General features: G+C 37.4%; 10 protein-coding genes and 1 long non-coding RNA gene across 14 annotated transcripts in view; 3 read left to right on the forward strand and 8 right to left on the reverse strand.

Moving 5' to 3' along the window:
• Positions 2,834 to 6,534, reverse strand: LOC18789757 (GPN-loop GTPase 1). The gene is made up of 6 exons (XM_007222666.2): positions 5,834 to 6,534; positions 5,452 to 5,584; positions 5,083 to 5,309; positions 4,410 to 4,700; positions 3,385 to 3,590; positions 2,834 to 3,244 (listed from the first exon to the last, which is right to left on the reverse strand). The coding sequence occupies exons 1-6, from the start codon at positions 5,930 to 5,932 to the stop codon at positions 2,971 to 2,973; spliced, it is 1,230 nt and encodes a 409-aa protein (XP_007222728.1). The 5' UTR covers positions 5,933 to 6,534; the 3' UTR covers positions 2,834 to 2,970.
• LOC18789209 (cell wall / vacuolar inhibitor of fructosidase 1) lies at positions 13,792 to 14,529 on the reverse strand. Its single transcript, XM_007223513.2, has one exon. The coding sequence runs from the start codon at positions 14,403 to 14,405 to the stop codon at positions 13,875 to 13,877; it is 531 nt and encodes a 176-aa protein (XP_007223575.1). The 5' UTR covers positions 14,406 to 14,529; the 3' UTR covers positions 13,792 to 13,874.
• Positions 14,794 to 25,048, forward strand: LOC18790008 (flowering time control protein FCA). Of its 3 annotated transcripts, none has more exons than XM_020564126.1 (19): positions 14,794 to 15,804; positions 16,129 to 16,199; positions 16,339 to 16,417; positions 19,582 to 19,664; positions 19,746 to 19,797; positions 20,220 to 20,287; positions 20,573 to 20,639; positions 20,735 to 20,814; positions 20,954 to 21,018; positions 21,289 to 21,345; positions 21,453 to 21,615; positions 21,992 to 22,063; positions 22,177 to 22,749; positions 23,297 to 23,488; positions 23,564 to 23,767; positions 23,845 to 23,892; positions 24,025 to 24,087; positions 24,165 to 24,210; positions 24,579 to 25,048. In XM_020564126.1, exons 1-19 carry the CDS (start codon positions 15,585 to 15,587, stop codon positions 24,584 to 24,586), a joined length of 2,211 nt encoding a protein of 736 aa, XP_020419715.1. In that variant the 5' UTR covers positions 14,794 to 15,584; the 3' UTR covers positions 24,587 to 25,048. The 3 variants fall into 3 exon arrangements, with proteins under 3 accessions (XP_020419715.1, XP_020419718.1, XP_020419723.1); XM_020564129.1 differs by having other exon boundaries at positions 14,795 to 15,804; positions 20,226 to 20,287; positions 24,579 to 24,972; XM_020564134.1 differs by lacking the exon at positions 14,794 to 15,804 and adding an exon at positions 15,977 to 16,048 and having other exon boundaries at positions 24,579 to 24,972.
• LOC18791564 (peroxidase 40) lies at positions 25,078 to 26,505 on the reverse strand. The gene is made up of 4 exons (XM_020564137.1): positions 26,196 to 26,505; positions 25,894 to 26,085; positions 25,639 to 25,804; positions 25,078 to 25,549 (listed from the first exon to the last, which is right to left on the reverse strand). Exons 1-4 carry the CDS (start codon positions 26,454 to 26,456, stop codon positions 25,149 to 25,151), a joined length of 1,020 nt encoding a protein of 339 aa, XP_020419726.1. The 5' UTR covers positions 26,457 to 26,505; the 3' UTR covers positions 25,078 to 25,148.
• LOC18789015 (probable WRKY transcription factor 48) lies at positions 29,372 to 31,503 on the reverse strand. The gene is made up of 3 exons (XM_007222977.2): positions 30,818 to 31,503; positions 30,383 to 30,526; positions 29,372 to 30,197 (listed from the first exon to the last, which is right to left on the reverse strand). The coding sequence occupies exons 1-3, from the start codon at positions 31,354 to 31,356 to the stop codon at positions 29,708 to 29,710; spliced, it is 1,173 nt and encodes a 390-aa protein (XP_007223039.1). The 5' UTR covers positions 31,357 to 31,503; the 3' UTR covers positions 29,372 to 29,707.
• On the reverse strand, positions 32,984 to 35,554 carry LOC18789498. Its single transcript, XM_020567687.1, has 5 exons — positions 35,534 to 35,554; positions 34,238 to 34,447; positions 34,061 to 34,154; positions 33,783 to 33,881; positions 32,984 to 33,173 (listed from the first exon to the last, which is right to left on the reverse strand). Exons 1-5 carry the CDS (start codon positions 35,552 to 35,554, stop codon positions 33,118 to 33,120), a joined length of 480 nt encoding a protein of 159 aa, XP_020423276.1. The 3' UTR covers positions 32,984 to 33,117.
• On the reverse strand, positions 42,002 to 45,211 carry LOC18788211 (probable prefoldin subunit 3). Its single transcript, XM_007225846.2, has 6 exons — positions 44,898 to 45,211; positions 44,549 to 44,606; positions 43,960 to 44,031; positions 42,884 to 43,003; positions 42,701 to 42,802; positions 42,002 to 42,409 (listed from the first exon to the last, which is right to left on the reverse strand). Exons 1-6 carry the CDS (start codon positions 45,041 to 45,043, stop codon positions 42,335 to 42,337), a joined length of 573 nt encoding a protein of 190 aa, XP_007225908.1. The 5' UTR covers positions 45,044 to 45,211; the 3' UTR covers positions 42,002 to 42,334.
• On the reverse strand, positions 52,080 to 53,474 carry LOC18792268 (transcription factor bHLH147). The gene has a single exon (XM_007226891.2). It carries the CDS (start codon positions 53,000 to 53,002, stop codon positions 52,337 to 52,339), a length of 666 nt encoding a protein of 221 aa, XP_007226953.2. The 5' UTR covers positions 53,003 to 53,474; the 3' UTR covers positions 52,080 to 52,336.
• On the reverse strand, positions 55,668 to 59,560 carry LOC18793300. The gene is made up of 4 exons (XM_007224920.2): positions 59,467 to 59,560; positions 59,261 to 59,395; positions 58,402 to 58,889; positions 55,668 to 56,020 (listed from the first exon to the last, which is right to left on the reverse strand). The coding sequence occupies exons 1-3, from the start codon at positions 59,539 to 59,541 to the stop codon at positions 58,446 to 58,448; spliced, it is 654 nt and encodes a 217-aa protein (XP_007224982.2). The 5' UTR covers positions 59,542 to 59,560; the 3' UTR covers positions 55,668 to 56,020; positions 58,402 to 58,445.
• On the forward strand, positions 63,268 to 64,120 carry LOC109946636. The gene is made up of 2 exons (XR_002269737.1): positions 63,268 to 63,356; positions 63,470 to 64,120. It is a non-coding gene; the product is annotated as an uncharacterized LOC109946636 (long non-coding RNA).
• Positions 66,607 to 68,694, forward strand: part of LOC18791387 (DNA replication complex GINS protein SLD5) — a 3,050-nt gene continuing 962 nt past the window's right edge. The window contains exons 1-4 of one of the 2 annotated variants that reach the window (XM_020554697.1): positions 66,612 to 67,237; positions 67,675 to 67,797; positions 68,097 to 68,179; positions 68,278 to 68,387. In XM_020554697.1, the coding sequence (XP_020410286.1) occupies positions 67,070 to 67,237; positions 67,675 to 67,797; positions 68,097 to 68,179; positions 68,278 to 68,387 (484 nt within the window). In that variant the 5' untranslated portion in view covers positions 66,612 to 67,069. Of the gene's footprint in view, positions 67,238 to 67,674; positions 67,798 to 68,096; positions 68,180 to 68,277; positions 68,388 to 68,694 lie in introns of both variants that reach the window. The other variant, XM_020554698.1, reaches the window with a different exon arrangement.

Genomic DNA, 68,694 nt, shown 5'->3' on the forward strand with positions numbered 1-68,694 from the left:
AAACGTAGAGCATTATTAAACAAACTTGTGATCTTTGATCATCGCTTGAACTAAAAAAACAACGACTTGATTGTTTTAGTTTGACCGGTTTAAAACCACTATATAAGATATAATTGGTATTAAAAAAAAAATCAATCTGTCTAAATTTATTATTTAAACTTGATTGAAATATATTTAGTGACTGAAACTATCCATGTTTTATATTGTGAGTTGGTTACTAGTAACCAATTTGTGAGCTATATATCATGTTCATTCATTAAACCTTTAAACTAAGGATTATATATATGACATTCCTTGATGATGTTGTTGTCACATGTATATGGTGAGTTTATATAGGTAAAAATGTGATGACTATTAGCACATTTTTAAGATGAAAAATGAGAATAAACATTTTAGTAACATCAGTTGAGCACTTATGGTACAAATGCTTCAAGAATTCTGCAACTACATATAGATGAGATAATGGAAGAAGCTAAAATAGTTTATAATTATGCAATTTGTGACCTTTGTCTCCATCCACCATTCTTAACATAAGGAGCTATGGTGTATTGTATAACAAATAGGGCTTCTTAGATCTAAGTCTAAAATGATTAGTTGTTATTAGGCTAAGTTCTTGCAGTTTTGGTTTTAGATGCAAGTTCTTTGGCTTTTATTACTTTTTTTGTTGTGTCAATTTTACTCTTTAAGGTAAATAAGGAAACAAATTGAAAATCCAAATTCAATGCATTATTGAATTTCAGAATTTAAATTTTGAATTTTTTCCTTGTGAATATTTAACTAATATATGGATAAAATACAATTTAATCAATAAAAGTACAAACCCACATATTATATTAATCGATGAGGCAAGCATCCACATGAAATTATGTATCTAGCACACTAGAGTTTGGCATGGCAGACTGCCCCAAATAAACATTGTTTCCCCATTCTCTACAAAGGTTTTGTAATTATTTCAACTTGAGATATGCACCCCATGATTTCCTATAAGGATATGTCGTTTTTATCATTGGACGACCGATCTATATTGCAGGTTTGAGTAGATTTGCTTCTCGTTGCTGAATTGGAGTTCTAGTCATTTTTTTGGTTGTGCGTAATTTTCTACTAATCAATTCAACATGTTGTTGTGTTTGGTCACTGGTCAATGAGATTAATTAATTGATAAACCGAAACTTAGTGGTCTTTGATGCGTACTGAAACTAACTTTTCATTTTATTTGGATATACAGACTATGAATTGCTAAACTAAAGGTTCTTCATTTATTTTAAAACGAATTTTGTTTTAGACAATCTTAATTATCTTTTGGATTATGTTATAAAGGGTATGGCAGCTATTCTGACAGAAATATCTCATATGTGGATATTATGCCAATTGTCTTAGAACACAACACCGAAAATATATGCTAGCTAGCCATCTATAGTTAGGATTTAGGAACATAATCTGGGAATGTCTTCCTTGACGAGGATGATTTCGACTCATTCATGAATACTAATTGTGTTCATACTAGGATTTAGAAACATAATCCTTAACGAGGGGGATTATGCCGGTTGTGTTCATACTACTCCTCTGCTATGTTTCACCATCGAACATCATTTAAGAAAATTCTTTTAATATTTAAACTGACCAAAACAAAAAACAGAAAAAAGAAATTTCAATTTTATTAATATTAAACTAGGAATCCTCGCTTTTGGTTTTTGATCTTCATATGAATTGCTTAATCCTTTCAATCTTCAGACTCCTCACTTTGGTAGCACACCTAAGTGTTATATATAGAGGGCTAAAGAGTTGCATATTCAAATAAGAAAAAAAAAACCCAATTAGAGCGATTAATTCTATATTCAACAATGGATTCTGAAGCTTCTGGTGCTGAAACTTGCAGCAGCAGCAGCAGCAGGGTTTTAAGCCTACCACTATTAATCACAGGGGCTCTGATACTGGCAGTTTATTGCGAGATTTCGGTGTCATGGATGGTGATTTTAGCGTCTCTAATTTTGTGATGGTGATTTTAGCGTCTCTAATTTTGTGCTTTCACATATCAATGTTGCGGAAGAGTTTAACATTGATATATCTTGTAGCTCGTAAGTATATGTCATGTTTTAATTTTATAGATCAAAATTTTAAGTCCTTTATGTTCGTTTAAATCACTAATTGAGTTTTGTTTTTCTAACGTGGCGATTAATCTTGCAGGTTACGCGTGGCTCCTCACTCTTCTGGAGAGACTGATAGCCCCGGCGCCAACTAAATTACGGTATGGCTGGTTGAATTTGAGGCCATCCATCGACCCTCTTACAGCCCGCCTTTATGCAAGGGCTACAGAGCTTTTGGAAATGAAAAGCAAATTTGAGGATCTAGGGAACCAACTCAAGTCTACGAACCACCCTGCTTTGGCTTTTCTACTCGAATCTCATGACAAGGACGTCAAATGTCTTGACAAGGCCCTTTAAAAGGAGTTGGAGTTGTGTGGGATTCCGACTTCAGAGAACATAAGAGACAGAAAAGATAAATGACTGAAAAAGCTCATCACATGGTGGCAATGCATGCATGTTATGCTTGTTCAGGATAGTTGTTTGTTTGTTCATTACATGGTAGTTGTTTTTTTCTATTCAGTAGTTATTGTATTTGTTAATTTTTGTTTTACTTTTTTAATGAGAAAGGACTTGTTAATTTGTTTTTCTTTTCGGTTGGTAATTCTCAACTTGTTTTTGACATTGGTTAACTTTCAATGACTCATGTATGTATAATAAAGCAAAACCAAATGGAATCTCTACTGGTTTCTGGGTTTGCTTAACTTTAAATGACTCATGTATGTACCAAATCTACGGGTAAACAAACTATCTATCCCAAAGAAAAAGAAAGAGAATATATAATTTTTTTCAATGTTAGCTTCCAATGAGTATCAAAATCTTGATAACTAGTTAGTTAATACTTACACAAAGTCTTGTTCCAAAAACATCTGCCATTAACGAAGCATCACTAAAAGGTGAACCTGCCAACCTCTTCATCTTCATCTTCATCTAAAGCATCCTCATCTTCAGTAAACATCTCATCTTCCTCTTCTTCTTCAACTTCTTCCTCGTCCTCATCCATCATGGCTTTGCCCCTCTCATCTTTGTCCTTCAAACCAGTGCTCAATATCACAGTCTCTCCCCCGGATTTCTCCATATCTTTCCTCAACTTCTCCATGTTCTCCTTTCTGTGTTCCTCCTCCAAACGTTCCTTCTCTGCACGTCTCTTTTCCAGATCAGCCCTACAAAAGTAACAAGAAGCGGCAAAATTATGAAAACCAGATTAATTATAAACATAATCATGATCTAACATAAACATCCCCATTCGGTGGCACTGTAGTACAAAGTGAAGAAAGGTAGGTTCATTAAGTTCAGGCAATACTTATAGTTGCCCATGTACTCCTCAACACTTGCTTCAATGGCCTTAAAGAAATCCTTCATTCCAGCACCAGAAACCGCAGACACTCCAACAGACCGCAAGTTCTTATAGAATTCATCCAACACAAGGGAGAGGCTCTGAGCTAAAGTTGAACTGTATGAACTATCCGTACTCACTGCTGCTTGAAATGCCTCAAAATCCTCCATCCACTGAACAAACAGAAGGTTTCAAGACAATGAATATAAAAAACCAAAGAATGCATATTAAATATTTCACTTCACACTGATAGTGGAGAAAATTTTGGAACCTAAGAGGGTGAGGGAGAAAGTAGAAACATCTGCTTTGGATCATCACAATCAAAATGGTTACGAAGAAGAAATCAAATATTCCAAAATAAGTTGATTCACAAATACATTCAACTACAATACTTCAATATACATGTGTATTATTTCATCAAACTACTACAGTCTGGACATATACAAATTAGAAAAGGTATTCCAACTCTAGAATAAAAATGTCACATGAAATCAGGCTAATTTGCAAAGTAGAGTTCTTGGCAATGGAATCATTTATAAAGTTCTTCACATTGATTTTTGTTCTGCTCACTGTTACTACTAGAGTTTGCCATGACAAACTGCCCCTTATAAACATTGTTTCCCCATTCTCTACAGCACTTTTGTAATTTAATCTTGGGATGCACTCATGCATCCTATGAAGCATCAACACCTTATGCAACACCGTTGAAGATTTATTAAGTCCACAACCAAATGAATACCTATAAACCATCCAAGTTTGAGACTGATTCTACCACTGGTTCCTTTCAGTATATTTCTGGAACCATCTATAGCTAGCTTGGTGGGTAACTCCTGGTTGGTCAGCTTAACCTTACAAAACTTGGCTTTACCCCAAAAGCTTCCAGACCCACCATATTCAAGCATATTCCAGAATGCGTGTGCGTGTCTCTTAAGTACTTATGCATGTTTATATACTTTGTTCTACATGCATTCACACACATATATAAAGCATACCTCCAAAGCAAACTGATGTTGGGCCACGTCAGTCTTGTTGAATGCCAACACAAGAGGCAACCTTGTCTTGTAAAGGATACTGCAAGCGTAAAGCATATTGCTCATAAAAGTGACTGGGCTAGCTGAACGAGGTGTATCTACCACGTAAGCGATCACAGTAGGAAATGTTGAAGCAAATGCTTCTGTGATGATAGCACCAGAAGCGGACCATGTGAATATCTCAATCTGACCAGGAGTATCCACAAGAACATAATCAAGTTGATCTGCTCGCTTCTCAATGACTGAGACAACCTGAAATTGGAGAATTTTGTGATAATTTCATTTTGAATAAATGAGGGAAAATAAAAAGAAGGCACAAAGCATGAGCTAAAAGAACACATTAAGAGCGCAATCAAATGGATAGAAACAATACGAAGCCAACACTACTGTACATGTGCAAACAAATCAAAAGGATAGAACCATTATTAAGCCCAATAATGCAATGCATGTTGAAAACAAATTGAATGAAATTGCCACAAACAAAAGCTACATGCTATGTATACAAAACTCTTCCGAATGATTATAACAGTGACTTACGATGGTAAAAAATGGCATCATGTCTCATCCACAGGGCATTCCAAACATGATACAGTATGAAATGATTTAAGGCAAAGATTCACAGCAAAGTTTTTACCTCATCAAACTTGGTAGCAAACAAGTTGAGTGAGGTCAAAATTCCCCCGTTTGGTCCAAGATTGAACTGTTTCATCACCTCCTTGTAGCGAACAGTATCCCTTATGTCGATGTTTGCCCCGAATGGGAGAGTCATCACAGCTGGGTCAAGATTCATCACATAGCCACGTACGTTGGACTCACGTGTGTGGGAAACCAACCGATGAAGAAAGGTTGTTTTACCACTCCCTAAGAAAATCCACAAAACAGTTCGATTTCAAGCAGTCGACAATAGCATAATCTTCACAAAACTGGAAAAGAAATGTATCAATAATACAACCCTATTGCTATAATGAACAGAACAAAATCAGATTAAACTTGATGACATTACCCGCCATGCCCACAACAATTATAATAACTGGTTTTTTCTTGAAGCTGGACCCTGCCTGCCCCGAAGATGACTCCTCAACTTGCAGTTTCTTCATTGAGTTAGTAAGTTCCTCATTTTCTTTACCCTTGTCATTCTTCAGAACAAAATCAAACACTCCAGCTTAATGAAAAACAATACAGGAAACAAAAGGAAACACAAAAACAGAAACTAAAAGTAAGACTAATTTGATATTGTGCTAAAAAAATTTAGGAAAATAATTCAATACCCAATAAAAGGAAAATAAAATAAAATAAAACCCAATAAGTTGTTCAGTTTTAGGTTTTGTATTTAACATATTGAGAGCTTGAAAAGCAAAACCCTGGTGCATGGTGAGAATGAGTACCTGAACGTTAGAAGAGCCTTCAGAGTCCATGGGTATCCTTGTGTCGCCTTCTTCTTGTGGTTTGATATTCATTTTATGGAAATCAGAATCAATGTCCATTTGAGTGAAGGAGAGTTGCTGGGTCGGCGCGTCGTGGTTGGCGTTCAGAGTAAGGCTGCACCGCTTATGCTCTGCTACGAGATTATGGGGCTTATGGGAGGGAGGACTGGGAGTGTGGGCTGCGCGAAAGGGAAATGAGAGGACTTTGTGTGGACTTTGATATATATGAGTTCTATATGACACTAATTCGTGAGAAGAAAATGACTATCAGAGATTGAAATTCGAGGTTTTGAAGCGAGATGATTTGGCTTATTTGGGATATTAGGGTTTAACGGACACAGAATGATCATCAAACGACGAACGTCGACACTATACTCTTTGAATTTGGGCCTTTTATTGGTTTTGTTGTATTTTGCGTGGGCTGAACTCTCTGCTCCTGTTTGGGTTTCAATTTTGGGCCCTTGACCATATTTGTGCTTCTTTCTTCTTGTTCTTTTTTTTTTTTTTTTTTTTTTGCCAAGATACTTGTGCTTCTTTAATGAATATTTTCATGACAATACATTCAATCATAATTTGACATAAAAAATTATTCTAATTGATAGTCAGGATGATGAAACTATCTTTTATTCTAATTGACACCATTTGAAAGGAAAAAGGGAACAAACACTTAAATATGCAACCTATTTAAATTTAATGTCATTTATGTATCAAAATGTTTCATCTTTAAGTGATGGAAGATTTATCAACTATTGTTTAAACGTTATGAAGTTTCAAATTCCTTTCGATATATGTATCAACAATTGTTCGATTTCTTTTGGACGAAAATATCGAACTACATCGGTAACTAAAATTGAACCAATCTGAATGGCAATGTTTTTGTTAGTTTGGTGTGCAATTTAAAGCCTGTGTCCCTAAATCGCGCTCATCTCTATTTTCGCCTCTCTTTTTTCACCTATTTTTGCAAAACCACCACCATATCTATAGATTAATCTTTTCATTTCGTACTTTTCCATAAGGAAGAAAAAAATAACTTAGCAATCATCTTCCAAATTTATCTCTTCTTGTTTATTTATGTTTTTCTTTAAAACACCGAGTTAGTTTTTTTTTTTTTTTTTTTTTTTTGGGATCGAAAATAAGAAAATTTCATTAACCGAAGGCATTGGTTACAATAAGGTCATTAATAATACAATTCATTAGCCACACATGGCCTTCTTCTAACTCATAATAAGGACATGTTCGTGTAAAGCAAAACGGGCAATAGCATGAGCTACTTTGTTACACTCCCTAGGTCGAAATTGGACTTCCTTTAAAGAAAACTGCACGAGCAAGTCTCTCACATCATCCACAATGTCGTCGACAGTATCCTAAATAGTCTCCCTTGAATTAATCATCATAACAGCCTCAGAGGAGTCAATTTCTATGAGGAGAGGAAAAAACAACACCTGCAACAAAAAAACCTCCTCTATAAATCGCTTGCAATTTTGTAGCTAGAATGGAAACCCTGCGAGGGCTTTGCATGGCTAGCATAAAAACTCTAGAATCATTTCAAACAATTGCACCTATACTACTCAAGCTTGTTGTGTTGTTAGTAGCTCCATCAATATTGAGCTTCTAAAAACCTTAAAGCTCCAAATCTCATTCTGATTAACCCTACAAGCACGTAGTTGTTCTTGAGATTTATGAGATTCTTCATAAAGCTCAAAACTCCTCTCAAGAAGGTGGGTAGGATTATGCACACCTTAACCGTGAAGATTATCATTTTAGCTTTCCACAACGTCCAACAAATGTAAGCAAATTGCTCTAACTCAATAGGAGACAAAACTATTTTCCACAACGTCCAGCAAAATTGTTGTCTTTGATTTCCAGAAACTGCAGGATTAAAACAGCTCAACAATCCCCAATTCCAAAATTGTGAGTTCAACACGTATGAGACATTTGATCTGAAAGGTAAGACATGTCATTTTTCATGCACTCATTGTAACATCTCACATCAACCAACGTAGAGGGGGTATGTGCCTTATATGTACATGCCCACCTCCATTTAGCATAGGCCTTTTGGGAGCTCACTGGCTTTGGAGTCATGGGAACTCTGAAGTTAAGCGAGTTTGGCTAGAGCAATCCCAGGATGGGTGACCTATTGGAAAGTTGCTCGTGAGTTCCTAGAAACAAAATCGTGAGGACAGAGAGGGGGGCCCAAAGCGGATAATATCATGCTACGGCAGAGCCGATCTGGGGATGTGACAATTTGATATTAGAGCCACTCTGCCTTATGGTGCGAGTGTGCGGACGAAGGCGTCGGGCCCCTAAGGAGGGTGAATTATAACATCCCACATCGACCAACGGAGAGGAGGTGATGTGCCTTATATGTACATTCCCACCTTCATCTAGCACGAGGCCTTTTGGGAGCTCATTGGCTTCGGAGTCATAGGAACTCCAAAGTTAAGCGAGTTTAGGCTAGAGCAATCCCACGATGGGTGACCCACTGGGAAATTGCTCGTGAGTTCCCAGAAACAAAATCGTGAGGGTAGAGATGGGGGCCCAAAGCGGATAATATCATGCTACTGCAGAGCCGATCCGGGGATGTGTCCCTCTTGGAGTACACGTGAGTTTTATACATACTAAGAAACATATCTTTGGTTATTTGGTTAGCCTTCAATGAAATTGATTTTGTGTTGGACGTGGACTTTTCTTCCTAGAGAAGAAAAAGTTCTATAAAATAAGACCTTGTCTTCTTTGCATATAGTCTTTAACGATCATATTTTTAGTCCATAAACTTTGGAAAGCTGAGTTTTAATTTGAGATAAATCATCAAGTGTTCCATGTTTACTTGGTGATTTATCAAACATTTTTATCATTCATATTGCATTCATTTGCATATTCAGTGACTCATACTGTTGAAGTCACCAAGACATTTATGACAGTTTTTCTCTGGTGAGCTTAAATCGATCGTGACAAGTATTGCGTTCAACATAAGAAGTGTCGAAAGATCATTCCATGACAGAAGTTGGGTTACGAAGAAGTCGGTAAACATGATCTAGAATGTGTCTAGCATAAGTGTGTGAGTACTTCTTATAATCATCGTTCTATAGTAGATTTGCTTTGGACTAAGAAGTCCTGTGAATTTTCCCCAGAGGTGGGGTTTTACCACGTAAAATAATTTTCTACGTATTCCTTTATTTTATGCTATGTACGTTTCCAGGATTGATAAGCCATATCAATCTTGCTACTAAAGTTTATTTTTATTTATTGATTATAATATGAAATTGGCATATTCACCCCCTCTAGTCATTTTTAGTCATCCTACAGGTAATTTCAAAAAGGGAGTATGTAAGCTGGTCGATGCAATGGAGATCTATTCGCTGTTGGCAACACGAACAGTATTAGTGGGTGTGGAGACTTTGCCCTTGTTCAGCTGCGAGCCGGTGATGTAACACCCGACCCCAAATTTAACCCTTATTTAATTATTTAAGTATTTAAGGGTATTTTGGTCATATTTTTAACCGGAGAGAGTTTGGGGCAGTGACTAGTATTTTTGGATAGGTCGTACTGCGACGAGTTCATAGACACGTAGTGGGCTCGAATCGGAGTTGTAACGAAAGAGATATGGTCAAAAGAAGCCCAGTGGCACAATCGTAAATATTTCAAAATGAATTTTTTTTATAAAATCTGATTTCTCTTTCTCTCTCTCTCTCTCTCTCTCTCTCTCTCTCTCTCTCTCTCTCTCTCTCTCTCTCCTTGTAACTCCGGCCACCGGCCACGGCTGTGGACGGAGCCAGTACCAAAATGACCGGGGCGTCGTCCTCTTCCAGCCCCAGCCATCTCCCGCCTCCAGCCGCCGCAATTTCGCCGGAAAATGGAGGAGAAGCGGCCGGCGTCGTCCGATCTTCGCCGCCGTCGATGTTCCTCCTCCGGCCACCAAATCCGACGAGCAAGGTATAGTTTCTCACCTACTTTTCATGCTCTAGCTGCTTGTTGGGTTGGATTAGATCGATTCTTAGCGTAGCCAATTCGATTTTCGAATTGAAATTCGGCCGGTTTTGGGATCGCGATTTCGGCCACTTCCGGTCAATTTTTGGGGTAGGTCCAAGAACAAAAGTGGCTCCAAATAGGGTGTTATACCTAGGGTAGGAATTTGGAGCCGTGGTTTTGAGATTTTCCGGCGAAGCGTTATTGCTTTGGGCACCCACGAGCTGCCGGTGCGTGCGGCGGAGCGTGAGCACTGTAGAAAAAGTGGCACTGTATCTCGATGAGATCCTTAGGTTGTCACGAGTGCGTAGGATTTCGCGGATCTCAATTCGGACATCGTTTGACTATCGAACGGACGATCGCATATTTTGCATTATCCGGGTTCGATAGGTTGGGACCGTTGGATGGTCCCAAATTTAATATATGTTAATTTAGGTATTTCTAGGATCGTGTAGTAATTCACGGATTGTGAATCGGTGCCTCGGATGTTCCGAATAATAATTTAAAGTTTAATATTTTATATTAACCGTCAGATCGTGCGATCGTGAGCGATCCGACCGTCCGATCTGAACTAAACTTGTAGGACGAGTGTCCTATACCTTGTAAAACCCATAGGGACTTTCGGATCGGAATTTGGAGGTCGCGGGCCCCGCAGGTCCGTTTGACCCATGGTTGACCGTGAGTTTTCCGGAGTAATCTCACCTTCCCAGGGGGGATTATCGGGTGCTCGACCATTATGAAGGGTTACACAATATTAGAATTAATTTTTATAATTATAATTTTATATGTTTGTACAAGGGTACAAAAGTGTCTAGAATGTCAGTTTGGAGTGCTATACGCACTACCTTAGGTGCCTCCCCGGATTTTGGTCCCATTACAAGTACCACCAAGTGAAAGTTAGGTCCCACGTGGCGTAGGTTATCCGGCGTGTGGACAGACCCCATACGTGGCGTTGGTTGTACCGACGTATGGGAAATTTGTAATATGATGTTCAAGTCTCACGTGGCGTAGGTTATCCGGTGTTGAGACAAACCCCATACGTGGCGTTGGTTGTACCAGCGTATGGGGAGATTATGTGATATTGTGTTGAGGTCGAACGTGGCGTAGGTTATCCGGCGTGTCGACAGACCCCATACGTTGCGTTGGTTGTACCGGCGTATGGGGAGATTTGTGATATGATGTGCAGGTCTCACGTGTCGTAGGTTATCTGGCGTTGAGACAGACCCCATACGTGGCATTGGTTGTACCGGCGTATGGGGAGATATTATGATAGTATGGCATGGTCGCACGTGGCATAGGTTATCCGGCGTGTTGACAGACCCCATACGTGGCGTTGGTTGTACCGGCGTATGGAGAGATTATGTGAAATACAGAGAAATGAAATAAGGTATCGCCTAAGTGTGGAATTGGATTTTATGGAAGAACTACGTGTGGCTTGATCCCTCAAGGAGGGTACGTAGGCAGCCTAAGGTTATTAGGTGCAGCCGCAGACTAAATGTTAGTTATAAAATTTATTTGAATTGTTTGTTTAGTGGGTTTGGTAGTAGTTGAGAATTATTGGAAGGCCGAAGGCCATTTATGTGGATTGCATGAAATTATATTGTGCATGCTGCCAGTTGTGAATATTAAATGCGTTTTTATGCATGTTGAAATTTTGGGAAATGTCCAATTTATAGGGGAGACTCTGCCGAAATTTCGGCAAGAAGTCTCGACCTTTAGTAAGCGGGCCTGGCATCAAGGTGATGTCAGGAATTCCAAAGGGTCGCCTCGGGTTCGAAAAAATTCGGAACGGGTCCTTTCAGGTGATCATGAATAGATAGATTGGACCATTTTGATTTAGACGGTTGAAGTCTTGGTGCCCCTATTCACTTCATGAATTACCCCCAACTTGATTAGTTAAGTACTAGCCAATTCAAAGATTTACTCAATGTTGAGTTTGCCTGCACCAAATGATTGCATCTCTACTAATAAAATAAAATAAATAATTAACACCAACATTTAGGAACTTGAAAATTGTGAAGGATTTTTAGAGGAAATTGTCTACTCAATAATTGATACTAAAGATTTTTATTATTTATTTTATGCTATGCAGATAATCAAGTGAAAGTGAAACACCCACATTTGAAGGATTTAGTATGGACCCCCAACCTAATTCAATCAGTTTGTTATAGAATATATGCAATTGCAATAAAAATTTGGATAACGTCCGCATACAACTTGAAAATTGTGAAAACGTATTTCACTAAAACTCCAACACAAGGATTGTGGTGGTCTCCTTTCTTAATTTATACTATGAAACGAAGAAGTGCAATGTTAAATTGCCACAATCTCATGCAAATTAGTGAAACCATAAAAGGTAGAGTATAGAAAATTCTTATCTTTTTGGGGTCTTCATTTCATTCCCCCATTGTAGTTTGGATTGATGGATTGGTGTGCCCATTGGAGCATAAGTGAGCATTTGATTATATAGTGTCCATTGCTTCTTAATATGACTTTTTGTTCCTACAGGCGCCAAGTGTTGGTGCAGAAAATTTCGGGTCCTCTAACAAGTAATATGATTTTCATGTTGAGAATCATTTTGATTGCCATTAGTGAAGGAGAGGTGTACCTGCAAGAAAACATCAAGTCAGTAAAAGTGTAATCACATGAGAGTTTAGAATAGTATTGAACCTGATTTTCACCCTTTGGACTGTTGGGTTAATTGGCCTTTTATAGGCAGTGAAGTCTTGGGCTCTAACTCCCACATTCCTCATTTTTCTCCATGATTCAAGATAATAGATGTCATGTTGCTTGAATTTCTCCACTCCCCCAAGTTTAGGATGCGTGGGTTAGTGAGTTATTGTTTGTGTAGTACATTTTTGCTCCCACAGATTCATTGGACTTGCCACAATGAAAACAAATACCTTTTGGGATTACTTTCTTGCTCACCAAATTGACACAAGTGGGAAGGATATCATGAGAGGCACGTCACAATAAATGCTTAATTTTATTTGGAATATGGAGGCACCAAATCAATTTCCAATACAATGCCATTTGAGCACCACTGGAACCACCAACACCACTATTAAGATCACTAATTTTCTTCTGCACAACAACTTGATAACCGAATTGAACAAAATATTTTCCATTTATAGTAAAGAACCAAATCTGCTGATCTGTACTTGGATTGCAACTCAAAGGGATGCTTTGAATTAACTCCACCTCCTTTGAAAAAAAACACGACTATAAAAGACTAACATTCCAAGCAGGATGAGAGGAAATAAATTCACAAACCTTAGAATCTGTTGTCAGAGAAGAGGTGAATATAGTTTAAAAGTAGACGGTATGGGTATCCATTTATCCTTGTAAACATCAATCATCTTACCATCACCCACACACCAATAAAGGTTTGCATCTAATAAATCTCTTCCCCACAAAATAGAACTCCAAACAAAAGAAGGAATTGAACTAAGAGTAGCATGCATGAAATCTGAGTTAGGGAAGTAACGCACCTTAAGCATATGAAAAACAATGGAATCCTAGGTTTGGAGCAGACGCCAAGCATGTTTACACACATAGCTTGATTGAAGCATTCAAAATTCTTGAAACCAAGGCCACCATCCACCTTGTGCCTACGGATGCTTTGCCATTTTTTCCAATAGATTCCTCTTTTATTTTCTTTACTCCACCAATATTTTGCAACCAAAGAATTAAGATCTTTCCAGATACACCGACAGGAAAACGAAAATCTGTGTTAGCTTTCAAAATACAGAGGAGTGGGTTAGGGCGATTTTTCATCGTCTACACAAATGCCAGAACACTTGATTGGAACAAGAATTAGTGGCACAAAATTTTGTTAGCATTCTTCTCGACGTTGTTAATGACCTCATTTAGTTTCAATATTTTTTTTTCATAATATCTGTTTAGACCTTCTGCCTTCGATATTTTCTGGAAATGTAAAATTGGATGGTAAATAAACAAAATTATAATAAAACGATTTATTAATTTATCAAGGTAACATGATTCAAAACACCATATAACAATCTGAACAAATACATCAAAGCAATGTCCTGGCAATTGCTGCAGCCACAGCCGCAATATCATGCACAGCCTTGTTGTTATCCGTCAGAGGAGACTTGCCAGAGAAACCATCTTCACACGTCTTGGCCTCACCGGCAGCGTCGTTCATGCCTTGCTCTGCAAACTTGGGGTTGCCTAAGCTAAAACCCTGTTGCGCTTCAGGCACCAAAGCTTCTACAACCGTGTCGTAAAACCGAGCGCAAGATTTCAAGGCCTGGTCTCCAGGTCTCTGCTTAAGCAGAGTGTTGATTTTGTTCAGAGTGTCGGTCGACTTGGCCTTCACTATATCCACCAGTATTACGCCTAGGCCCGATACGTCTGCGGTGGAGCTCCGAGGGTCCGATTTAAGAGAAGAGACGCAGAGAGCATAGTTCGGTGTCTGTTTGCAGGTTTGGTCGATGAGATTGGCGTCTGTTGGGAAGACAACCCTGCTGCAGAGGGCCACTGGAAGAAGAAAGACAAGTAGGGTACAACAAACAAGTTGAAGGAGAGATGTTGAGTTGTTCATCTTTTGAGAAATGAGAAGTTTAGGTTGCAAGCTCCATTTTTATAGAGATTTTGGATATGATTATCTCTAAACTCCTGGTGTGGAAACAATTAATGGTGAATGGATATGTATTGGTAACGTAAGTTTCTTTGTATGCTCTAATTACCAAACCAAATAAAAGTTATCAACGTATGTATGTGTGTACCTACCACATGAACCTGTATTGTACATATTAGAGAGGGTCCAATCCAATGTCATCCAAGAATAACAATTTAATTTCCCATCTTTTTATAGCAAAAGCAACTGAATGTCAAGGGGCCAGGCATATATTCTTAATGGAGAATTAAAACCCGATTGATAAGTCAAATCGTTTAAATAATTAGATAATTATTTAATTCAAAACTAATTGGTAATAAGTAGAAATGTCCAAAATATTCCAAGCAAGTATTATAGGCTCCTATTTAGTAAACATAGTCTTTTTGAGGAGATGATATACATTTTATAACTTCTAAAATCAGTACACATATCTATACCAAATTGGTCGCTGCAAACATAATATTCAAACTAAAAAGATTTTGGGTTTAGTGGCAATCTCCAAAGATGAGGGTTGTATATATCTGATGTTGGTGTGATTGGTGCAGTGGGAGTTGTCAGGGATTACTTGGGGACGTGCATAGTGAGAGATTTTATGTTTTTATGCTTTTGACTTCTTTTAGGTTTTTTTGAATGCAAGAAAAAGAGAGGTAAAATATTACTGAGGGTAAAATTGGAAATTTAACAAGTATAGGCCAAGGGGAGCCCACCGTTAGAGGCCCAATCACATCCCGTTGGCCCCTTAGTTTGCATCCCATTAGAGGATTGCGAACGTTCGTCCCGACCCGGCCAGACTCGGACCTCCCTCCCAATCATTTATTATGTTTTTTCTGACTCGGAAGCCTCGACGCAGCAACAGCAATTGCTTTCTCTGCTTCTCAGTTTTACTCGTGCTCACAACTCACGACGAAGACTTCACTTGTCTTCAACCTCCAACTCCAAAATTCAAGCTCAGGTTTGCCTCTAGGGTTAGGTTTAGGGTATTCAAACTTCGCAAAGCTGGATAGGTACAGAGTAGACCGCTATGGCGACAGCAACGACGACGACGACGACGACCACGAGGACTCCAACCCCTACCGTCGTCCTTCTCGCTTCTCCGATGCACCCATGAACTATCAAACTCACCACCCTCGCCGTAGCCCTCCCAGCTATCGCGGTGGTCGTGGTGGTCCTCCTCCCCACCGTGCCTTCGACAGCCCGCCACGTCACTCTCCCGGCGGATTCCGGCCATTGGGGGCTGCCGGTGGTGGAGGGTTTGGCCCCAACCATCAGGACCAGCCTCCTCTCTCGGGTCAGAAACGAGGCTTTTCTCGTGGAGGCTCTCCAGGTGCGTTGTTGTTTATTTGTTTGATATTTATTGTTAAAATTGCATGTTGCCTTTACGAGTCTCTAAACGCTTTAGAAGTAGGTGAAAATGAAAATTATTTTTTACAGCGTTGGTGAAATTGGGTTGCATTAATATTCTGTTGTGCTTCAGCCAAGTTAATTACGTAATTTCAAGCTGCTTAATTCATGGACGGATTGATGTCGATAGCAATTAATGTTTGATTTTTTCATAAATCTTGCTGCAAGTATGTTTTGTTTTTGGGCTTATGGGTTGTAACCACCGTATTTACTTTCTGCGTTACTCATGATTTTGAATACCTTTCAGATCGTTTTGGTAGAGGAAGTTTTGCTAAACTTTTTGTTGGATCAGTTCCCAGGACAACAACTGAGGAAGATGTAAGTCATTCTAATTTTTACAGTATACAAATGCCTGATATATGTTGTTGTTGGACTTTTTTTATTAAGAAATGGTGCTACATCAACTTGAAACATTTACTTCATGGTGTTTATGTATGTTACTTTTACTTGATGTCAGATTCGCCCTTTGTTTGAAGAACATGGAGAAGTGATAGAGGTTGCTCTGATAAAAGATAGGAAAACAGGACAGCAGCAAGGTATGTGTGTGTGCTTATTTCTATGATATATTTGTGATCTGTAATATCTTATTTCAGGTAGTCTGAGAGGCAGATGGGAGCAAGAGAAAGCTCATCTTTCATCTCAGTTTGTTTTTGCAACAAGTTTCACACTTGTTGGTTTTGCTTGCAACCTTTTTTTCATGTCCGTCCTCTCAAAGAAGAAGAAGGCAAGACATGTAAACCAACTAAAAACCAGTTTCCGAATAGCAGTTGGAATCTTGGAAGACACTTAGGTCCTGCCCTTCTGATAGCGGCTGCAGCAGTGGTGCCTCTGTTGCCATAACTTTAGATTGTTTATGTTAGGATGTTAAGAAGTGCTACTGTTGTACAGAAAAATGACTCAAAAAATACATGGATTATTGCTTTTCAATAGTATTAATCACAATGTAATTTGGTGGATCTCTTTGGTCTGTTCTAATCTTGGTGAACGTGGGAGTGGTTTGTTTGAATGACTTGGAATGCCACGTGTCACTTTATGAGATTGACTGAATGTGATAGATGTGAAGTTGGATGGTTAGTGAGAGATGGATGATTGTTGGGTGTGATGGTTTGTATGAGTTTGTTGGTTTTATGTCTTTCACTATCTGAGTTTCGGATATTATTGCGATGTGCTCGTGGATGGATATTTCTGTATGGTGATTGTATGGCCCCCTCTTTGTTTACATGTTTAAGTAAGTCGGTAAGTCTGTTTTTGCTTGACTATGCTGCGGAACTAGCTCACTTTTTTCTGCTACACGGTCTCAGGATGGTTGTATTCAGGGCTAATGCTTCCTTTCTTTTAGAGCATAGACTCCGACTCGATTTAGATGTGTTATGTTGAAAATTTGACCCATTTGCCTCTTTGTGATGCTGATGTGCGACCATAAGGAAAATGTGGTTGTGTGTTGTAACTGGTCCTCTTAATTGAGTGGTTGTGATATGTGAACTTACTAGGGAAAGTATTTTGATTTTCCTTATGGATGTTTATATTAATTTGTCTTTGTTCGTAGTGCTTTCTTTTTCTTTGTAGAACTAAATGGAGACTTGAGGTATCTCAGTGTGAAGTTCAACAGAGTTGCTTAGGTTATGGAATTCCTTCTCAAGTAGGGGGTTTACTACTCCTGAGCTGATCTCGTGCCCGACGATCCCATACGATAGGGGTCACTGACCAAGTATTTCGTATGTTTGAATCTTCACCAGTCAGTAACCTCTATAATTTCCTCATAGCGGCTTCTCTGTTATGTTGAAGTTTTACCTCTCTCATATATTCGCAAGTGTCAAAAAAACAACCTTGTGAAGATTTGGGCCCTGGATTATTGCGCCAAATCTTCTACACTTTTCAATGCTATGATTATTATAAGTTGAAAGTATTTGTTTTCTGTTTATATTATTTAAAGTGTGGGTGAATGCATGAGTATTTTGAATTTGCAAATTTCCAGCTATGTGAATGGGCATCAATCAGCCAAATTTTTATTTATTTATTTATTTATGAGGTACTTCATGTCAAGATTTGCACTGGATACGTCAACTTATTGACAACTTGAAAATTTATCATGTATTTGGTGAATTTAATCACGGTGCGTAGGCTGGCTGGTGTATTTCTTTGTTTAAGGTGTAGATGAAGTCTCTTTCTGTGGGATTGGTGGTATGATTGAACAAAGCTTTTCTTCATGGCCAATAATGAGTTGTTTTTTCATACGATTATAGTTTTGCTTGAATGATCATAATACCTTTTACTATTGCAAGGCTTATCTCCTTGTTGGCTTGTCTGAGAGATTTGACTGGTTACCTGACCTGGGAGGTTGGACTTAATCCAGCATCATAGAAACAGGGCAATACTCAACTAGCTTTTGTGCAAGTTTATTTGATGTAACATTTAATTTCCATAGTTCGGCTTCTGAAGATGATATATGTAGCCTCTAAGTTCCCCAGATGCTGCTTCATAATTTTAGGTATCATCACGAACCGTCACGGTATGGACACATGTGTATGTTGAGACCTGTGATTGATTGTTCTAAACTATTCCTAAGGAGAGTTCATGTCTTATTCTTTCTCGATGTGGTTTGTTGACGTGTTTCCGACCATGTCTGTTAGTTCATTGTAGTATTGTACACTAAGCAGCAGGGGCCTTTACATTGGTAAATGTTTCTGGTAGACTAAGCAGGGGCCAAGACATGGGCAGATAGTTTTTGGTAGACTAAGCAGGGGCCTTTACAGACTCTGCTTATAATGACTCAATAGAATGTTGAATAAGCATTGAAATTCAATTCTGAATTCAACGTTTTGCTGATTCGTTGAAATTTATTTAGATTTGACGTGGTGGGTCTGATGAAAGTGCTTACTAGTGAGGCAGCCAAGCTAGTATGAGCTGGCACGTGTGGTTGGCTGTTTTTTCAGGATATTTCTTTCTGGGGATGTTATGTAAAGTGATATGCACGGGATATATATTTATCTATCTCTGTGATCCACAAAGCTGTTGAGAAATGGTGTATTTCAATGGAATATAGATATTGGTTTGATGTGTATGTTTGTGATTTTATTCCAATTAGAGGCAATGATCCTGAAATCAAGGTTGAATATTTGCCTTCTGTTTTGATGTTATGGTTTCTTTTGGCTCCTCAAGCTTCCTACTGTTATGAACCAAATTTGGTATATGAGAAGCGTATGGAAAAATGTATGAAGCCTTGTGTTGTAGTTTTTCCATCTAGCTAATGCTCTCTCGGTTCAATCAATATGCCCTTGTGAATGAGCCAGCGACATTGTTAAGATGGAAATCTTGTTTGCAGCCAAAGAATTGGTATTTTCTGTTATTTAGAAAGAAAGGTCTTGTATAATGATATGATTTTGAGATGCCACAACCATGGATTCCTTACAAGTTTTGGGTTGTTGCTATATGTGTGGCTTAAGGTTATGGGTATTCAGAAGATTCTTCTATCAGATGCTCTCCCTTCTTGTGTTGTGCTCACACTAAGGAATACATAGAGTGTGATTTATTGTTTTACTTTTTAGTTGCTTCTTTTGAAATTGTTTGTTTTAATAGCTTATTACCTTGCAAATATAAGGTTTGACGTTTTTAATGTTAATTTTTTAGTGGGAATTTATTGTGGATGTGAACTAGCTGCCTATCTGTGGAATTTTTATAAGGGTGTAAGTTGCATATGCAGGCTGTTGTTTTATAAAATATGCAACCTCAGAAGAAGCTGATAGGGCCATTAGAGCTCTGCATAATCAACATACCCTTCCTGGGGTGAGTTTTTATTTTTTACTCTTTCAGTTTCAGTTCTGTTTTTAACTAACCTATAGTTGTTTCACGCACTTTGTTTTCCAGGGAGTAGGTCCTATCCAAGTCAGATATGCTGATGGGGAACGAGAACGCCTTGGTAATTATCATCTTGGCATGAATGTTAGTTTGTTCCATTTTATTCGCAAGTTTTATTCATGAAATATCTGTAACCTTTTTAGGCACTTATTTTTCCAAAAGATTAGATACACTATCTCAAATAGTGGTGTCATTTCTGAAAGAACATGATATGTGAAAATGACCTCTTTCAAAAGACAATACTCATGTGCTTTATTTATTCTTTTGCTCTCATAAACCCTTACTTCCATATAAGTGATCCTCAACTAATTATGTTCTTAACTTCCATTTTATATTTTGTCAACTTGACCATAGTGTGTGAACAGGGTGGTATGCAGGAAATTTTGTATTTCATCTTTTTGTGTTTGCACACACATGCATGTTCAATTTTGTTTTTTGTTTTATACAGTTTTTCCATTTTTGATGTCATCGCTTTAATGATAGGTGCAGTTGAGTACAAATTGTTTGTGGGATCACTGAACAAACAAGCTACGGAAAAGGAAGTTGAGGAAGTATGCTGTCCACTAATTATCTGTCATCTTCTAGGATTAGTATTTTCCACCCTTCTTTTCTCATCTTGACACAAAATGAAGCTTTTCTCTTTACTTTATAACGAAAACTCATTTTCCCTTGGCATAAAGTTATGTACTTTTTCTAATCCAGCGGAGAATAATATGCTCTCAGCCTAATGCATATTACTTTTAACTTCTGTTTATTTTGGTGTAGCGTATGGTACTTATGGAAGTTGTAAATGCTATCAGAAAAAGAAAAAACCAATAGCTGATTTCTCTTTACAGATTTTTTCACCATATGGTCGAGTAGAAGATGTTTACCTCATGCGTGATGAATTGAAGCAGAGTCGAGGTTTGTTTTCTAGTCCTATTTAATTTTTTAAACACAAAGAAAGTCCTCTATATGAGATATATACATCTTTGAATAAACAACAATTCATCTTTTAGGATGTGGATTTGTAAAGTACTCCCAAAGAGATATGGCGTTGGCAGCTATAAATGGTCTTAATGGGCGCTATACAATGAGAGTGAGTTTTTTATATTTTAAATCTATTTATTTATATTGTTCCAAAATAACTTTAACATAATATTATGTTACAGATTTTTCGTGTTATCAAAGGCTATTTAATTATATGAGACACATATGTTTCTTTTCCTGCGCCTCAGGGATGTGATCAACCACTCACTGTCCGGTTTGCTGATCCTAAAAGGCCTAGGTCTACAGATTCAAGGTTTACTCCTCTTCATGGCTTCTTTTCTTAACCGTTGCCTGAAGGCTTCTATTATTTTCTTTGGTGACTGGTTAAATCTTCAGCATACATAGGATGTAATTGTTTGTTGGAGTGGTTTAATTGATTCTTTCTTATATTCAGCATGTGCAAGTGTAGATTTTTGTACATCCTATGTATGTTGACTACCACACCACCGCCCCACCACCCCCCCTTCCCCCTCCCCCAAAAAAAAAAAAAATCCTAAATGTTTCTGGCGTCTTTCTTGTTCAGGGTTCCGGCATTCGGAGGTCCAGGTTTTGGTCCTCGATTTCAAACCCCTGGGGCGAGGTAATCCCCCACCATTCTCCAAATATTTTGGTGAAGCTATTGCGTTTTGTCCTCATTTTATTCGCTGTAGTTATTTACATACTTTGTTGTTAACTTACTCCAAACAGACCAGTCCCCAGCGTTGGTGATCCTATGAACGACCAAATTCCAACTCATGCTTGGCATCCAATGAGTCCACCAAACTTGGGACCATCCCCCAATGCTGGGATTCGTGGCTTTGGGGGCCATTTTCTTCCTAGGGCCGGAAACATGGCGTTGCCCTTGAATTCGGTAAGAATAATTCAATGATTGTCCTGCAACAATTTGCCATGAGAAACCATTATCTATTGTTACATGTTTCTTCTTCGTTCTCTTAAGACATCCATCAAAGGCGTATAGTATTTGACTTATCTGTAATGATTGGGCTGCAAATTAAGTGATTTGTTGGCATTGAAATGGAGTGTTGATTGAATAGTATTACAATGACCTTGTCATGTCATCTTCAGCTGAAGCTATGAAAGGATGGCTGCTGTGGCATTGAATTTTCTATTTTATTTAATTTATAATTTTCATGTTGTATATGATGCTAGTTTCTTTTATGATTTTAGTTATAAATTTCTGGTTTTATGCTTTTAAAAGTCTTATTATTTGCTCCCTAAATATTTAGGGTGGCCATGGTGGCTCTGCAGAGGGTCCTCTTCCTGGGATGCCAGTTTCGTCTTCTTTAACATCACAACAGGTATAAGGTGATCAAATTTTCTTTTAATTTACATCGGACTCAAAAATCAAAACAATGATCTTTAAGTTTTCGTGGTATTTCATAGTGAAAATGACATATTGAATCTTTTTCAGAGTTTTAACCAGTCTATGCCGCATGTCGGCCAGAAAATATCTCCAGTGCAGAAGCCTATTCAGTCACCTCAGCATTTGCCACCTTCCCTTCAACAGCACCCTCAAACTCCAGCATCATACTCACACACACAAACAGTAAGGCAGCTTGGCCAGGCACAACTTTCTCATTCTTCTGGTCAAACACCATTTAGTCAAGCATTACCATCACAACAGTTTATTGGCTTGGGTGGACAGTTGTCTGTCCCTCAGCCTGAGGTCCCAAAGAATGCATCTTCTGCTACAACACTACCAGCTCCTTTGAATATTAACTTACAACGCCACTCTGTGTCCTCCACAACAAATCAGCAGCCGCTTTCTTCTGCTCCTCCTGTCCAGCAACCACTGCTTCAGCCTCTTCAGCAGTCACCGTCTCAGTTAGCTCAGATGCTATCACAACAGACACAAACTCTGCAGGCAAGCTTTCAATCATCTCAGCAGGCGTTCTCCCAGCTCCAACAACAGTTGCAGCTAATGCAACCATCAAATCAGGGTTTGGCACTGCATCAGATTTCCCAGGCTACTAAACAACAACAGGTATTCAAACATTAGATGCTACAATATTATGATCTTGTAGGGATATATGGTAATAGGATGTGCTAGATGTGATACCATGATGATGTAATCTTTAGCTATTCTTTCATTGTCTTGCCTTAGTTGCTTAAACAAATCAATTGCATGAGCTGTGGCTCTAGAACTGCAGAAGCAATGTTATATAGATTGAAAAAAATGTGACCAGTTAGTGAGAAGTAGATGTGGAAGTTGAACTTAATGCACATTCACATTAGTGAGCTTTGGCTTGGGATGTATATGGTATCTGTAACTGGGGCTCATAAGTGGTGGATCTTAGCTCCTGCATGCATATGTCCCATTGATGGATGTTGGTTGCCTGTCAAATGGATAAAACATTTTCACCTGGCTGTTCTTATATTAAGCTTCCTTTCTTATTTGTCAAATTCAGAAGCTTTCGCCCTATACAATCTTTGCATTTGTAGAAGGCTAATTGTCTGTGTTGTTCTTTTACTTTTAATTGTTTTTATCAACTCTTAAACTCATAAGCTGAATTTTATTTTTGCTCCTGCAGTCCCAGTGGACTGGGGTTGTACCACAGACAGTGGCCAGCACTGCTGCTGCCACACCAGCTGCAGATGTGCCTTCAGCCACATCTGTTGCTCCTGTAACCCAAACTACGGCTCCTGCAAAATGTATTTGGACAGAGCACACCTCCCCGGATGGATACAAGTACTATTATAATAATGCTACTGGTGAAAGCAGGGTAAGGATTTTTTTCATTTCCTCTGGCTGGTTTCTTGACTTCAATGTGGCTAATGCTGCTTATATGAACTTGTAGTGGGAGAAACCTGCCGAGTTTATATTGTTTGAGCAACAGCAGCAGCAACAAAAGGCGTCAGTTCAGCAGGCTCATACCCCATCACTCCCTCAAAATCTCTCTGCGCAGCAAGTTTCTCATAATCAACAGCTGCATCTTCAATCTCAGCTTCAACCACATCTACGAACTAACGTACATTTACAACAGCCATCTTTCTCTTCATCGGTAAGTGTTTTCTCATGGTTTCCGACTTATTAAAGACTTGGTTCTATCGTTAATAACTCTTTAATTTGGAATTCCAGTACCAGGCTTCACAGGCTTCTGGAATTATAGGTCACCAAAATGTTCAGGTAAATTTCACTCACTGTTACCAGGATATTCTCATTTTACAAGAAATCTGCAATTATATAATGATTCTCGCTAAACAATCCATATACTTCTAGGTTTTGTAATTGGTTTTTTTTCATCATTTGGGTCTCCAGGAATTTGGTTATTCACAATTACCCACAACTAGATCAGTTGGTGATCCTACACACTTCCAACAGGTATTCAGTTTTTAAATTTATTGCTCAGTTTATTTTGTGTATCACAAATTAATTTTAGTTCTCTGTTTCTTTCCCAGGGGCTTCAAACTGCTCAGGAGTGGATGTGGAAGAATAAGCGAACAGGTTCTGATCAATTCTTCTGGTTGAGATTATGATGTCCGTTTTTGGTTTAATAGCCGACCTAGCAAGATAAAGGGGTTTGTAAGGGTTAAAATGGAGGTTGCTAGAAAGGGATTTCTTGGGTGCCTGGGGCTTTTATTGTGCCCTCAAAATTCATCTGTGTTGTATGTCATAAGACTCGCTCTTATTGGGCCACGTTTTTTATTTTGAAGCATGGGCCTTTAAAATGCTTCATGGTCTTCTGTGCCCTGCTTGATTGTGCTTTTTTGCATAAAACAAACTGAAACACTAGACTCGTGAGCATTGTCTATCTTTTATTACTGTTTATCCCTTTCTAAATCAGTGAACATTTTTTTCTGTTCAATCTCCAGGGGCATGAAGTGGTTGAGCAGAGCCTAAGGTGGCACACTGGCAAAAGTATTTATTCTCCGAGGAAGCTGAGCACGGCGACGATGGCAGCCAGGGCCCTTATTAGAGCTTGAAGATGCTCAGTGGGATGTGTAATGGAAACGTTTTCTTCTGCCCCGTAGTTTCTTTTTTGTGAGATTTTCCTGGCAACAGTTACTGGCTCACTGAATTGAGCACGTGTACCATTAGTACTGGGCAACCAAATGCCTTGAATGAGATGTAGCATATATTTGTATAACATAAAATACGATAATGAGTAGATATTTAGCTTAGCCTATTTTGAAACGAAAAGGTGGCCATGGTGTCACGTCATTCGAGTTATAATTGATGGGATCCATGCCTTTTTATGTTACCAGATGATGGTGGGAAAGACGGTAGCTTTGTTACCAAATACCATTTGGAAAACATTTGGTTAAGAATGTTATTTCCATTATCACCATTAGCAATACAAAGCTTCCTAATTTGAGTACACCATTGATATGCCTCTGCTGCGTCCCACTGTAGAAAGTGGTTTCCACAGTAGGCTAAAAAGATTAATTGACACTTCGACAGTTCCGACGAATCTCTCCCTTCGTCCCAGTAAATGGTCCCAACCTTCCCAGTGTGATCATAGAATCTTTAAAGTCTTGGAAGAAGGTAGACATGTCCTGTGCATAGGTCTCTACCAATTCACGTGTTTGCTCATCTCCGGTCACGAGATTCTGATCGGATGGAAGCAAACCCTCCCCAGAAAGTAGGTTAACGTAGTATTGGTTATCAAACGTTTCTGGGGTTGCCAGGTCAAGGTTTGCCAGTGTGCTGCTGTCGGATACTGAGCATAGCTGCTGCAGTGACTGAATGAACTCCAGAGACGCCTCAGGGGTATTTGGGTTGGTGGAGTCTTGTAGGCGAGCAGCAAAGGTGGTGCACCGGGCTTTCCCCATTGTGTGTGCACCTGCCAAACAAGAAGAGCAAAATGGTGATCTTGTTTTGTTTTCCAATCAAGAACAATACAAGAGATCAATAAAGGAAAGTTGAGAGTACCAGAGAGTGCAACCATGTCCTTCAAGCTAAGGTTTACGTTCTGGAACTTGGCAACCAGGTTTCCAATGGTAGAATTCGGGCCTGGGATGATGTTATTTGCTAGTGCTTTGCTAGCAGTCAAGCTGTCCTTCCTTCCCATTTGGACATCCCAGCTTGGTCCACCGGACTGCAAATTGAAGTTCAAATTATTAGTCAGAATCCCATGTTAACAGCGGTTGCAAGAATATCTAAATTCTAAACTCTCAGAGCACACACCACAACAACAGAGTCTCTGGCAGCAGTTGCAAGAATGTCAGCACAGGAAACTGTTTGAGGGCAAACAAATTCAAGTTCCTGTTTTATCGCATCAATCACTTCAAAACCTCTCAGAGAGTTCAAGTTTGGTGCTGCAGTTTTCTCACCAACAAAGTTGTCAGTGTCATCTAGTAACACAGAAGCGTCACACCCCTGCACAATTCAGCACACAACATATTAATATTATTATTTATATGCTCATTCAAATAATAATAATAACAACATAACACATATATAAACAGTGCAAACAAGAGATAACGTGCATTAACAAAGCAGTCATGGAAATGGAGACGAAGCAGAGAGGCTGCCATTCTCGTGTCCTGAAACACTGCCAATCTGACCCGAGCAAATATTATGGCCTCTGCCTCAGGGCAGATATCTTTGTACAAATCACTCCCCAAGAGGTCTCCACATTCATCATCACCACCACCACCATATCCTTCACCCGTGGTTTTCGGAACGATTGCAAGAACAATTGCAAGGTTCAGCAATAGTGAAAACAAGGCCAACTTCTTCATGGCCATTTTTGTATTCTATCTTCTACTCTCTTCTCTTGGTATGCAGTGAAAATGTGAGTCAGGGTGGTACAAGTTTCTGCGTTATATAGAAGTCGAATGAGAATCTGTTCAGTAACAAAAAGCAGACTTGGTCATTGAGGTTTGGTTTTCGAGAGGGTAAAAGAGGTTAAGTGAGCAGAGGGGTAGTTAAGAAGACATAGTCAATTAACCTTTTAAGAAGAGGTCCATGTGCTTCTTCTTCATGCTGCTTTTCCCATTTTCAGGCCTCTCTGTGATATTCTTAGATATATCATGCATTAACTGAGGCAGTAGAGTTTCCTCAATCGTCCAGTGTAGGTTTCCTAAAATTTATGTCATTATTTTGGGATGATGGAAATACCATCTTCTGGGTTACAAATTAACAAATCTACGAATTTAAGTATAATCATTCCATTGCCGTTAAAATCATATCATGAAGTGGAAACATGAACTCATTGCATTCCAATTGGATATTTTCAAAATTTCGTGGCAACATTTCTTAGCTAAACGAAACCCTACAAGGCAGGTTTAGAATAACATTTTTTTTAAGGACATTTTCTATTGAAAGAGACGATAATATACTAAACTCACATGCATTGCACGGATATTAAGACTTGAACCCAGACCTTAATTTCATGGGATCCTAAAAGGAAGGAAAGTGGTTTCAATGAATAAGCAACTATGAGACATCAAATGACACTACCTAGCAGTAGTAGGTTTGGGCTGTATGTTTTCTCTCTTCATTTGGTTGTGGATTTGGGCTTTTATTTTTTAGGACCTGCCCAAATTTGCAAAAAGAATGGTTGGTTGCCCATGACTGTAACTGTAGCCAAGCTTCACATATGGGCAGATGGAGTGAAAGCTGAACTCTTTGTTGCTATATGGAATAGAACTGATGGCAAATATATCGATCGTCTATTGGCCCTGCCCTTGTCTATTTTCAACAGTTAATAAAGTACAACGATGTATTTAAATTTATGCAATAATTTGGCATAAGGGGGGGGATCTACTTTTGACTAATTGTAACTTGAAAAAAGCATTTGGTTTTCCTTTTCCAAATCAATATCAATAGAAGATGTCACGCATCAAGGCTATATGATATGATCGGTCCCCTGTGACATGATTTTGTACTGTGCAGACGCACTCACAATAATTAGCTCAAATTCGAGAGCTTCTTCTAATTGGTTAAAGGTGGCATGCAGCAGTGAATTAATGGGCATCGAACTGAGATCAGGCTTGAGCATATTCCAGTGGTGTTTGAATCAATTTACACAAAGAATCTCCAATGGGGCCTTTTTTTCTCAACATATACAGACGCCCCTTTGGGGTTCCTTTAGGCATCTGATTATCTGGGTGGCATTTAGCTTGTCGTGCTGCTGCATGTGGAAGGAATTAAGGAACCAACTTTTCTAAATATGGTTTCTGTTTTTTTCTGTAGTAAAAATTATAATCGTGCTGTATAATATTTGGTTGGTTTGGTAAGATGTTTCTTTCATTTCATACTAGATCTTTTTTTTATACGAACGATACTGGGGACGGGAGGGGGAATCGAATTCATACTGTATCTTACACATTAAGAAATTGCAAACACATTGAATATACAGTTGCTGGTCTTCAATGGTAACCATGCATATATGCGATCCAAATTTTTTGACCAATTAAATCGCTGTATGTACTAATGGGTGCAGAAAATCTAGGGGGAAATGTCCAATTCCGGATGAAACCAAAACTCGAAGACTTGGAAAATTGTATAAAAGCTATAGTAAATTTGACAAAAACTGTACCAGTTTGATTTCTTGGGTTTGAACACAGAAAAGCACGAGTGAGACATTTTTTCCCAAGACCTCTACAAGTTTTTCAACATATCCGTTTTGCTACACGTACGGTTCCCCAGCTGTGTCCGAAGCAATGCCACTAAGAAAAGGTTAACTTCAGATCATGCTCTTCATAACCCAAATCTTCACCTTTATTTTTTATTTTTTTTATGTAGTTAAAATCGGAAACCACAGGGGCACGCCCAAATCTTCACTTGATATGTATATTTTCCTATACTTTTCTCCATGCGGCGGCATCTGGAGGAATATTGAGATAATGCATGCATGGTGCAATTGAAATAGTTTTTCATCTAAAGCTCATCTCTTTTATATAAATATAAATATATATATATATATATATATATATATATATATAGCTGAGACATAAACACTGTGGCTTTAAGTCGTGTATGGCTTTAAGTAGCACAAGAATTCAATACCATCCCTGGCTAGCAAAGACAGCGCGATATGGACAAGGACTTGATGAACTAGAATTGGTAAGAAAACCCCATATTATCTTCAGCAATCCTAAAAGCAACCCACATTGCACACCAAAATCTCACACCATCCTCTCAAATCCTATTTCTTTGCCAAGAAGTTCACTCCATTCTTAAATGACAATACCCATATCTATTACTCAAAGAGGAAGAGAATGTCATTAAATAACAAAGTTAGTATTCATGATGCATATACATACGTATATAATTAATCACACATCCATCATCCATCATCCATATCCATGCATGCTCGAAGGTATTAATTGCATTTACTTTGCGATCTAGACTGTTTTTTCATAACCATCCTAATACTACACCTTTAGGGTTTCCCACCATTACTGACCGAAAAGTAGGATCAAGTTCCCATGTTCATTCTAGATTCTACCTTTTTCCCATAAAGTCCTACAATAGTAGACATGGAATACAAGGTAAAAACTTCCAAACCTGATTGCTTCGCTTATATTGATACTAAAACCCTAACCTAGTTGTGATCGTGACAAATTTACCCCCTTGATTAATTGATTCTAAGAAGAGAAGTAGATGAAGATGAAGACAGATGAACAGCTAATGAGGAGAAACAAAAAAGGAAAAAGAAAAAAGAAAAATGATATACAAAAGCCAATTAACAACTCCATGAAGATATATATCTCTAAGTACAAAGAATAATATTAAAAGCTCAAGTACGAATAAACCAGTCCCCCAACAGGCCAAAAGGCTAGTAGTGATTTTACAAAGCGAATTAAAATCTGAAAGGTGCGCAGCGCAGGTACACTAGCTAAGCCAGCTATTCGATCCAAAATGGTGATGAAGTGAATTCTTCTTTTCTAAAGATGAACCCAATTAAGTAGTAGTCTAGTCAGTTAGAAAATTACATACCATGCCTGCAGCAGCACTTAACACATAAAACAATCAATATTATGATGGGGATCTATTGATGAAGATGATCTTCTTCTTTGGCCTCCTTTCGAATCTGTGGCACGATGTCCTGAAGAAGTCCATGGTCTCTAAGCAAATTAGAAACCGCAGAGGAAGAAGAAGAAGGTGATCCAAAATTATATCTCTCTTGAAGTAAACCCGTAGAAAATGAGGAGGGGTTAAAAGCACCACCCCCGTAAGCAGGTGAGCTAATATTCAAAGAAGGGGCTGAGCTATAAATATACGAATACTGCGGCTGCTGCTGCTGTTGTTGTTGTTGATAGTGATGATGAGGTAATAACTGTTGAACACCAAAAGGAGATGAGGAGAAGGCAGAAGGCTGGTCAGGCAACGGTGCAATCCCCATGGTGCCACGTGGCATAATGGGGCTTGGATGGGTGTGCTGGCCTTCGTATGTTGTGACCACAGTGGAAGGGTCGTCGGAAGACCTCTCCACCCTCTTCTTCACACCACAGGCGGCAGTGGTGCAACGATAATAGCTCCTGTTACACACGAACATATAGATATTAACATTTTTAATTATAATTATTGCGTGCCCCATAAGACTACGAAGAAAATTTGCATCGAAATACAAGTTTTGTATTTATTATAAGTACATGAATGATTGACTGACGATGAATAGGAGGATGAGAATGAAGATGGGGTTTGGGAGTGTATGGATATTGACCTGGGATAAGGGCTGTTTTTGACAGCTTTTTGGCCGTACTTGCGCCATCGGTAGCCATCATCTAGGTTATCAACCTCACTCTTGGTCATGAACGCAAATCTCGGCTCTCTTTGCCTTTTTTGGTTCTTCTTTTTGGGCTTCAGTCTGTGATTCAATCACACAAAAGCAAACGCAACTTGTTACTTACTACTTTTCCCATCATCAACAAAAAAAAAAAAAAAACAAAATCAAAATCAGAGAAGGAAACAACAACATGAACTGACCCCATCAAAAAAGAAGAGAAAATCATCTTCCCATATGCTTAATTAGTTCACACACAACATCACGCAAAAAAGTTGATTCATCCATTTGATTTTCATCAAACCGAAAAAAAGGACAAAAACAAAGTAACAAAAAATGACATAACAACATAAAACCTTAGCTAGTAACTCTTACTGTTTCTGGGTTTTTTCGGGATCTTGGTTCTGCTCATCAGCTTCCTCATCCTGAGCCTTGGTCGTCGTCTGGTCCTCATTCTTATTGGCAGCAGCTTCATTGGACGACGAAGAGATTGAAGAGGAGTTGGGGGTCGTAGGAGCCGTACTACCGTTCAGCACCTCCGACGTCGTACTCTCCCTCTCCGGCAGAGCAACTGCAGTAGGGGTGGAGGTCGGAGAGGCAAGTGGTGGTTGTTGTTGCTGTTGGTGGTGAGGTGGCATCATCACCATCATCATCGAGGAGGAGGAGGAGGACGTCGTTTGGGAAGAGGAGAAATCGAATAAAGAAGGGGGCATGTTGAAGTCTTGAAATCCAAGCAAGTCCATGAACCCAGAGCCTCTCTGATTATTATCAGACATGTCAAATATGCTGCCGCCCGATGATGCAAAAGAAGCAAAGCTGCTGCCTGGAATAATCTCATCGGAAAAAACAGTGGAATTCGCCATGCTAATTTGATCGATGGTCGTCTTTAGCTCTCCTGTTTCTCTACCATCCATGGATTTTTAAATCAAGAGCACATATTCCTCATTTGTGAACTTGTTCTCCAAGTCTGAGCGATGAGAGAGAGAGAGAGAGAGAGAGAGAGAGAGAGAGAGAGAGAGAGAGAAAAGGAGATGGAGAGAAAGTGAGTGATATTTTTTTTCTCTCTGTTTTTTTGGTTTAATATATAAAACGAATGGAAATGTTTTTCGAAAGTGTGAATGGACTTGGGCTGGGATTTTGGAGAACAGCTTGGCTCAGAGGCGTTTCCCACCCAGAAGATGGAGACGGCCGCCACGTGTCGGTTATCTTTCAAGGGTACGGAACCTGTCGACGGGACGGTGCCGAGCATTAATTGTTGTGCATGGATGGGCCCCGCCAGGTGTGGGGGCCACCCTCGCTTAACGCGGGTTTTTGACCGGTGAACCGGCTGAGTGTGTGTGTGTGTGTGTAGAATGTGGAATTTGGAATGTGGACGAGGGCTTTGGCCTCCGCAAGTACACGTGGCCTACTAAAAAAGGTCCCGCTTCTCTGCATGCATGTGCATATATCTTTTCTGAATCCCTCACCCTTTTCAATTTTATTTCGCGGCTTTTGCCTTTTTAACTTTTCACGCCAAAGCGGATGATTTTCTTGTTATCTTTTCTCGGTTGATGCATGCCTAATGACCTCTAGGCTCTAGTGAGTGAGGAGTGATGTGAGGACCATGAAATGTTTTTTTTCTGGTAATCAATAATAATTTGTTTTGTTAATTTTATGCATGTCTTTTTCGTTAATGACTTGTTTTCTATTTTATTTATTTTCCATGGATGTCTCTGTCCTCATGGCTCACGCCATCAATTCTTACGTTTTTTGTTTGTTTTTGTTTTAGTTTGGCACATGAGCCATGTGTCTCTCCCCTCTTCCCACAAATCAAAATGCGATCAAACCTAAACTTACAAACTTAAGCCTTAAGGATATCCATTCATACTCGGAGACTCGGGGTTAATTTTTGGCAAATTAAATTATTTAATTATAACCCTGATTAATTTCTGAAATTATTTATCCTCGGAGACTCATAGAAAATAATGCAAATTTATTATAATAAGAAAAAACTGTCAAGAATATAGATGACAACGGGTTACTGTACGACGAACATCAATTTCCTCCCTCAGTTTATATTAGGGCTGGGCACGGTTCGGTTTGGATCGGTTTCGGGGAAAAAATAGAACCTGATCCGATAGTGCAGACCGGTTCGGTTTGGACCGGTTCTGCTCAACATCCATACAGAAATCCGAACCAAACCAGACCTGTCCGGTTCCGGTTCGGTTCCTGCGGTTCCGGTTTTTTTTTTTTTTTTTTTTTTTTATAATTTAAAATTTAACAAATCTGCCCAAAATGTATTTATATACTAACATACCCCAAATTTGAGGTTCCATCAAGCTTTCAACACATCAAAATGAATCCAACTTCAACAAAAATACAATCCAAATTCAAATGAATCCAACTTAAACAAAAATTCAATCCAACTTCAACATCATCAAAATGAATCCAACTTCAACAAAAATACAATCCAAATTCAAATGAATCCAACTTCAACAAAAATTCAATCCAACTTCAACATCATCAAAATGAATCCAACTTCAACAAAAATACAATCCAAATTCAATCCAACTTCAACATATAAATTACAACCCAAATTAAATCAAACTTCAACAAAATAAGTTCCAAAATAAATTACTAGCCAAATACAACCCAAATTCAACCAAATATACATTACAACCCAAATTAAATTCCTCCTAACATTGAAAAGTAGTTGGAGCTATGGTGCTAGGTGTGGATGAACTCATAATATCTACATAAAAAAAATCAAAGGATCAACATACTCACATTAACACTTTGATTTACAACCCACTTCCACTTGTTGGGTTTGTTAAACCAATATATCCATTTCTTAGGACAATTCTATCTCTTAGAAAAGCCTCTGATCATGATTCTGCTCTGGACTAATAAAAAAAATCAAAGACTTCCATTAAAAACAGAAACTTCAGTTTTGTTAAACAATTTAGGCAGGAACACTATGCCTTTGGGAAATCATTAAAAATCCATTTTGATTCAAAATGGTGTGAACATTTCCAGATCACACGTAGACATATAAAACTTCAACATATCAAAAATTCATCGAATTCCGAGTTAAGGAAGCCAGTCAAAGACTAAATCCAAAATAGACTAGGCTGCAGAGTTTTCTATTTTCTGCAGAATAATGCCAACTTCGAAAATTTGCCAAATTGAATTGGATTAGTACAATTGTAAAAAATAAACAATTGCATTAATAAATTTGCCAAATAAATCTACTAAATTATAAACTGTTTCCAAACCAAAGAGTACATTAAGTCTTGCAGTAAAAAAAGTCTGGTAGAGTTGTATATATCAATGTCATGTATATGTAGGAAAAGGAAATTACCTAATTTCTCAGTGTGGCGAACATCATCAACCAGCAAAACTCTGTAACTATCCCTACTCCCAATACCTCTCTTGTCCTTGAGTCGTCCAATATCTCCTCCTGTAATTTCAACATTAAATAAGGCAGAAGAATAGTACAGTACAATGCTACATTGCAATTGGGTTTTCTAATATGTTTTTCTCCCCCTTTTCATAACAAATCTCAACTATTGAATACAAAACAAAAATCCCAGATGAGAAAAATCAAGACAGTTGAAGGATAAATGATAAAGTAGGTACCTTGTTCAAGCTGGGTAGCAGGGTCAAATTGGGATTGGTCAAACTTTGGGCGCTCCAAGACCCCAGCACCACCCTTGGAAGACCTAAACCTGGCCTTCACAGCCATGCCAGAGAGAGTCAGAAAATTGAATTGGGGAAAGAAAAAAAAAAAGGAGAGAGATAGAGAGAGAATCTGACCTGCAATGCAACGACTGAGAGGCTAAGAGAAGAGCGGCGGCAGAGAGGGGTGTGACTGTGACGTGCTGGTTGAGAGAGAGGTTTGGAATCGGTGGCTGGCGGCTGGCTGGCGGCTGGCTGAGTGAGTATGAAACTAAATGGGAAGGAGAGGAAAGAACGAAGAATGAAAAAACCCAATCTGAATTTGGTGTAATCCTGTGTGTGCGCTACCTATGGTAGCAGCATACACACCCAATCAAAATTTGACAGGTATGAAAATATATATAATTTCAAATATAAATATATATAATATTTAAAAAATATATAAATTAATTCTATTGGACCGGTTCGGATTGGACCGGTTCCTTAGGATGGAAAACCGGAACCGGAACCGGTCTGAACCGGTTCGGTTTGGATTTTTCTCGGTTTTTGACTTTTTTGGTCAACACGGTTTTTTTCGGTTTTTTCCGGATTGGTTTGGTTCGGTTTTGCGGTTTTGCGGTTCAAATGCCCACCCCTAGTTTATATGACATTTATGATAATAAGAAAACTTGTACTTTTTTGGTGTGAATCCATTTGTTGTCTTGTTTATTGATTAAAAGACAAAGACGGAGATTGCTTTACTTTTTGTGCGCAAACTATTCTTTTCTTTTTTCTTTCAAGAAATTAATGCATGGATTGGTTGGTGGTAAGGTTAAATCCTTTTCCTCAGAGAACCACTGGCCCATTCATGCTATTTTCTTTTCCATTTGTTTCAATCGCTAGAAACATTTTCATCAAAATGTATATATACACAGATTTTCTCATATACAGACATCCGGACGTTAAATCACGGACGTTAATTTACATAGCTCAAAGCTTGAAGAGGTGTCGTAATCTCAAACTATAAAATATTGCAGGAACTTGATCGTGAATTTAATTCAATGAAGGAAATGTATTATTGTCGTGAAACCAGCCTTACGACGACATAGGGCCCCTTTGTTCAGAAGTCGATGTGAGACAATGAAGGCCGGCCCCTCTGCCTCCATACGCGTAAATAAATACATGAAAAAACTGAATAAAGCAAATACTCAGATTTCTTGGATTCTTTTCTTTAAAATATTACTGTGAAAATAAACATGGATTCTTCCAATAATTTATCTCGATAAAATCGCAATTAAAAATAAATAAATAAAAACAGATGCTTTGGGATCCCACGTGTCAAATCGGAAGGTTCACTTTTATCCGATCAGGCTTTTGAGTTTGAAAGCACATGCACTTTACGCGGTTTGAGTAATATATATTCTACGATTGCTTCCATTACACGCCCTCTAGTACCTCTAGATACAGCTTTTTCATTGTTTTTTACATTTGCTTTTTCCATATCAATCTAGTTTTCAGTATTTAATTAGATATGTGACACTTTCTAGAATATTTTTCTTAGTCTTGTGGGGAATTTCTTTTCCGTTTCGTTTCTTCCATACATGAATCATTATGTATATGACAATCGGGGTTTCGTTTAAGTTCATCTAGACTATATGCAAACATTAATGAATCTACCTCAAATGTGATTAATGATGTGTACCATTCCCACATATTGACTAGTTAGAGTTTTGTTATTACGACGCAATGACGACTTCATGTTTACTCTAACGTGCATACGATGAGAAATTCTTGTAGGTGTGTACGAAAATTATTAGAATTTGAGCATTCGATTCAAAATTAATTGAAAATAAATAGAGATATTTTAAAATTTTTAAAGTTTTGTGTTAGACTCCCATTCTTTGAGTGAGCATAGAACTCAAAACCATGGGTGCAAAGGCTTAAGATCTTTATCCAGAATCAATGCCATATATGTGTATATGCTTCTAACAAAATTGTTACAAGGAGGGCCATGCCAACTTTTTATTAGCCAAGTTCAAAAGTTATGACATAAGAGAGATCATAAAAAGTTGTGGTGCTTTGAGGCTTGGGATCAAGCAACAAAAAGGTAGATATTACGACTACTGAAAACATCATTTCATAAAGAGTAATAGCTAATATATTTACCCTCATTATAGATCTCCTTTTACTTAACAAGGTTTCCAAACTTGCTTTTGTGTTTGTTTGGTAACTAAAACACTCCACACTTAATTATTTAACTTTCGTATTTAATACATCTGCATTTACAGCTTGTCTACATGCTCGTCTTCTTAGCATTAAATAATTCCATAAACTGTTTTTTTTTTTTAATCACGGCAAAGAAGTTTGAAGTGAGAAGCTAAAGTCCTATTTGGTACCTTACTCAAAAAAATAAACTAAAAAATTATAATTCTTTTTAGAAACATGAGTTTTCAAATAGGAATTTTAAGGTCTTAAAACTTGTTTGATATTGAACTCCAAACTATTTTTAAGATTTAAAAAAATTGAATTAAAAGCAGAAAATTAGAAACCCTAATCCCCAAATGAAAATTAAAAAATAAAAAGGAAAAAGATATGAGGCATAAACCCAATCATTTTGGTAGTGCGCAAAAGAGAGAGAGAGAGAGAGAGAGAGAGAGAGAGAGAAAACAAAAAAACTATAAAATTTCACTTTTTTGGTTTTTAAGAATAAGGGTGTTTTGAATTTTTAAAAATAGGCCTATCAAAAAAATTTTGGAGCAAATTTATTTTTGAATTTATAAAATTCGATCTAAGTAAGATACAAAATAGACCCTAAATAACCTAGTATATTTTGAGTTGAAGTTGACTCTGTTTTGCTTGGTGGGTAAGTTTGGGAGTACGTGGAAAAAGCAGAGGTAAATTCCTAAATAACTTACAAGAGTAGGTTTGGTTTGTGTGTTCATATTCCTTTCACATGCAGCTCAATAAGGAAGGAAACATACCACATCCATCCTTGCTATTTGGAGAGCGTGCAGAGCACGAGATGCGTTGGGGCGTGATGTTCTTAAACTCCCTATCCCCGGACATATAGAAGAGGGGAAGGCGACCCATAATTTAAATTTTGACTAGAGAGAGAGAGAGGGTTTAGGAGTTTCCGAGTGTGGTGCTGTACCGGCCGATATGTCGGGTGTGGGGATCTGAAAATCTCAAAGAAAAAACTCAGAGGTCAATAGTCAAACCTTTGAATATACGTTAGTTCAACGACACAAAACAGCGTAGTCCCTTTTATCTTTTCCTTTCCTTTTCATTTCATTTTTTGTTTGCTACACACAAAACAGCTTCTTGGGGTTGGGGGTGTATCCTTGAGTTAAATGTGCTTCCTGGGTTGCTGGCATAAAAATATTTGATGCCTTTTACATCACTTTTACGTCATGCTCTCTTTAATTGAAAAGAGATATGTAGTTGGAGAAGTTTCATAACAAATGCATATGAACTTTTGCATATCGAAATAGTATTCATAAAAAGTGCGTGTGTGTGTTGAAGACTGTCCTACCTCACGAAAAAGAGTGGAAAAAAAGCTTTAAAACAGTTTATGATTTGATCATACAAATGTATCATATATTTGAGTATCCTTAATTCCAGAAGGTATAAATTCTCTTATTAATTAGGATGGATGTATAGAGGTATAATTCATTGTATCTCGAATGTATGTACGTGATTAGCAACAATAAACAAGCTTTGTTTGCCCAAATTAAAATTAATTAATTCCATTATCTTCAACTACTTTACTTGTGAGGCATCAGATATCGCATGCAGTCGGCCGTTTGAATAAGAGGAGGATTCAGTAACCAGATTTATAAATAAATAAACAACAAGGGCTGAGGCTGAGGCTGTCTTGCTTTTCTTTAGGCAGCATCGGTGGTCTACCGAGAAGTCTAAAATTATAACTTCCAACTGCCCCATTTCAGCTCTATCAAAACGGCCAACATATATCTTATCACCGACCACTTTATTAAACTTCATATATATATATATATGTGTTTCAGTTGCTGCTAAGGTGTGAACTTTCATAAGCTATGTATGTATGGCTTCAAATATTTCTTTTTCTGCGAGCAGATAGATTATTCGACTGAATTATTGACATGCATATGGGCAACCGTCAGTTTATATATATAATATTATAACGATTTTTTTCGAATATATATGGAAATGAATGGTTGTGGTGTGCGTGCATTGAAAAACTTCATTGGCTCTGGTTTTTTCTGTGACAGTCAGTCAGTCACAGAACATATGTATTTCAAAATCCAAGTTTTGGAATCAGCTTATTAATTAGGTTAGTCTGTCGACGTCCATGGAATTAAATTACAATTTTCTTAATGCCCTTTTGATTCCCAATTTGACAGAATAAAAATATATCAAAGTAAATCATTGTGGTGCTTTAAATAAAATGTTTTATTATGACTAATGCTGATCATTTAGGCATAACCCAAATAATATTTTTTTGGTTTAGATGTCGCATTCTAGGATTCGTTTTCTAGATTATTGTTGACATCGACCACCAATATTACGCAGCAAACCAGACTTGGAGCTTAATTAGATTCTTGAGAAAAACCATTGTTTATTTTTTAGTTTTTGGGTTTTTAAAAGTTTAAGGTGAGGGGAGGCTACCCCATCCTAGAGCTAAGATATACCAAGACCTCCTAGAAGATTTACAGAAGGGGTCTTAGCCTCTCTTTTGTTTTTACAAATTACCCACAAAGAGGATTGTCGACAATGGGACTTGAACTTAGGCTAGATAGTTAAAAAACGATCCTTTTCAACTCAACCAACCTCGTTGACGAAAAACCATTGTTTTTAATCATACAGTGAACTACCATTTATTCTTCCTTCATTATATATATATATATATATATATTGCTTAGTTAAGTAGGATCCCGAAAGATTTTTCTTTTATTAAACACATATATTAGATTAATCATTATGAATAATTAATTTATAGTTGTAGACCCTGAACTTATCCTTTCACAAGGTCAATAGCTTCTTAAAACTCTCCCTCGCTCTCTCTCTCCTCAAACCCCGGCAACACCACCAGAAGACTGTTGTCTAGAGGTCTTGATAGTCCACCTAACGACCCTTGACCAAACAATATCATAAATTCTGGTGATGTAGACATACACAAAGTCATCTGCTTTTTCCGGGACCAATGATCAACCAGAGTTAAAGTCCTTAGAGAAAATGCCATTCCCATACCAAAACACATACATGTCATTCCTATACCTAAACCCGGAAGAGAATCGTTCCTAAATATAACTTTTCTAAACCCTCTTTCTCTTTAGAAATAGATTCAAATTTAACTGAAAAGATACGGACACACTATTCAAACCCTAAACATGAGCTTACGAAACACTCCTTTAAATTTTCATATAAAATGAGAAAATTTTCCTTTTAATGAATAGTAGAAACACAATACTTAACTATTGATCGCAAATAAGCTTTTACAAAAATCCTAATTTCTCACTCCAACCTATTCTGATGATAAAAAAAGAATGCAAGATAAAATATTATCGGTTAATAGTGTGGGTGGGAAGAGCCAAATCCAAGCCGTTGACTGTCTATCTATACTTCTAGACAGTCTGAAAGAGTGAACACTCACAACGATGATTGCGGCAATTTGAAGTTACTCTAATCCCTCTCTGCAAATATTTTAATTACTCACTTTGAGACCCCCAAATTTTATATCGTATTTTTAGACTCATTTTAGGTTTTTGTATTTAAAGATCTTGGCCGCACATGGGAGGTCAAAGTCAACAATTTTGTTTATTCAAATATAAGTATATGCTAAAACGCGTCTAGAACAAAACGACAAAGGGACTTTTAATTACAAGGCAATAAGGACAAATCCGCCCCGGTTTGCGTGCACGCCTCTTGTTCAAATGAGGTGTGTAATTCCTTTCTTCTCCTTTTCGAGCCATGATTGCATTGCATATTCTTTTTCCCGCTCTTCTTCAATCTTAATTAATTATTGTTTGTTTTTTACACTTGTTCACCAAATCTCAATTAGTAAATTTAATCCAGAAATAAATCAAAACAGTTACAGGCCAAAACGTTACTGGAAAGGAAACTGTACATGTGGTGGGTGTGAAAGATCTTGGCCATGAAAATAAAAGAAAAACGAAAGAGATACAAAAACTAGGGTATGAAAGATATATGTGTCACCCTGTGTAGTGATGCTAAGATGATAGAAAAGCGACAGCATTTTATTGAGGAAAATGATGAGTAATTAGTATAAAAATTGGGCTACGTCAGTGGGATTATTAGGCGAGTGTCTCTACACCAATGAGCTTAGTTGTCGGTCTAACTTTGCAACTTGATTTTAGTTTTCCCAAATAGGCAAGAGAAAGAAAAAAAGTAACCCGTGCCGGAATGCGGATTTTCATGGAGTCAAACCTCCTCATTCAAAAGTCATCATCACACACAAGAGTAGCAAAGTATCAACCTGTGTTTAAGTCCAAATGCACCCTTATTAGTTTCCTATATTACAATTTACAAACATATAATTAAGCAGCGGGAAGAGAATGTTAGAATTAATGGGAGGAAGAAAGAATGTGAGATTTGTTGTTGGTTGGTTGGTGGACTATTCAAATCAACAATGGTAATTCAATTTGGGTCCCTCACTTTGCAAGGTCAACTAAGCGTGAAACTTGACCCTCCATGAGATGAACGAATGCTTCCAACTTGGTTCTTTTCATGCTTAATTTGCCACAAATGAAAGATTAAATAAGAAGAAAAAGAAAGCTTGGTTCATCATCCATGGGCATGGAATCTTGACTTGGACCATCCTCAAGGTCCAACTTGGGAGATGTGTGGTAATGGTGGTTCACGGGAGCTTAACTGTGTGGCCCGCTGGAATTTATGTAGGTCCTCTGGGTTGTTATGCTAAGCTAATCAACAAGACCACACAAAGTTGTTTGTTTTTATGTAATTAGAAAACTCAGTATGCAAACGAAGAGAAAACTCAGAGAGATAGGCAGCTTTGTGCGGGCTTATCAGCCGACTCTGTGTACAAAATTCAAAATTGGATCTCTCATGTATCAAATGAGCTATGATTCAGTTAAGTCGTTCACGAGCGAATGATGAGCAATTTCTAGACATTGATTGATGTATGATGTAAGTGAGTAAGTGAGACCTACTTACGCGTTACCGACTTCCCATTAGCAGTTTTCGTCCAAATATGTATTAAAAATCGGTAATGCTTTTCACATTCGGTGTTCACTGACATGCTTGATTATGCTAAAACCAAGGTCGATAAGAACATCACTCTGACTTCTGCCTGAATGCCTGCCAATTTCATGATTCAACTCTCTGTCAAGCTACTAAACATTAAGTGCGTACCCACCAACTTAATCTAAGAATAGTCAAGAATTAACATGAAAATTAAATTGAATTTTGTAAATTACGGGAAGAAAGATTCAAACTCGGATGCAGAATAGAAAACACATCCATTCTAGTTAACTTAGCCGAACCATGTTTGCTGAATAGAAAACTTTTTCTATATTATTATACAAACAGTAAGATAAATTATCCTTGTTTAAAGGTAACATAGCACCTAGGTTTTGCTTCAAAAATTAAATCATTGCATTAGTTGACTCGATCACACATTAAGGTGTAACATCATGCCATTTCTGACTTAAGAAAGCATCCAGATCTGCGACCCTTTTGAGGAAGGATAAGATGGGCACTGACATCACCACAGGCCCAGCAAATCCACACCTTTGTCACCCCATTTGGTTTAGATTTACCGACAAATTACTTTCACATCGAAGCTTCCGTGGGTCCATAAACATTTTTTCTCCATCCCAAAAATTCAAAGTTAAAACACAATTTAAATTAGTAGGCTTTGCTTAGTGCCGGTGCCAGCCAACCAGTCATTTTAAACAACTGATGTGATTTAGACAACAGGGAAATGAAACTTAGACTTAAACAAGAAAATTCAATACCAATCTATTACAGAGCAAAACACGCCCAACAACCTAAATTGGAGTGAGACCACACGTTACAGGATAAGCTGAAATAATCCATCATGTACCAAAAATGGTCCTAATAATATAACATTTTCTACCACAACAAATGTTCTCCGACAAAACAGAGTATGGAACTCGAAGCACGAATTTGAAGAGCACATACTATTCTTGCAAACAAAAAGATGACGATCAATTCAGTCATGAGAGAATTCAGAATTGAACCATACACGGAACTGGGTGGTAGTGAAAATTCAATTCATGAGTCCTTAGGGGAAGCTTGTCGAAGTCTGCGCTGATGAACATCCCAGTTGTACACCCGAGCAATAGTTACCTGATTAATAGTAGTCAAAGCGTCAAGGACTTACACTAATAAGAATATATAACAGTTCCTAAATCGAAACATCTAAACAATACAAGCACATTACAGACTAGGATTGTTTAGATGCACATTTCCAATGAGGTACAAATTGAATGCTTTCAAGCTCTGGCATGCTGTTATAGACCTTACACATTAGCCCTTCAAATTTCATACTCTTTAATATCAACAATTACAAGATATATAGCACGCTTCTATGCATAGAAGACCCAGATTATGTGAAACTGATTCATTAAAAGACATTACCTGGGTTATTGTCACTTGATCCCTCAAGAACTGCAGATCAGCAAGAAGAACTTCTAAACTGGCTTTAGCATTATCTAGATTTCTTCGTAGAAGACCAGTAGCCTGCATCAAAATGTTACACAAAAAATGATGCTCAAGTCCTCAACTCAAAAGTAATAACAGCTATTATAAGAAGAGGCATACCTCTTCACAAGAATACTCCAACATGACGTTCGCTCCCAGCCATAAACACACTGAATCAGTATCCTCAATGCTAGCTCGCGAATATATCCCTTCAGATACCTCAAAATCTGTAATAAGTGCCTGTAACCCAAATGCAGAGCCAGGAAAAAATTATCAAATTAAGAACACTTGCATTGATTGAACCAATATTCTAATGAAATATAAAAACCTTAAAATATTAACTTAAAGCTACAAAGTTTGATATTTCAGGAATTGAGCATTTTGAGATCAATTGACATCATTAACATGTGGAAGGACTAGAAACCCCAATTTCATGTTTGATGATTCGTGACTACAGCTTCAACTGTTCTTATTGTAACCGCTAAAATGACCATGTGTCCCAATCGCAAGGCAGATGCAAAGACATTCTGTAATTTCAGAAATAATTATCTTCGATTTCAGGAAGACTCAGAGAACCTACTATATTGAGATATTGATTTTACTACAGGTTACATATAGTACAGAAACATCATTCCTCTCCCAACCCCCACAACCCACCCATGCAAACCATCCCCAAAAACACACAGAGACACACACACCCACTCTCTGTAAAGCACTTTTGTATAAGAGACACAACTCAGATCCTCAAAGACGTATCATTGACCTATAAGTTTCTCCTTAAATAGCATGGATATTAGTTAGTTCCACAAGAACACCTATTTGGAGGGAATAAAGGCAAAAAGATTTAGGGATTTAAGTCATTTAGTCATGAAATAGATATTGTAAGGGAGATCCTCAATGAAAACCAAAAAAGGGAAAGGGAGAAAGATAAATAAGCCATATGAGAAGAAAATAAGCATCAGTCATGAGCCCGTAATTTATTTTTTGCCTCAAATTTGCACATGTATACGAGCAAAATTCAAGTCAGGAATCGAGTAAAACTGCAAGTGTTCTGAAGAAGCTTAATCATCTTAAATGGGGAACATTGCAGGGGGAAATCATACTGCTAAACATGTCATTCAAATAGAGATAGACCAAGTATAGTGTGCTTACTAATTAAACATACTTCTAAGGGTGGAAAACCACAAAAAACGAACCTCACCGGTACCCTTCTTAGCTTGCAAAGTAGCAACAACATCTAAGCACTTCTCAATATCGGGGATCTTTGCCTGATAATCAACATGAGGAAAAATCATAATCCAAAATTAAACCATAGGCATCCAAAAGTTGGAGAAACAGTACAAATTGATATGAAATGCAGTTGAGGCAATCCAATTTGTCAGATACTTAAGTCACAGGTGCCATCATGAGTGAAACAATTCCATGACATGTATAGGTAGGTACTGAGAATATGATGACAGAATCATTACAACCATTTTGCTCTCTCATCTAGTATTTAGCCTAAAAGAGGATGGTGAAAAGGAGTCAAATTGGCACGAATACGGGTCCTAGTCTAAATTCCATCCCATAGGAAAAAAATCTTTAAATGCAAACTCCAATATGGGTATTATGCCAAGTAGCATCAAACTTCATAAGTATCAGCCCAAAGCTGTAAATGGGCTGAAAAAATACTTCAGATGCAATGGTGTTGGGAACTGTTTGAAAGAAGACATGAAGCCACTCTAATTTATCAATAATAAAGAAAAGAATGTGCATGATCCAAAGAAAGGGATTTGCTGAGAAAACCTGTAGATCCCTTTGTTGAGCTTGAAGCTTCATTTCAACCAATTTGTATTGCTGAAGTCTGCAACCAATAATTGCCAACAAAAGGAATATATATAAAAAACATTAACAAGCATCCATTTCAACTTCATGTCTTCTGGAAGAGCATTATCACTGTGCAAAACTAACTCCTCATCTAATTAAGCTTCCTTAAAACAAAAACTCAACATGGGGTACCTAAAGATTCATTTTTTTACCTATATATTTGCAAAGTTCTGAATTTGTAAAATCAATTAAGAATATATGAATCGAAAATCCGGCGATTAAATTAAATCACTTCAAAGGTTTAAGAAGTAAATCGTAACGGACATACCTTTCTTGGAGAAAGGAAAGGGCAGAGTTAACGTCGAGGCCTGCCTGAGTGAGATAGGTCTGCACGTCCTCTACGAACTGAGCTCCTGGTATTCCTCTCCGCTCTGTTACCATCCCAGACGACGACGATGATGATGCCGTAGCCATCCTCTCTCTCTTTCTCCTTCTCAGACCAATTCCACAGAGAAACGACTTGTAGTTGTTGATTATTCAAGTTCAACTGAGCTCAGAGTGCAGAGGAGGAGGGAGACTCAAATGACGTCATTTCTGCTCTAGGGCATGAGTTATTGGCTGTAACCTTTTCAGCTTTTCAGTGAAAATTTGAGCCTATTCATTTTAAGGTCCAACATAAAGCTGGGAGATATTGGGCTTCATGCTGAAAAACATTCCAAGTTTTGTTACATATTGGCACACTTCTGTTTCTCTACAATCTAAAAAGCCCATAGTGCATAAGGCGTTGGGTTGGTCCAATTAGAAGAAATGGTGGAAAAACGAATTTGAATTTGAGTAAATGAAGAGTTTCTTCATGGACTAGATTTAACCCAATAAAAAATAATATTGATTTGTAGACTAGTGATCTCATATTCGAACTCTCATGGCACATTGACAGTGTGCGTGAGAAAACCAATCTCCCATTCTTAACTTGAGCACCCCAAAATAAAAACGTTTTCATTCTTTCCTAATATAGCAAAGAAAGAATATAGTGAATCAATCAAAATAAATAAAAAATTATTCGTACCATATTCATTGCTCATATTTGGTAAGTAAATGACACCTCTAGATTTAATTTGCTTCACGTTTTTGTGATGTTTCTCATGATTCGTCAAGCATTCAACCCTTTTTTTTTTTTTTTTTTGTCGAAAGCATTCAACCCTTATCCTTATTGCCACTAGAACAAAATTGATTGCTCCTATCCTTTTCAAATTCAAACGAATATCGGGTATGAATGAAATTCTTAGATTAGATCCGTATGGTGGGGTTTGGTATATATATGTGGTCATGACAAATACAATTCTTTGCTTGTTCCTTCTTGTGTCCTTGTGTGTAACTTTAAGATAATATCTATGTTCAATGCATGGCGTGATCCTTGAAACTGGAAAAAGCATCCTCTTCTCTTTGTCAATGGCCCACTGCTGTTACTTTCTTGATTATTTTCTCTCCAAGCTTGATGCAAGTGTAAGTTAAATGAACACGAAGATGACCTGCCGAGCTTAGTAGCGTGAACTTATAACTAAGCAGGACATTAAAGTAATTAATTGCTATAAAAACCTTTCTAAGTGAGGCATAATGGTCTTAGGTTGTTCACCTTGGCATTGGTGGGTGAAGTCACACAAAGCACACTCCTTACCCTCGGGGTTAGTAGGGTCTCCCAACCACAAAGGTTGGGTAGCAACCAAACCAGGAACACGAAGACGACCTCATTACAACATGTATACATATGGGGGTCAACGCGGCGGCTGGCAGAGGCACTTGGATAATGCAAGAGAATCTTCATCTTTTTTGCCATGGTCGAAAGCTATATATATAGGCTTGGTTTATGCATCATAGTTGAGTCCAATCGACACCCAAATTTCTGTTCAGATTGAATAAAGCAAATTTGCACTCGTTTCTTTCTTGGGCCTCTCAAATATTTGAGAAGGTATACTAAGGTCAACAAACAACGTTAGTTAATTATGGGGGAAAGGACCAGCTACATTGATCAACTTGGGTAATCACATATTATCCACTTGTGGGAGGAGGAGTCTCTTGATTGAACACTTTGGTCCACGCAAGAAGATGAGTCTATAATTATGTATTTGTATTGCATGACAACCAAAACCCATCAATTATGAGACCATTATCACAATTATTTGCATTTGACCATAATTACACCATGTGCAACATGTAAGTTTGAACACTCATAAGAAATCATCTATATATTTACACTTTTACCATATGAATCGAGTTAGTTACATATATAAATTATCATATACGGACGTCCGGACGTTATTATCTATTGGTCCCCTCAAATTATTTATGCATTGACTTCCTCTTTTACAAATGTATAGCTTCTTCTAACAGACATCATCAATAATCATCTAGCCTAAACTAAAAACAAACATCAATGAAACACACATTTAAAGGGGAAATATATTTCCCTTGCGAAGTGATCAATATGTTAACCTACTACCCGTACTTCAAAGTTTGAAATACTTTGGTCATATATGTGTGTGTGTTTGTGTGGGAAGGGCTACTAGGGTTTAGCCTGGTCCCCATTTATCTGAATTACCTTGTTTCTTGTATTCAAGGGTAACAAACAATTTGGCAGATTTTTCAACTGTGCCTGCATCCATTAAGGAAAACAAGGACTTAAAATAATTACAGCCAATGACACTTCCCTGTCAGAAGAATCTGCAACATATGATGGCTGCATGCGAGCTAGCTAGCAAGACGAAAATACCTCATCAGAGCTCCCTTTCCCTCCTCCCTACCTTTTCTTCAAGTCATCAATTACTCTGCTGGGAATTTTTGTTTGAGATTGTAATAATTAGCTAGTTAATTAATCTTGAAAGTTTGACACATTTATGAGCTTAATTATGACAAGATATATGTATATATATGTCAAACAAGCGTCTTCATGTTCATCGATCAAATCATAAGCCATCAATTTTTGGGTTCTTGTAGAAGGTTGGATCAAACTTTGAAAGCTTCTGAAAAAACTTGTCACCCACCCACCCAAAACAAAAAAGAAAAAGAAAAAAGACACGTCTAATCCTATTATAACCCAGCATCGAGGAAAAGAAGAGTACAACAAGCATCTCAACTTGACCTTTTTTTTTATAATGGTAAATATTAATGTGCCCACGCCTAATCTACAAGCTATGAAATTGCCCTCCATCTTAATAATTGAAGTTACTATGTCATGCATTTTAATAAATCATGTCTAGCTAGGCATCAAGAACATTCTTCTCTTCTTCTTTTTTACATTTTTAATGTCGAAGTCGCGATCCCAATGAACCCTAGCTCGAATAATATCATATGAAAAGGAATACCTATCCATAAATCCTGGTGCATGTCATATAATATAGGCTCTCCCACTAAGAAAAGAAGATCCGTAATTAATTGAGCTCAAATTGTTAGGTCAAATATTAGTCACGGTTGGCTTATGGTAAAACTATGCCACGTGAAATTATCGTAAATATACAATAATTTTAATTGTCATACCTAAAAACCCTAATATTGCCTTCAATAGACAATTGTAAGAGATTTTGTCACCATGGAAGAAGACGACGAACCTGATGTGCCACACTACGACAAGCCAGTTGATTATATATATATTTTATATATGAATCAACAACATCTCTCTCTCTCTCTCTCTCTCTCTCTCTCTCTCTCTCTCTGTGAATAGATAGCTAGTGCTGACCATATGGGTTTGCCATCAATCTACACGACCTTTTTTCTTTTTCTCTTTTACTTTATTTGTTCTTGGAGTTTAATGGGCAAAGCCATGACCCCTCCATGTGGTCTAAAAACTTTTTAGTCTAAGAGAATGCGATTTTCAAATGCATGTCCTTTTCTTTTCCTGGCTTTTGTTGTACTCACATGGCGCAGCAGACCCATATGAAAAAAGTTGATAAATTATATAAAGGCTTGGATGGAGAGAGGGTTGCTTGCTTGCTTACATTACATTACATGTAATGGTCAAGAAAATTAAAGGTGACAATACCCATCTATATATTCTGTTGGAGTATGCCATGACAGGTCACATGCGACTAATCATTTTATCTCATGTGTGCCACTATATATCTCTCTGTTGCTTCATTTTGCTGATAATATATTAGCCTTCATAGATTAATTAGAATTATTCTCTCTTCTTTCTCTAATTTAAATTGTAGACAAATTAAGGGCTTACTATTCGTTTGCAAGCGGTGCGTAATTCTCAACCGTTTATTTTGATGAAAACACATGTATCTACCGTTGACAATTACGTAAGAACGACTCCCGATAACATATATCTTTATGATATTTATATCAAGAAGTGTAGAAATCTAATCACTGTCCCATCCCATCTTTTAAAATTATGTATTTAAACTGAGACGTGTGAAAGAAAGAAAGAAAGAAAAAACTATTTTTCCTATTAATATATCATATATATATATATATATGGTAATTTGAAAGCAACTAACCAAATCTTTTTAAGCTTGATTTCATGTAGATAAAGTGAGCAAAAAGAAGATATAATTAAATAAAAATGGTGGAGAATTAATAATGTAATTTGGTCCTGTTACCTAGCTGGAAGGAACAAAGATATTTTTTTAACCTAACTAGCTAGTATAGTTACTAGGATAGCTGGCTAAACTCAATCAAACTAATCTGCAATTATCGTTGAAAAGCAAATTGCTTTAATGTTGTTAAATGTGGTTATTGTTGATAAAGCACAAACATGCATGCTTGGCCCAAGTACAATATATATATATATATATGTATGTATATAAAGACCACATGCTGGCGACTAATGACAGGATGCTTTGTGGAGCCCGCATCATTAAATTTATGATTAGATTTTTCATGGAGTTTGGGCTAAGTTAAACATGTATTTTCTGTATCATTATTTTTGAGTGGGCTGGGACTAATTAATATGCACCATCTACAAGCTACTCATCTTTTGTTTTGTCATCATAGATCGATACAAAGATGATTGAATTGAATGAGATTTACATGTCGATGGTTAGTTTAGGCATGAACGGTTGTGGTATAGAGTTGTTAATATACAATGTAACAAGTTGTTTTACGGTCGGTTGTTGTTCATAGATGTATGAGTAGTTTATAACAGTTGACGCATATGAAATTTAATTTCGCCAACGATAATCGTGTGAGTAAGATGTGATAAAGCAAGACATGATATTAGTGATAATTTTAAATTAATATGAAACCTGAGATATGTTGATGTTGTCAAATGCATATGAGTAGATTGATGCATGCGGTCTGGTGGGTGGTGGGAAAAAAAACCTCTAAACTTTGTAGCAAAGGCAGTTTGCTGTTGAATGTCGGATTGATTACACAATGTCAATGTTTGCTTAGCACTCAATAAGCACCATGTTTTTAGGTTAATTAGGTTGATCCATCCATCAAGATATTTGAAGTCATAAATACGTCATTATTATTTATTAATTGGAGAGTAATGGGGCTATGGATATTTATAGGCTTATACCTAGCTAGGTTATTGAAAATTGCAGAACGCCACACAAAGAAAAAGGGGTTTCTACTCTTTGACAGTTGCATGTCCTGTACATAAAATACCTGACCCAAGAAAACGAAGCATTTGGTTGTGGAAAATTTGTGGTGTAAAAATTGGACTAAATGAGCGAGGGATATATGGAGAGAGGAATTAGGAGGAGAAATACTTAGTTGTATAGCACAGTTTTGCTATTTCTGTCAATAATATTATATTATGTAAAAATGTTATCACGTGCATTAGAGCGTTATTGAGTGGAATACCATACGGTGTCCTCATTTTATGGAAGTTTAGCTTAATTAGGAGAGAGTAGAAGAAGGAGGACTAAAGAAGGCACATGGCTTGCATGTGTAGTCTGGTGTTGGTATGTCAATTGAAATGAATGCCACCATGTGCATCTTCTGCTCTGCTCCTCCTAACAAAAACACCGTCACACGCTTCATTTTCAAAACACTATCTCTATGACTCTATTCAGCAAATTGTTATTATTGTGGTACTTTTTTATTATTTTTGTCATGATATTCAAGGCCTTTAGCCTCATTCAATCACATCCCATCAAAGTTTCTTTCTCTTTCTCCCTCCAAAACCCAATCCCACTGATAGTGATGAAACCCAGTCACTCGTGTGTATGTCTTGAATTTGGGTTTCTCTCTCTCTCTCTGTCTGTGTGGAGAAGGAAGGCTCATACATATTATTTCAAATAGGGAAGGGAGGATGGAGACAAGGACACATGGCAAGCCTTGAGAGTGACACTAATCAGTAGTTGAGTGTGTGGAAACTTTTTATGATATTTAGAAGAGAGGATTTCTCACACACAAACTGTCAAGATATCACGAGGATTCGAGATCACTTGCTTACAAATGAAGCCTTCAACTTTGATGTGAGCGAAACCGTAATAACGAAAAAAAAAAACCCTGTGGAAGTAGAAGCAGGAACAGGGGAAGGCAGGTTTGAGAGCGCAAAAGGGGGCACAGATATATTGGATGTGGGGACGACAAAGCCACATGATATTTGTAGTTTGTACCTCCTTTCTCTTCACTTCTCTCACATTAATGTATTGGCGCTTTCGGCAACTTTCCTCACTCTTCTTTTTACACCCTCCACGGCCCTACAGTCTGCTACAGTGCTAAGCATTTTTGCTCTTTCAGATATATATCTAGACTAAATGTAATGTATGACCAAAATTCCCCCCCTCACTCACACTCACAGTTTCCACCACTATATTCTTCATCATACATTTTTGTAACATATTGTTGTTCATATTGCCCCACACCCACATTCAAAAAGCTCTTGTCATTCCAAGTGTTTTTGAATGTGTGTCTCCAAAACTTCCAAATGACCAATCATCTCATCCCCATCTAAAACTAATCCAATCACTGTGGACACACTTGTAGCTTCAGCCTTCACTAATAAAATTTCAACGGCTATCTTTTTATTCTTTCTATTTTTTTACACAAACAATATTAAAGAAAAGGAAAGCAAATCTAGAATTTTGGGTGTATGGATATATTCAATTAACCATGTCAACTATAAGTCCCTTGCAACGACAGCTCCATTTTAACAAAACTGCTTATGAATAAGAGCATTGCTTCAAGCATAAGAACTTATATGAACACAAGTTATTAGGCATGTTACTAGTCATAACAATAGTTTGATTCCCTTCCTCCCCTCTTTTAAATAAAATAAAATAAAATAAATATAATTATGAAAATATAATTATCCCAATAACAGTTGTATTTTTCTAATTCCTTCTGTTGGTTTTTCGGCCTTCAACATGTGGAAACAAAACAACCAGTACAAACAAGTTATTCTAAACCCAAAAAACAAGGTACAATTTGTAATGATAAGATTATCCTCTCATCAATTCAGAATATCCTTTTCAATTGAAAATTGTAGTATTCACTCGGTAGCTGGAGGTCCAAAGAATTCAACCAGATCCGTCAAACCATAAACCCAAAAAAGAAGAAGTACCTAACTGTAATTATCCAATCATAATTCAGTTATTCTATTAGGGTTCTTCATTTTTCTTTTTTCCAAAGTAGTGTGTGAGATAGAAATAGAATTACTTGAAAAAGAAAAAGAGCTACTAGACATGTATTTAACAGGAGAAATGACAATTACTTGCACATGGAGCGAAAAAGAAAGAGAAAAGAAAGGGAAAAAAGAAAAGAAAAAGAAGAACTGATTGACAGACAGACACATGGCAACTTGCCAAGGGCGTCTAATCAAGTGGAGCCGGCGGCGCCAGAAGTTGAACCGGAGAGCAGCTGGGCGAGCCGGCTCATGGCCCGGACCTGCATCTCCAGAGCTGCGATGTAATCAGTGGCTTCTTCTAGAATGACCGGCAACGGTTGCTTTCGGCAACCGGGAACCAACCGGCCCAGAACCCGGACTTTCTTCTGCACAGCTGGCAAACCCTTGCCTTTCAGCCGGTAAACGCTGAACTTGGGCTTCCTGGGTCGGGTCGAACCGGTACCCGACGCTGCAGCGGCGGATCTCTGTCGTTTATGCTGCCGGAACTTGATTTTTAGGCGGCTGGTGAGAATGGCGCGGCTCCAGCGCGTCCTGCCCTTGGCTGCGACGGCGAGAACTCTGTCGGCGGCTTCGCGCACGGCTCTGCCGCGGCGCGGAGGAGAAGAAGAGGAGGGGTTGGCGTTGGTGTTGGTGTTAGCGGTGTTGGGTGGGTTAATGGAGACTTGACTGAGCGCTTGAAGGAGCTTGGAAGAGTAGAGCTGCTGCTGGGCCTCGGATTTCCATTTGGTGTGGCTCTGGGCTTCTTGCTGCTGCTGGTGGTCTTGTTTGGCTTGGATTTTCTTCTTCTTTTTCCTTCTAAAAGAGTCTCGAGCTCGATCGGAGTTTGTAATAGGAGTGGAAATCAGAGTGGACGCCATGGAGAGAAGAAGCAGAGGTGCAGAGATTCACTCTCTTTAATTAGCGAGGATTCCGAATCAAACACATAAATGGAATTGGAATGTTTGGTGATGGGGTTTGTGTTTTCGATTTTGCTGTTTGGAAAGGTTAAGCAAACAGAGAAATGGAATTGGAATGTTTAGAGAGAGAGAGAGAGGGAGAGAAAGAAAGGATAAACGGAACGGAGGTGGTTGAGGTGTGGTGTTGAGGAAGAGGAAGGACACTATTAAGAAGAGGAGGAACGGTGGGAAGATACTTATAAAGGAATCAAAAGACAGCACGCGTCATTTCCTTAAACACCCCCACTATTTATTTATTGTTGGGAAATGTCATTTTTTTTATTTAATGTTCTTTTTCTTTTTCTGATAAGGATTAAATGTTCTTATAACTCCCCCAAATTTAAATTTAAATTTAAATCGTTGAGTATTTTTATAATATATTTTTTACAATCTAATACCCCGTAATACAATGGTTTCACCTTTATAAACGTATGTGGACAATTTTATACATTGAAACTTTTTATGATTATTTTCATATATTAATTCATTAACTGGTATGAAAACATCAGAGATTTGAACTTTAAACTTATTTCAACATTTTGAAGGAGATATAACATTTTATATCGATATCATGTTTTTTTTTTGGGATAAAAGAGAAATCATCATAAACCAACAAATTTGATCAGTTATGCATTGTATTCAACCTTTGCACTTTCTTTGTTTATGTCCATTTTATGTTGTTTTAAAGCTATTAGGCCATAAACATGACAAAAAAATGTCCTGAAAGTTGCATGACATATCACATGTCCTCCATTTATTATGTTGTGACAAACAAAGTTTTGTATTGTCCTTTTACAATCAAGCTTTTTAGCGAAATGTAACAGAACATGTCCTCCAGAAGAATATATGTTATAGAACTATACTCAATGGATTATATATATATTTTTAATGAGTGATGAAGCTTGCCGACGCATAAATATCAAAACCCTAAGAAACTTTGGTGAAGATAACTCAGCAAAGTGAAAAGAAAATAAGAGAATGGACAACAATGCCAATCAGTTTAGACGCAACACCTGCCCATGAAAAGGAAAGCCATCCCAATAGCACAATTTAGCATTTGCAGAGGGGGCAAAATTAAAAGAATTATCAAGGACAACAATCTCCACATGACATGAAAAGATGATCAGGGACTGTGGGGAGGCAAAGAACAGTCGCAATGTGATTGGATGGAGGAGGGTGTGGTGTTGGCTTCCACTAATTGACCAGATGGCGGGCCCCGCATAATATTTGTTTTCATTCCGTGCAATGATTATTGCGGGTTGATGATCCAGAAAAGAAATGATAAAGAAAAGAAAATGCATGTGCTATGTGGGTTGGTTTCTCTGGCACTTTTCTATCCCAGGCTTTGTTTTCTATTTGTTGGGGTTTTGGAGTTTTCCTCTTCTCTGAGGTGTGGACATTTATGCTCCACCTCCACATTTCCTGCCAACGACGGGTCCCTCTCTCCTCTGCTCCCTCCTACCTCTCCTACCTCTCCTCCTCCCTCTCCTCCCTCCTCAATGTGTTAAAAATAATAATAATAAAAAAGAAAGAGATATTTATTCTACTATAATCGCAATTTGCAAAACATAATTATCAAGAGAGGTTGCTTTAGGCATAAGCTATTTTCCTTAAAAGAGAAGAAAAAACCCTTCCTTTTCTCCCTAACAACTAGATGACCTTATGTTGTAAAAGACGAATAGAGGGGAGTCATGCTTTCTTGTTTGATTTCGGGTCATTTGTTTCTAATCTTATCCTTTTTTCTTATTGAAACTTGTAATTTTTAAAGTTTAGTCTTAATCTTACGATGATGTCGTTTTAACCATAAATAGTATTGAAGAAAAAAAAAGGTAGAATTTCCGATTTTATTATCCCATCCGAAGTTTCATTGGCAAAAATTGGGAGGAAGGAGGAACCACTTGGGAACGTCTTCCAATAGGGGCAAATCTATGAACAATTATTCGGTCCAAATCAATGATAAAGAAACTGTATTTTAAAAGGACCAATAGTGCTGACAACATGACCATGAGATAAAAGAAGGTCCAGGTGCGCATATCACTTATGATTTGGACTTAGTTTATGCTTAAAGTTTTGATAATCATGAACCTAATCCTCATTCTCACCAAAATCATGGTGGCATGTGTATATCCAAAACACCTTTCAAAGGCATTGTATTGAGAAACCTTAAAATAATATTTTGAATGACTAAAAACACCACAAGGCATTATGATGCACCAGGGACATTGCCTCCCCTGTCACAGACACAATCAAACAACCAAGCACCCAAAAGTGGGAGGGCATTGAAAAGAACCAGAGAAATTAAAGAGATGCATATGAATGTTGAAGGATGAAGGATGAAGGGTGAAGAATAATATGGGTTCAATCAATAATTCTGAATAAATCCAGACCCAAAATCATAAAAATCTTATCACTAAATATCTATCTCAGATTTCCATTGCAAATACTGCAGGAAACAAAACAAGTCACCTTCAATTCAATCCAGATTGGTGACTTCAAATGCTAAGCAAAATAAAAGCAAACCTATGATCTCTTTATTGGACACCTATACCTGCCCTACTATGTGATTAAATTAGGTTTGGCATAATGATTTTTTTTTTTTTTTTGGGGGTTCTATGGGAAGATTGAAGAACAGAACCAATGATTGCACCACAGAATCTCTTCATCCATGGCACTTGGTTTCCCTGATTATGCCAATCACTTCTTTAATGAACAACAAACTCTTCTTCCTTTGTGGTTTACCCACCAGAATCTTTGCTTTTAAGTACAGCTAGCTCTCCTTCTTTCCTTTCACTATGTCACTAAAATAAACTTTAATTCAAGATGAACAACAAGTCATTTACCTTTTGGTACAGACTCCCTCCCTCCTCCCTTTTAGTCGGCAAAATTTGATTGGCACCTCTGGTTCATAGTCATACTGCCGAATTTTCAGGCTTTACTGAGCTGTGATAATATAACGGACCAATTAAATTTTGACGTATCCCTTCACCAAATCGATCTTAAGTCTTCTTTTATTATATAAAACTAAGCAATTAGGGCATGCGGTCATTCTGCGAGGATAAAAGATAGAAGTTAACTAGAAGGATATAATTAATAACTACGAAGGAAGGACGACATGCTTTTGAAAAACCAACTTATAGCTGTCTAAACATTCATCTCCCTTCGACCAAAAAAAATAAAAAAACACTCATCTCTCATCCATTAGTCTTTTCTTTAGGTTATTTTCTGCTCTAAGTTGGAACATTTCTTTGACATAGGTTTGACTAGTTTTACTTCCTTTTGAAATTCAACTTACCATCCTAGTTTCTCTAGAAGAATGCCATTGCATTATTTAGGTCATCATCAACATCTCTACAAAAGCATTGACAGACCTAACCTGGGTAATGAATGATCATTTAAACCATTCAAGAACGTGTTCCACCAAATTCAGGAAGAAAACAATGGCTCGTTTGGTGTTTAGGATTGGATAACTTGCTAAATGTAAGGCATATTGAAAGAAGAAATGAAGAAACTTCGTCCAACTTGAAGGTAGAGGATGGATTACTCATGAAGAAAACTAATCTCTTCTAATCCCCACAAAATGATAGGATATCAACATCTTCTAACTTATCCCTCCTAATCCCCCAAAATGAAAAATCATTCACATCTACATTCATTTCCTCCTTCAACATACTCCAAATTTGGTGAGTTATCCAACCCAATCCTAGGCACCAAACGAGTCCCTATCATTAACAAAACCCGCCTATCAATAAGTGGACTTTTTTTTGTTGTCTAAATTTCAATATATAATATTTTACTACTGAGGCTCAGATTCAGTTATTTATTAAATCCCTAATTCAATACACCCTCCACCTCTCTTTTCCGAATATGTTTAGACAGACAAAATGATGAGTATCATTACAGGGCCATTCTAATAGAATGACAAATTACGCAAACTAGTTGGTAGATAAACCTGCACGCTCAAGCAATCGGTTTTCACATGACCAATAATCTCCTGAGATAAAAATCTATTTAGCATGTTCATATGGTATGTCTTCAAGCACATATCATTAAATAGATAATTGATATATCTAATTTTCTATCAATAATAGGCTTCTATTGCTTGGAATTTCATATTGGGGCAAATAGTTGTTTCTGGACAACAGACAGAATCAATCAACTTTAATCAATTAATTAATTCAATTAGGGACATGTGAAGGCGAAAGTATTGTGTACATGCTATTATGCTAACCAATCAGCACCCTGCTGTAACGGTGGGTTTAGAGCCTTTAACATCGGCTCACAGCTGGGAAAACTGGTTTTCAGATTCAGTTGCCAGACGAGGTCAACACGGAAAACCAGATGATCATATTACTACTTACATGTAACGTAAGAGCATCAACCTATATTTGTTTCTTCTGTTTAAAGTAAAACTTACATCAGGGCATCTATGTCCTCTTCCATGCATTGCTATGATTGCAAAAATGTGGGCCATCCCTACGTATGAACTCCAGATAAAACCCATGCAAGTTCTATAAACTCCCCAAGGGAGATGATCTAGACTTGACCACCGAATAAGTTCAATTTAAACTTGTAATATGGCCCCAAATCGGGGCCCAATCCAGTACACAGATCTGGACATGTTAACCTATTTCTATGGGCCAAAAGGAAGGGTAACTAACAGCATAGCAGAAGGCTCTGATTTCCTTTGATAACAGTGACTTGAAGCGAATGGCTCAAACATGTGCTTGTAAAAATGATGGAAGGGATTGAACAGAGTGACTACTAGATATTTTATTAGAAAGTTAAAGAATACAAGATTCCTGAGGTGATAGAATGTAATGGGTGCAGCAAGATGGATAGTGCAATGAATTATCCCAGAAAACTGTAGTTTATGAATGATGACCAAAGACAGCATTTTAAATAAGATAACTTGGAAACATCTTCTCAAGGTTTTGTAAATCAACAAGTAGCCTATAGCTTGTCTGGAGCTGGACTAAATATATCATAGCTAGGGAAAGCAATTGGGGCCTACAACTCCAGTCCAGTGAAGTATGGTAATCAAACAGTTTGTCCATGGAGTTGGCCTTGGCATAGATATGCAACACAGACTAGTCAACCACATAAACACCACAGAAGTATGCAGTACAATTTAGTACAATTTACTTTCATTTCATTTCTACACAAAACTAATCTTTCAGACTGATATAGCCATTCATTGCAAAATGAAATTCCACAGCCATGAGTAACGCCAAGAAGAAGAGTATCATATCAGCTCAGAATTTGGAAAACATCTAATGGACGAGGAAAAGCAAACATACCAAGCACAAGAAAAAAGGCCTTACCGCTCAAGCTTGATCAGATAATTAATGCACATCTACATATGAGCTCAAGTAGGCAGAGGTCCACGAAAATTGCTTCGGCCTCCAGAGCTGAACATCAATACACCTAATGCAATGATCCAGAGCAAGAAACATACTATCACTATGTAAGTTTTTGCTGACAGAAGCTCTGCAGCCCGGTCCCTCTTTACAGGCAAAGTGTGGAAGTCCTCTATGACAATCTCAAGCAGTGCATCCAGAAGCTTCTTAGATTTGGTATCCAAGCCGGCATTCGAGACCTGAGTCCGAGCTTCCCTGAGAAAGCCCGCTACAATCTCAGCCTCCACAGAACCAAAGTTTGAGGCAACGTATTCGCTTGATTTTCCAATACTCAGAGAGACATGGTCTGGTTCGTCCTTATCAACACTGGCCTGTGGAGACGGAATGAGATCAGAGGAGAAGGAAGTCTCTGATGAAGCTGAGAGAGCTTGATCTGGCACCAGCATCAGACTCTGAAATTTTCGTCCAAGAAAAAAGCATCAGACTCTGAAAGAGTAAATATACAATTAAAATCCTCACAATCACAACAATGGAAGTCTAATCAACCAAACAGCATCACTCAGATACTTCATGTCATTCTTTCCGATATTTTCTCAGTAACCAAACAGTGAAAATTAAGATCGAATTAAAGCTTCACAACATCAAAACTCATCCAAAGCAAATCTATCTGAGCTATATATACGAAATCAGGAACGGAGAAATAAATCGAAGTTAAAACTCATGCATACTTGTAGAAAATAAATACACAAAATCGAAATAAATATCTGCATAAAATTTGAAACGAGAAATTCAAAATCAAAATCGGATTGTAATTCAAGTCTACCGCGGTGATGTCTCCATCATCATTGACCTCGGAAATCTCAGAAACTGGAGTAGAATCCAGAGAATTGTTTGAAGTGTCCACTGTTACATCTTCGGAAACTGAGGAAAAAACAGTGTTTAAGCTCTTCTTTGGAATCTGCAAGGAAATCGAAGCTTATTAGAGATGGAAATCCCTGAGATGAGAAAACTAGGGTTTCGAAATCATACATTCTTCTTGGATACGCGATTCGCGAGCTTTGAAGGTCGCGCTTGATCCTTGAGTGGTGTTTGGTTTTCTCTCATTTTGGCGGGAGAGTGCTGAATTTTGATTTCTTTCTAGAGCTCGTTTGGGAAATAGAAGGTATAAATATACGCGTGGGATGAGAATGAGAGGCAAACTAGGGGCTGATATAAAGAGGGTCCATGACAGGCCGGCCCAATCAAACTAATAAACTAGAGGTCCAGTCCATTATGAGAGGGAACCCAACTCAAAATCAGATATTAGAGCTGATTAAAGATGCTAATATAAATGGTGGATAAGGAGGCAAAGAGGAGAGGGGGAGGAGAGTGGCACGGTGGGTTATTAGAAAAAAACTGAAAAAATAAATATATATATATATATTTTAATAATTGAGTGTTTTTAAGTATGAATTTTTAAAAATATGTCTACCAAACAGGTTTTTTTTAATTTGAACTCAAATTTTATTTTTGAGTTTAAAAAGTTGAATTCAAGTTAAATACCAAATAAATCCTAATATTCCATCCACCATAGAAAATAATTGATCATCAAAATCCATCCATTTCTCCTCACATACTCCATTATCTAGTGCAACGATATGAAGAAATATTTCAGTACAACCGTCACATGTTCACATGATGTTATAATTCATTCGTGTTATTATATGTATGTTTATTATTAATACTATATTAGATTAAATCTTTTCATCCATTATAAGAACATCACATGGGGATATGATGGTTATATATATCAAAGTAATGTTTTTTTAGAGAAGTCTCTAATTCACTTGGTTGATTGATGTGTGCATGAGTTGATCGAGATGGCCATGGTCATTTTCTAGCTTGGCATCGTAAAATATTATAGTAATTGCTCATATGTTTTAACCACGCAAATCCAATGCTTAATGCTGCATGACATTACCTTCCCCAAAAAAGGAGGTCTCCCATCACTCTCGCACACGAACTTTATTACACGAAGTAAAAATTGAAGGATCGATGTGCTCGTTATTATTGCATCTGGACTGGGAAAAAAAAATCAGCACCCAACATGCTTCTAAAGAGGAAACGCAATGCACTATAAATTAATTATTAAATCATTGAAATTATGATAAACCCGTAATTATCAAAGCTTAATTACTTATTTGGTGGCCACTGATGATGACCGCACCCTCGATCAACCCATATCGGTGGGCAACTTAATGTTTGTGTTATCTCCACTGGATATTGCTGTTGTAGTGCTAATTAATCAACTGCTCATGAAGAATATTAAGTCAAATAATTTTATGTATAAATAGCCACCCTTGCTCCCACAAAGATATTTATCTCTAATTACCAAAACGTAGGTTATACACCTTCCGCAACCCTAATTACTTTTCTGTGTTTTGTTTAACAATTTGATTACTGAATAACTTCAATTAATTCTTTTTTTTTCTTTGGTTATCAGGGTGAATGAAATTAAGATTATAACATGAGGACCTCATCATCATCACTTGTGCTGTTCTTTGCGTTCGTCTTGGTTTTTGCATCCACGCAAGCCAACGCAAAACGGCTGACTTTGGAGGAGAAGCAGAGGCTGAAAGCCCACCATGATCATAAGCTCACTACTGATCAGGAAGAAAGTAAACCAACTGCTGTCCCAACGGGTGTTGTTAATGGTGCTAGAGACACGAATGATAAGGATGCGGTCACTGATCAAAACCAAGGGAAATCTGGAGCCACGGAAAAGAATAACAATGACGAAAGCGATGTGAACCCTACTTTTGGGCAATATGGAGCTGGTTCGAGTTCTGATTCATCGCCGGACACCCACCGTTACTATTCTACCGGTGATGATCGCAAGCCCGGGCTCTAAGAGATTTCAAAGGAGATCAACCGATCTATTGTATGGAGCTTGTGTTTGTGTGTGTCTGTTTGTATAAATGGTGTGGCTAGCTTTTTTAATTATAAGAAATAAAGTGGAACGAAGGTGTTAGACTCGTACGCATTTCACTGGCAGATGTTCAGTGGTGAGTAATCAATTATGCCTTGGCTAGTAAGCCAACAGTCAATTCAAACTAAACTTTTCAAATTGCGGTTTGTTGAGTTATGATAGATTTCATAATTCGACTCATTATCGTACAGAACGCATTAAAGTGATTGGTTTATTTTGTAAAATCACACTAAGCACGCCCCCTGAAAAGAGTGAAACAATGATTGAAGGCGAAATGTTGCCTACCGTAATGAATTTAACTATCTTAATTTTAATAAATAATTCAGTATATGACAGAATTTGAGTGCAATTCACACACTTATTGTTAGTAATCCAAGTTCTCTAACTTTTGTGCCACATAGAATTAGTTACTTTTTTTTAATTTCTGACATTTATAATTAATTTTTTTATTTTTTATTTATGTTGTGGTTCCAAATTTGCCGCTAAGATATAAATCAGGTAAGTAATGGCAAAAATCTTAAAAATAATGAAAGAGTATCAAAAGTTGATTTTAGATAGAATGAGAAAATCAAATAAAATCCATGGCACATGCATATAAATGACATATGAAGACATGTAAACAAATATAGATCATATTCATGTTTATTGTAGAGCAATGAACATTTACGAGAAGGGTCAACAGTAAATATAGCTATAAAACAACTTGGATAATATAGATAAATATAAGGTTTTCAAAATGTTGAGAAGGGTCAAGTGACCCTTGTGGGCCTTGATTGACTCCGCCAATGCGCTTGACCCAATTCTATGTCAAAAAAGAGGTGGACTACATTCATATAGTGCAAACTCAAAATTGAACCTATATCGAAAGACCCCTAATTTTAATGCAGTAACATTGGCCGCTATATATCACTACAGCCTCGGTGATTTTTATAAGTTAGTCCCAATCAACTCACGAATTTGGCCATCTGTGGGGTATATAATCATTGATCATCAAAAGTTGGGTAAACCTTCGATCATCTGTTTAGTACTTAATTATGACGTAAAACCTTCTTAAGATATATTAATTATAAATAAAATGACGCAGACTAAATGCCATGTTATTTGGCTTGCGCATTATATATGCAGCAACGCCAACATATTTATGCAGAGGAGACAGACCTTGGTGAGAAGAAAAAACAGGAAATTGTTAGGAGACAAAGTCGAAATTATCATGCTCGATCGAGATTCTTCGCATATACATATTTAATTATATCATAAAATAACTTCCAATTTAAATAATTTTTTGCAAGAATAATCCTTAAAAATTAACTTAGGATGTAGACGGTTCTGATCATTAAAATACATTGTTAGGTTGCCCTAGAGAAACAATGCGTGCACTTCTCTTGACCAAAGAAAACTAGATAGGAGATCGAAGGCTTAATATTAGCATCCAATTCAACGAATAATGAAGTACTGGCACTGCTATTGTTGGTTCCTTGCTGCTGAACACTAAGAGAGGTCAAACTTATCACAGAGAATTGTGTTTTGGAATTGAATAATGAATGGCATGCAGTGGTGTAAGTATTGATTTTCATGTACTTGAGATGAAAGATTTCCATATACTCAGTGTCAAACCCTATGGACAAATCGTATCCCATAATTCATTAGATTAAATAATTAAAAGTCAACAATGAAATTAATTAAATGCCTTAATTATCATTCATAATCATAATTGCTTCTTTGGTGGCCTTAGCCTTTCTCGACAGATATGGTGCCGGCACACGGCAGTATGAATGTGATAACCCGCACTGCGTGTTTGCTTTTTTAGTGCTCACAGTTTTAATTATCTTAATTACCTTCCCATAATCCAAGCTATAACAGAGGCCGAAATCGCCTATAAAACGCGGCCTTTGAAATCCATTTTGTCATTGCCTCTTCAGACATTGATCTTTCGCTTAGGAAAACGTGCAGGGTATCTTCTTCCAAACCCTAATTTATTTATTTTTTGTGGTTTGTTTGTTGATTGTCTTGTTAATTATTAACTCTTTGATTAGTTACTTCTCTTTAATTTATAATTAATTTCAGGGTTTAAGTTTGAGTTTGATCGCCATGAGGACCTTACTTGTACTATGTGTTGCCTTTTCCTTGATCTTGGCTTTTTTGCAAGCTGATGCTAAAAGGTACAATTTGCATCAACGTCACCTGGCTCAGCAGAAAAATGATTCAAATCTGCATGCTAGTGACACAAAGGATCAATCTCAGCCTGCAACCACAAACAACAACGAGGCCAAGCATGATGACGACGATGATGCCAACGAGAGTTATGGTAAATTCGGACATGATTCTTCTGAAAGTGATTCTCACCGTTATTTTGTCGATGATCAATTTCACCCCCATTAATTAGAACTGATCCAAGCCTTGAGCTTGTAAAAGAAAGCTTCAAGCCTTCAGCAATCAAGGTTGTGTAATAGGTAAAGTATATGTTCGCCTTGTAATTTAATAATAAAATGGAACTCATTAACATGTCGCCATATTATATCCAAAAGATATCTAAGGCACATGTGTTTGATTTCACCATATAGTATTCTTAGACAGACGACAATCAGTTTGCTTATATATATATATATGTGTGTGTATGTGTGTGTGTTTGCAATTGATTGTACTGTCTAGGATTAATCATGTCGTGTATTGTAATTTTAACCTCATCTAATAAAATTCCATATATGAAGGTATAAATACATGTTAGTGTAGCATTTTTTGTGCAAAATAATATTGAATTTGTGAGAATTATCTGAAACCTTAATTTCAAGAAACGTTTTCATTATATTGTTTTTCAAAAATCATCATGTACTTTTGCGCATACCTAATTTGTTTCCGTGCAGAGACACACAAATTATATGTATTAAGCAAATCATAAAAGCATTTAAAAGAATAAGAATATACAGTCCATCTAATTACTCTAACAAAAATGAGTTCCTTTTTTTTTTTTTTTTTTTTTTTTTTTTTTTTTGCAAAGAATGCTATATGATTCCCCTCCATCTTTCCTAAGTTATTTAAGTTGTCTTAGAGCTCGTTTAGAAATGATTTTAAAAAGGCCAATAATCACTTTTGTGGAGAATCACTTCTCCATATAATCAGTTTAAGTGATTTTAACGGAGAATGACCTCCCATGTTCTTTTTCCTATAATCACTTAAAAAATCACTAAAAATAATTATATAGAGAAGCATGTGGCGAGCTTCGTTTTTATAATTCAAATGAGCCCTTAGATGATCTTTCTAGGACAAGGCAAGTGTCGTTTGTATAATTCCATTTAGGCTTTGTACCACCCTAATTACTTAATAAAAAAGTAGAAAAAATTATATTACAGGCTTCCGTTTCCAATTTTAGCGATGGGCTTGTTCTTTTGGTATGGACATGATTATGTGGGAAAGACAAGAGTGTGTATGAATGGAGAGAAACTCTCATGTAAGGGTATAACACTTTTTGCTATCCCCGACTAATAACGCAGTGACATGTAGGATAACTTTTCCACGTGTCATTGTGTTATTGGCCTGGGATAGCAAAACAATGCTATCCCTGTTATAGGTAAGTTTTTTTAGTATGAATGGCTTACCCCGTACATGCCATGAGAGTTATTTTGAGCCACAAGAACGAGTGAATAGAACTGTCTGCATTGGGCTTTTTCCAATTGTAAACAAACAATTAGCTAAAGCCCAAAGTACATACATTTATGGCATAGTACTTGCTCCCTCCCTAGTTGCGGAAAGAAAATTCGAATTTAGGTGCATATCGTATTAATTTCTTTCATTGAATTCACTTGCTCCCTAATATCAAAAAGTTAGCATGTCGTATCAATTTGTTATGTGGAGTTGACTTGCTGCCTATTTGTGAATTGAGCCATGCTGCTTAGTAAACTTGGAAAGTTTAAGAAACTCATTTTCAAGTTCCAATTTACAAGAAGTTGGGGTCGCTCTCTCGTTCATGCGAGGAGAACCTTGATGGTTAGGGTTAGAGTTTCTCTAGTTTTCTTTACTCATTCTATGTGCCGTCTCTCTCAGTATTCTCTGATTGTCTTTTTGTGTTCTTCTTGATGAATTGGGTTTGACGTTTTTTTCGCTCTTTTGTTCTTCGTGGGATGGCTGCGTTGGCTTCCTTTTTGGGTTCATGAGGAGCCAATCGCTGGTGAGGGGTCTCCATCTTAACGCTATGGAGATGGCCATCGCCTCTTTTGCTCAAGGGGATGACAAGTATGCGGCACCAAACGAGAATCAGAAGCGTGCGAAAATTGGTGTTGGGCATCTGATTGTTAGTGGCATGGATTTTTCTGATAAGCATAGTTTTTGTATCAAGGATTTTGTTGACAAGGCAGAGGAGACCAGCCTAGAAGGGTCTCCAAGATCTCCCTTAATAATTCTCCTATGGAACGTTCGTGGGCTTGGCAACCGATGAACGTTCCTATTATGAAGATCTTTCTTTGGAATTTTCTTCAGGCTAAGAGGCCAATCTTGGTCTCCCTTGCTTGTCAGTTGGTGTTCTAGATCAAGAAAAATAGTGGTGGCGGTTGGTGTTTAGCTGGATCTGTTATGATGCTTACAATACGTTTTTGACTCTGTACGAAGAACTATGATGCTTTCTTTAGATCATAAGAGGCTTTCTTTGACAGTATATGCGTAGTGATGGGATGTGTTTCAATGATTTTGCGGTTGGGTGATTGGCTGGATCTATTCTGTTACCCATAGTATGTTTTTGACTATGTACGAAGAACTATGATGTTTTTTCTAGATCATATGAGGACTTCTTTGACAGTACCTATGTAGTGATGAGATGTTTTAAGGGTTTTGTGGTTAGGGATTAGGTTGGTTTGTTTCGTATAAGTTGTTTGACTCTTCTATTTAGTCAATAGCATGGGTGATACTCTTTTCTACCCCGAGATTTTGTTTTTCTGAGAGAGTTTTAACGAGGCCGCCGTTAACATGCTAGTTCTTACCATGTAATATTCCTTTTGGTTTAATGAAATATCATCTTTTCTTTTAAAAAAAAAAAAAATCCAATTTATAAAAATAAATGTAATATTTTTCTATAAAATATATAGAAAATCATTAGTGGAAATTTTTTTTTTTTTTACAATAATAGTGTATCCTTTTATTTTTGGTTTTTTCAGAAATAAAGTGGCCCAAGTGGGGTGCCACGGCTTTTTATGGAAAACGTACAAGTGCTTGGTCCAAATTGCGGTGGGGGTGACGATCGATCTCCATCTCCAAGCCTTCTATTAAAGGCAACATTTCATCCCTTTTTCTTCATTGCAGGCTCATTCATTCATAGCAATCCTGTATCTTCTTTTTCTCAGGCGGGACACATCCCCAGTTTGTGCGTGAATCGAACCCCATCACAGCCGTCCATCTTTATGATCACGATGTTAACTCAATCCAATGGTGTTAGATTCACGCACAAACTCGGGATATGTCTCCTCTTTATAACACTGCCGTATTTCTCTTATTTCCCTTTTTTTTTTCTTTTTTTTTGTTTTCCAGTTACTTTTCGTTCCAAAAATTAAAAAAACCATTCATTTTGGCGCCAATTCGGATTACATTTTCCCTCTCAATTAATCTGTTCACTCAGTCACAGACTCACAGTAAAAGAAGACACTCGAATTAGCGAACAGAGGAAAAATCCCGGGAATTCTGATGGCTTCAGCTTCGGATTTAGGGTCAACGGATGATTACGAGGCGTTGATGTCGATGACCGATGTGGAGCTTTTGAAGAGCGCGTGGCGGCAAGAGAAGGCCGCTCCGGAGATTCTTCAGTTCGAGAGTCGTTTGATTAAGAGAGTCAGAGAGCAGATCCAACTGATGGTAAATTCCCTGAAACTCAAAAACTGGGAGGAAAAAAAAACCCTAATTCCCTTGTTTGGTTCCTCAGAAATTGACAGGAAAATGAAAGCAAAATTCAATTTCACGGTGGAAATTTCTAATCTAACTTTCCTGCTTATGTTGTATTGTATATGTACCGTAAAACAATCAGGATTTTAGGTGAAATGATGAGTACCTGAGAAAAATTACTAGTGCTTTTTTCTTATTTTCTTTATTTATTTTATAATTCTGAATTTTTTTTTTTATAATTCTGAAATTTCAAAAGAAAATGTTTAGTTTAGGATCTCAATTAGGTTGGAAAGGGTGCTAGATGCTATTATTGGGTGGCAAACAAGCTTTTGCAAGTAGATGAAATGCTTGTGCTAGTATTATTTGCGGTTGTGTTATTGCTCACTCCAATTAGATGCATATAATTACAGGAAGAAACCGTGGAGGAATTTACTGAAAGTGGTTTTGATCCACTTACTGTGTCACTCTACCAGATGGATTTGGACAGGACTCAGTTCTTGTTGAGATCTTATCTACGAATTCGTTTGCAGAAGGTGGCCATCTTCTCTCCTTGTTTTGTTAATGCGTGCATGCTTGTTTTTTCATTGCATTTGAAATCAACTGTTTGGTTCTTTGATTATATTTTTGGTATTAGAGAAACAGGAGCACTCACCATGCTTGATGATAATTTGATCAAAAGAAAGTCCAATAGTGAATTCTAAGTTGCTTGCTATAAGTATTAGGAAATTGCCCGAAATCTTCCAGTGGTTTTAGATGTTAAATTCCACAAGGTTTCTCAAGAACGTGTTGGTTGAACTTTGCTGTTTGTATTTCAAGCAACTTCCTTTTGCAGATTGAGAAATACATGTTTCACATCTTTGCTACCGCCGAACTTCTAACACGTCTATCTAAAGAGGAGAAATGGTTTATTGAAAGGTGAGGACTCTAGCTGTTTTATTAGTTTGTGTTCTTTTAGTTACAGCACATACTTTAGGTTTATTGTGGTTTAGAGTTGACATGGTTATTGCTTACAGGTGCTGTGTTGATTTGCAGACGCATCTTGAAAAGAGTGTCCTGTCGCAATTGCCTTATACTTATCAGTCTATATTTCAGCAATCTGTAATTAATGATGAGACTGACATGGGTACGGACTCACATTATCTTTTTTCAGATTTTGGTGATGCATCTCTGTTTTTTTCCCCTTGAATGTGAATGTGTTCTGCGAACAGTTGTATCATTTTCTGCAAACTTCTTATCCTTGACCCAAAATCAATTATAAAATAAGGTGCTCAGTGCTGTGGTTAATATTTGAATTTTTCATTCCAAGATATCTAGTTGTGTGGTGACCTTTAGTACAATTTACCTGAGAGGTTTAGATTTTCTGATATAGTCTGGCAGATTCATATATCTTGCAGCAGAACTGTTTTAAAGTTTGATGTGATTAGTGTTTG

This window comes from Prunus persica, chromosome G1 (assembly GCF_000346465.2).
Source record: "Prunus persica cultivar Lovell chromosome G1, Prunus_persica_NCBIv2, whole genome shotgun sequence".
Taxonomy (NCBI): Eukaryota; Viridiplantae; Streptophyta; class Magnoliopsida; order Rosales; family Rosaceae; genus Prunus; species Prunus persica.

Excerpts from the sequence above, each read along its gene's own strand:
- LOC18790008 (XM_020564126.1), top strand. The coding sequence starts at position 15,585 with ATGAACTATCAAACTCACCACCCTCGCCGTAGCCCTCCCAGCTATCGC. Across the intron at positions 21,616-21,991 it reads TGGCGTTGCCCTTGAATTCG|GGTGGCCATGGTGGCTCTGC; the intron begins GTAAGAATAATT and ends CTAAATATTTAG. Across the intron at positions 23,489-23,563 it reads ATGCTACTGGTGAAAGCAGG|TGGGAGAAACCTGCCGAGTT; the intron begins GTAAGGATTTTT and ends ATGAACTTGTAG.
- LOC18789757 (XM_007222666.2), bottom strand. The coding sequence starts at position 5,932 with ATGGACATTGATTCTGATTTCCATAAAATGAATATCAAACCACAAGAA. Across the intron at positions 4,701-5,082 it reads TTGCTACCAAGTTTGATGAG|GTTGTCTCAGTCATTGAGAA; the intron begins GTAAAAACTTTG and ends CTCCAATTTCAG. Across the intron at positions 3,591-4,409 it reads AACATCAGTTTGCTTTGGAG|TGGATGGAGGATTTTGAGGC; the intron begins GTATGCTTTATA and ends CTGTTTGTTCAG.
- LOC18793300 (XM_007224920.2), bottom strand. The coding sequence starts at position 59,541 with ATGAGAGAAAACCAAACACCACTCAAGGATCAAGCGCGACCTTCAAAG. Across the intron at positions 59,396-59,466 it reads ATCGCGTATCCAAGAAGAAT|ATTCCAAAGAAGAGCTTAAA; the intron begins GTATGATTTCGA and ends ATTTCCTTGCAG. Across the intron at positions 58,890-59,260 it reads ATGATGGAGACATCACCGCG|AGTCTGATGCTGGTGCCAGA; the intron begins GTAGACTTGAAT and ends CGAAAATTTCAG.
- LOC18789015 (XM_007222977.2), bottom strand. The coding sequence starts at position 31,356 with ATGGATGGTAGAGAAACAGGAGAGCTAAAGACGACCATCGATCAAATT. Across the intron at positions 30,527-30,817 it reads CCCGAAAAAACCCAGAAACA|ACTGAAGCCCAAAAAGAAGA; the intron begins GTAAGAGTTACT and ends ATTGAATCACAG. Across the intron at positions 30,198-30,382 it reads AAAAACAGCCCTTATCCCAG|GAGCTATTATCGTTGCACCA; the intron begins GTCAATATCCAT and ends CGTGTGTAACAG.
- LOC18789498 (XM_020567687.1), bottom strand. The coding sequence starts at position 35,554 with ATGAAAAAGCTGTATCTAGAG. Across the intron at positions 34,155-34,237 it reads TCTCAGTCGTTGCATTGCAG|GCCAGGTTTAGGTCTTCCAA; the intron begins GTCAGATTCTCT and ends ATGGCTGTGAAG. Across the intron at positions 33,882-34,060 it reads TGCTACCCAGCTTGAACAAG|GAGGAGATATTGGACGACTC; the intron begins GTACCTACTTTA and ends TTGAAATTACAG.
- LOC18792268 (XM_007226891.2), bottom strand. The coding sequence starts at position 53,002 with ATGGCGTCCACTCTGATTTCCACTCCTATTACAAACTCCGATCGAGCT.
- LOC18791564 (XM_020564137.1), bottom strand. The coding sequence starts at position 26,456 with ATGGCCATGAAGAAGTTGGCCTTGTTTTCACTATTGCTGAACCTTGCA. Across the intron at positions 26,086-26,195 it reads TCCATGACTGCTTTGTTAAT|GGGTGTGACGCTTCTGTGTT; the intron begins GCACGTTATCTC and ends TGAATTGTGCAG. Across the intron at positions 25,805-25,893 it reads CCAGAGACTCTGTTGTTGTG|TCCGGTGGACCAAGCTGGGA; the intron begins GTGTGTGCTCTG and ends TTCAATTTGCAG.
- LOC18788211 (XM_007225846.2), bottom strand. The coding sequence starts at position 45,043 with ATGGCTACGGCATCATCATCGTCGTCGTCTGGGATGGTAACAGAGCGG. Across the intron at positions 42,803-42,883 it reads TGGAGTATTCTTGTGAAGAG|GCTACTGGTCTTCTACGAAG; the intron begins GTATGCCTCTTC and ends ATTTTGATGCAG. Across the intron at positions 42,410-42,700 it reads ATCAAGTGACAATAACCCAG|GTAACTATTGCTCGGGTGTA; the intron begins GTAATGTCTTTT and ends ACTATTAATCAG.
- LOC18789209 (XM_007223513.2), bottom strand. The coding sequence starts at position 14,405 with ATGAACAACTCAACATCTCTCCTTCAACTTGTTTGTTGTACCCTACTT.